Source organism: Aythya fuligula, chromosome 24 (genome assembly GCF_009819795.1).
Source record: "Aythya fuligula isolate bAytFul2 chromosome 24, bAytFul2.pri, whole genome shotgun sequence".
Taxonomy (NCBI): Eukaryota; Metazoa; Chordata; class Aves; order Anseriformes; family Anatidae; genus Aythya; species Aythya fuligula.
This window is the reverse complement of record NC_045582.1, coordinates 31,641-100,509: the sequence shown is the minus strand read 5'-3', so window position 1 is coordinate 100,509 and position 68,869 is coordinate 31,641. Positions and strand designations below refer to the sequence as shown.

Here is a 68,869-nt window from a genome sequence, read left to right as displayed (position 1 = left end):
TCCAAACACTTCTTGAATTCTGTCAGGCTTGGTGCTGTGACAGCTTCCCTGGGGAAAAACTGAGTAATCTTGTTGAGAAATGCTGCTGTGACACACTATCAGGCATAGGTTTGCTTCAACCATCACCTGTCTTCCTACACCAGGAGTGCACAGAGTGCAGAATGAGCATGCATCCAGCTTACTGCAGCCCTCCTTGGCAGAGCAGAACTCTTGCTACTCTGTAGTTACACAGATCCCTGGCACAACCAGCCTCTTGGGCAAAAAGTCTTGTGTCTCTATTACATTAAGATAAAGGATCAGAAGGATGTTTTTAGGGTAGATTGAGATTTCAGTGCTATTAGGGAGTAATTATTATGTTCACAGGAACTACTTAACATTTACTTTAATCCTCTATTAGTACACAAGCATGCCAGTGTGTTCAAAAGCTTTTCATCCATGCAAAAACGTCATGCCTACTGTACTAAATGATGTACTGTAATAGTTACAAGTAATCAATTCACACTCCTATCACAGTTGCTAATCAATAAAGTGGAGTAGTTTAACCTGGCAGCTTTATTATATGTATTCTAGGTACTTCACTCCTAGCCAACTTGGATATCTTGTGTCTCCAAAGTATAACCTATTTGTTTTCCTCTCATTAACTGCCTCTGTACGATGTGAAGTTAATAGAGTGAAATAAATATCCAGCAACATTAAATGTTGACCCACTGTTCGCAGTTATGGTTATTTCAGGGCATCTGCTCATGATCCAGTTTGGACAGCAGCATCGCTCTAAAGTTTCTCACAGTCCTCCAGACAATAAATAAATCAAAACCAACACAATCAAACAAACAAACAAAACAAAACAAAAAAAAACCAGGTACACAGATTCCTATAGACAGCCGGGCACTATCTGCATTTCATTCCATCAGTGTGATATCCACTGATCAATGTGTAAAAGGATGAACCTTTGCCTGCCAGTTCAGCTCTGAAAAGTGCAGGGGCAAGGAGTGAATTGCAGGCATAGAAAAGGGCCACGTGCCCACATTTGCTTTTTTTCCTAACGTAACAGAGGGTCTAATTAAAGATGCAAACCTTGCTCCTCTCTAGCCTTAGCCCATCACAGCTATGATATAATGCTATCCATAGCATTACCTGTGATCTGCTACATTCTCTAATAACAAGTGGTTTCATGAGCTTCAGCTGGATCCTGGCTTGGAACAAAGAGCACTTCAGATTAGGTTTCATCCAGCTGGGGCAGTTGTCTCCCTGCACATTAAGCAAGAGAGATGGTGCTGTCCCATTTCACCATATTCTGCTGCAGAGCACTTAGTGAGTGTGACTTTGTTAGACAGAGTTCTTCTCTTGTCTGTGGCAGACCTGGCTTGGAAAGTTGTTTCAGGAGTTTGGGAGTGTTGGGAAGGTCACATCTGTTCTCCTGAAACACCCCTGCTCTGCTTTGAGACACTGGAACATCTCAAGGGCAACTTTGATTACAAAGTGTTTCAAGTATTAGATGTCCCCATAATCATGGAAAATAGGTCTTGAAGTGACCTTAAGAGGTTATCCATTCACTCCCCTGCTGCCAGATGGGGTCAACTCTGTTTAAGCCATTCTGAATGGGTGAGAGTCTGATCTGTTCCCAAAAGTTTTCAGAAACAGAAATACTGTGAACTTCCCAATAATTTGCTTGCAGAGTTTAGCTGTAAGCTCATATTCAATAGCACAATTTACACCTGTCTTTTCCTAGTGGATATGATGAGTAAGGTTTTCCCTTTCCCTCTGGAGTAGTGCTGTTTAATTGCTGTCTTGTGTGGCACCAGTTAGGGGATCTCTTACGACAGAGAAAGATTTCAGGTGTTGCATGTGACACTTGAAAATAACACTTTCTGCTCCATTTTGTTTGCAAACATTGGGCTAATCTGAGATTCCTGGCTGTATCCAGCTATGATTGATCAGTATTAGCATCTGCCCTACTCCTCAAATCACAGGGACAGAGAGGAAGGGAGGATTTTTAGTTGCTGTTTTCCCTCCACCCTCATCCTCTCACTGAAATCACAGACATTGGAACAGCTTTCAAACTCCGGTCCTCATTCAGGACTGTTTTTGTTCTTAAATTACCTTAGCTGCTGTCAGAGGCACAGAGGCTTGAGGCTTTTTTGGGGGGCTCATTTCTCTCCCTAAGATACCAGCTATGATGTTGTGCAGGGATGTAACTTTTACATGCTTTGGTTTTGCTCATCCTAATCCATCTTGGCAGACCACAAGGTCCTGAATATCAGCTTCTTTGTTCCAAGCCCTTATCCCACAGCACAGATCCATCTTTCCCCTCTCTCCTCCAAGGACTGCTTGGGCTCTCACTGCCTGCTTATAGCCTTGGCCAACATACATGGATCCTTTATATCAGAAGTAGCAAAGACTTCTGCCCGATCCCAGGTGCCAGAATTCTGTCAGGAGACTCATGTTTACCAAAATGCACCACAGAGGCAGCTTCAGCTCTAGCTGAAGGCAGCGAGCATTTGTCTGGTTCCTCATCTCATCTCTGGTGCTTAAAACATCTCATCTCTGGTGCTTAAACCTCTCCAACATCCTCATTTAGCTGCATATGAGACATGAGTAATGTTCTGGTTAGAGTTACAGTGGATCTTTCAAGCAATGAGCATCATTTCATCCTCTCTTCTGGGTTCAAACCTGCCTTCCCTTCCTGGGCTTGCAGGAATAGGTTTTTTTAATTTTTATTCTTTCACAATAGCAAAATACCAGATATATTTTTAAATGCCAGTACTCCCTTTTAACTGAAAAACAAACAAACAAACAAAAAACTAGGGCCTTTTAAAGCTTTTAGTGTTTTCTTTATTAATTCAGCTTACTAGCGTGGCTGTCTCTGATCCTTCATGACTGGTTTTTATTTTTATTTTAATTTTATTTTTATTTTTATTATTATTATTATTTTTTAAACAACAACCCCAAAACAACCAACCAACCAAAACAAACCAAAACAAAAACAAACAAACAAAAACACTCAAAACCGGGAACCACAAAATATAGGAACTATGGACTTCTACATGTCCCCCTCTGCATCTATTTCTCTTTGCTCGAATGCTTACTTTACACACCAGGAACAGGGAGCTACAGCACAGTAACTAGTGTAGCAAAAAGCCCATGTAACATCAGTGCATGACAGATTTATTTGGACCACAAAGCTGTCTCTAGAGAAAAATCCAATGGCTGCACCTTTTACCACTGTGCAGCTGTGCACCGTCATTGTTTCAAATATGTGGAGAGGTGATCTGCACTTGCTATAGCATCAAAACTTGTCCTTTTAGTTCTTTACCTTGTGGCAGCTATTTTAATATTAAACATACTTTGCTCCATCTTTAAGCAAAGGCAGAGCCAGAACTAAGCAACTGGAGAGAGTAGAGCAGTGGAGCTCCAGGAAAGGAGAAGAAATAATCAGTCCTGATAAATCCCAAGTATATACCAGCAGGACGAGAAATTAGACAACACAGTCAATGCCAATGTGCCTGCCCAAGTGGCTGGTTCACTAGCATGAAATTATTTCCACCTTGTGCCTTTGCTAACATCACCTTTCCAGCAGCCCAGCGGTACTGGTGCCCCGGCACAGGTGGTGGTGTATGGCTCAAGGTTTAGATTGTGAAATGACCTATACTTGTGACCCACAACAGAAACTGTTGCTGAAGAGTTACCCACCTCCCAGGATAAACTTGTTTTGGGTCTGAGGTATTACACAAAAATGAAATGGTATTAGTGGCTGAGCCTTTCGTTGCCTTCTGGACTTCAGGGACTTCCAGAAAGTGAAAGTGAAGAGCAGTGAGTGCTGCAGTGCCCTCATTTCTTCAGGGGATTTAAATGGTGACTCGAAATTAAAAGACCCCCAAATTTGTACTCATGTAGCATACATCTGATATAAATGTATTTCTTTCAAACTGGAGGAAATTTGATACACATGCCTACTGTTACAGAGAGGAAAGTGTTTAATCTGTGCTTTAAAAATGCTGTGAATGTTTGGAGGGGGGTTCAAAAGATCAGCTCTTTCTTGAAATAAGGTCAGGAGGAGTTCAGCAACGGCAGGATTCATCCCCCACAATGCTTTCTGAACTACGTGAGTTTTGTTTATCATTATACCAAGACAAAAACTTTCCTCCACCTTTCTAGCCATCAGTAGGAGAAAAGCCTGCTCCAGCTATCTGTCCAACTGCTCACAGTGATTTTGAGGAAGAAAAAAACCAAACAAATTGACATGTTAGAGAGGTCTGCTATAAAGAAGTGGTGGTATATTCAAAAGTAAAATTAAGGAGGGAAATGAAAAATTAAAAGGATTATTTGAACAAAAAAAATCAGGATTCATTCCAATACGTGTTTTATTTTCCTTGCATTTAGAGTTTACCGCTTAGCCAAAAAAAAAGACTGCAAAATCAAAACTGAACCAAATCAGTTCCATTGTGGAGAAAAAATACCTATGCAAAGCAAGTTTGTTTTGTTTAAGTTTGAACAATTATCTGAATGTTTGCAAGACCCAATGGAGAATTTAGGTTGCTGAGAGAGATGAGCACCCTGCCCTGAAGTGAACACAGAAGTAGCTAACAACCAGATGTAGAGAGGAGAAGAAAATAGTTTTTTTTTTTTTTTTTTTTTTTTTTTTTTTTTTTTTTGTGGTTTTCTTTTTTGTTTTAAAGGGACTCCATCTTTTAGTACCAGAACAAAAGGATTTTTCAGAATGTGAATTGATTTTTTGGAGCCTGAGTTTATTGCAGCATTTGCTCTGTTTTTAACTGAAGCACTAAAATGTGTAGGGAATATCCAGATCTTCAAACAAGTTGCAGGCTTAACCTATTGCATCTTCAGAACTGTTTCTTTTGAGCCTCCCATCTGAATAGCTCTTCCAGAGAGGAGAGGGTGTTTCCCATTGCTCAGCACCTTCCTTGGGGTTGAGGACACTCATGCTCCTGAGCTTTTGCAAAACAACATTTGAATGTCAAGATTGTGTTTCAAATGCACAGAGAATCAGGGGATTATTAATAATCTACTTCAAACCCTAATTTTGTTTTAAATCAAACTAATAGTTTCATAGTAAGTTTGATTCTTATCTAATTTGTCCACTCAAGTTTTAATCAACCGGATCAACTAGATTTTCTTAGATATGAGCTGCTTTTTCCAGTGAAGAATGTTTCCACATAACAAAAGCTGAACAGAAGTTGGTTTAAACTGTGATTCCACTTAAGTAAAAGGAAATGTTTCCAACTGCAACCCTCACACTTCTTATTCTGTTGAATTCTCACATACATTTTATGGACAGGTTTGCTCTATATTCAGATTATTTCTGTTAGCTGAGGTTTGTTTGAAACAGATTCTATGAAAATAAAATTATTTTTTTCCCCTCTGTGACCTATGTGTTTTACTAAAAACTTTCATCCCATAAATATTTCGAAGTAACTAATACATACATTTAAACTTTTGAAAATGAAGGTTTTTCAAAGTTTCCAGGGTTTCCAAGTATATCTTTACTGTTGTTCAAATTAAACATTAGTGATATCACCAGAAATTAAAAACAAAACCAAACAAAACCAAACAACAAAATAACAACAACATTATTTAAAACCAAATAACTGGCAGAAAAAATAACAATATATTCTGTTCTATTTTACCACTAATCTGTCATAAAGGTTATTTCTATTTTAAATATTTTATTCCTCAGATCAACAACAATAACTCACCAGACTGCAGTAATTACACCCTTGCATTTGAAACCCACATTTCATTGAAATCCTAGTTGTATTATTTACCATCCAGTTTTAACCTTGTACCTTAAAAAAAATCCTGAAACTGCAAAGTGGCAACAGTGATTATTTGGACTTACAGATAAATTGTAAAAAATGATTAAGAACATTTCTGCATGACTCAAAGATTTAAATCTTAAAGCAAAAAACAAACAAACAAACAAACAAAAACAAAACAAAACAAAAACAAACAAACAAACAAACAAAAAAACCTATACCCCAAATCCAGCAACTTTTGCCCAAATTAGAATTTATGTATAAAATCATAAGCAGCATTATGTTGATACCGAGTGTGGCTATACAAATGTGAAAATGCTTGTAAATTCGCACAAAGGAATCAAGTACTCTGAGTGATTTTTACAACTGCAAGAAAATCCTGGGGAAGGAAAAAAGGCCACACATGCTTTTAGAAGTGACTGTGCCTGGGTGAAAACTTGCTCAGCTCTTCCCTAGCTTCAGATATCCCACTGGATTTTTGTTGCAGATCCTGGTAGCATTTAAATCTGCAAGAGAAGAAAGGTTTCTCTTTTGAGATGATTTTGCAGAGCTTGTTTTGCCCTATCTCAGCTGGGGCAGGGGTGAATGCAGTTTGGGTTGGAGGGCAGCATTCTCCCTCATCTCTTGCCCAGGGATGAATGCAGCTCTATTACCCCCAAGCAGATCAATGATTTAGTCTCTGCTGTTTGCATTCTCTAAATACCTTGCATCTGGAATGCTCTACCAAGGCGAAGGAGTTTGACTGATAGCCTTCTTTTTTCAAATCTAAATTGAAGATTTCCCTCTTTGTTTCGATTTTTTTTTTTTAAAGTTGGTTTCTTTCATTTCATTATTTGAAAGGATTATGTTACATGGGGAAGGTTCTCTGTAAACCAGTAAAAGCAACAACAAAAGTATTCTAGTCAAGATTATAAATAGATCTGAAGCAGATAGTGGATCATTTATTTTAGGTGTATTTGTTTGTGATGTAACTGTGGAAGAAAGTGAATATTCCAGGTTTTCAGTCAGGCATGGCTTGAAGTGCAGTTTCCAAGCTGCATGAAATTTATTTCCAAATTTAATTTCTATATTCTTTTTACCTATGAATTTTGAGCATGGATTATTCATTGGTAGCTTCAGAAGCATGCACATGGACACGGCAGTTCTACAAAAACTCCTCTGGTGAGTTTGGTTTGGTACTTCCAGGAGAGCCAAGTAATGCAGCTGGAAGTATGGGAACCAAATTTCTCCTGGTGAGCAGCACCTACGTGTTTTTAAAGCAAAAATCCCAGCATAGTAGAATGGATCAGATACAGGAGGGAAAGCTAAGGACTCTTTGCTTTAAATTACTATTCCCCAGTTTTGTTATTATTCATTTTACTGAGTTTCCTAACTGGCTGTAGGACAGAGCACAGAAACGTCCTTGGGTATGTGCATCTATTTTTTAAGGTTTACTCAACTTCTGATTCTTGAATAACACCAAATTTATTTACTAACAAATTCTCCACGTGGCTTTTCCCCAGCACTGCCGTGGGTGGCATAAAAATAGTAATAATAAAAAGAAATGGTTAGAAATATAAAACAGCACAGCACATCTGCGTGGTACTGAGAGAACAACCAAAGAACCCGAGCGTGCTGCTAGTGCCGGTCCCCCCCCCCCCGCGGCCTGGCCCCTCCGCGCGGCCACCCCGAAAGGCGGCGGGGGCGGGCGCGGGCGCGGTGCCCGCCGCGTGCCCGCGCAGAAGGCGCGGAGCCGCCCGAGATAAGCGCGCACGGAAAGCCCTGAGCCGAGCGTTTCTATCGATACCCCAAAAACTCGTGCGTTCGGAAATCATTTGTCTGTGTTTGTTGTTTCTTTATCGGGGGGACGGGGAGCGCGGGACCTTCGGCCCGGCGGGCAAGGCAGGCAGGAGCGCGTCCTGCTCGGGAGCGTTGCGTTTAATTGCAGGCGCGGAGGGGCCGGCCCGTGCCTCTACTTGCAGCGCGGCGGGAGGGAGGCGCCCTCCCCGCCCGGCAGCATCCCGGGCAGAGCCCCCGGTGCACCGGGTGTCCCCCGCCCGCCCCGTCGGGGGAGGCAGCGAGGCAGGAAGGCGGCCGGGTGGGTGAATGGGGGAGGGGGGTGTACTGCTATTTTCAACCCATCTCAAACCTAAATATAAAAAGTCTCCAGAAAAAAAAGCAGGCGCGGAGGGAAAGAGGCAGGGTCTCGGGAGGGGGGGTGTGTGCTCCACATAGGTCACTTGGCCGACAGGGCGCGCCCCCCGCCCGGCCCGGCCTCGTCCCCGTCGGGGATCGGACCTTCTCCATCGTGGGGCCCTTTTGTGCCGGGAGGAGCTCCCCTCCCGCCCCCCCCCCCCGAAGGCTTCCGCAGGGCTGCACATGAAGGGCTTAAAACAATACCGGGGACAATAGCCCCCCCGGGGGGCTCCCCTGTTCACCCGGCCGCGCCGGGCTGCCCCCGGGGGGCGGGAGGGCCATTCTTCCACAACCCCACTCCCCTGGCGCCAAGGGACCGCCCGGCCCCTTTGATGCAGAAGTTTTTTACACCCAGAAAAATCCCATTGAGGCACCGGAGAAGGCGTGGGGGAGGGGCGCGGTGGGGGAGGGGCGCGGTGGGGGCGGGGGGCTGTAGCAGATGGTAAAGTGCCTCCGACGGGACGGGCGGAGTTGGGGGGGACAAGGGGTGGATGCGCTCCTCATTCCTCTAAGGGTGTGTGTGCGTGGAGGTAAATAGCGTAGTATTTAAATTAAAATAAATAATTAAGTGGAGGCTGCCCCCTCCCCCCGGCCCCTCCCCCCGGGGGCCGGGCCCTCCCGCATCACCACGTGGCTTCCTCCAGCAAACATTTTCACTCATTTTCCAGGTCGGTTTTATTTAGAGGCGGTGCCCGGCTGCTGAGAGGCGTCCGGTGACACTCTAGTGCCACTCCACCGACTTGGGGGCCCCCAGAGCCGACGCCACCGCCTCCCTGCGCTCCGCCACCGCCCGCCGGAGCCGCCCGCCCCGCCGCCCCCTTCCCTGGGATCCCCTCAACAGTCGCCGCACCCCTCTCCAAAGACAAATCCGTCAAACCAACAAATCAAGCCGAACAAACAAAAACAAACAAACAAAACAAAAAAAGATAGAAAAAAAGGAGGGGGCTTAAAAAAAAAAAAAAAAAAAAAGGACTCACCGAGCCCCCGCCCCTGCTGTGGGGTGGCAGAGCGCGGCCGGAGTCCGACGGTGCGGACGCACGGTGGAGCCCCCCCGGCAGCCGCGCTCCGAGCCCCGGCGCGCCGCCGCCCGCCCGCCGCCCCCAGCCGCCGCCGCCCCGCCGGCAGCCACCATGAACAAGCTGTACATCGGGAACCTAAACGAGAACGTGACTCCGGCCGACTTGGAGAAAGTCTTCAACGACCACAAAATTTCCTTCACGGGGCAGTTCCTGGTCAAGTCCGGCTATGCCTTTGTGGACTGCCCCGATGAGCAGTGGGCCATGAAAGCCATCGAAACTTTTTCGGGTAAGCGGCGTTCTCTGGCCCTCTCTCCCCTCTCCGCTTTCACCTCCCCGGCGAACTGCGGGCACCCGCGGGGCTCAGCCCCCCGCCTGGGCCTCGCTCCCTGCGCAGCGGGGACTTGGGGGGGGGCCTCGAGCCCTCGCGCCCCGTCGGGGCTTGCATCGCGGCGCGGCGGGGGCAGACCCCGCTTTCCCTCCCAGGCGCTAGCGACGAACGGTGTGGGGGTGCGGAGCGGGGACCCCCGCAGACTCCTGCCCCGCGCCGCCCCCCCCGTCTCTGGGGGCGCCCCCCGGGGCAGCCGTGGCGGGGGCAGCGCGGCGCCTGTCCCGGCGGGGCTCGGCCTGGGGGTCCCGTCGCGACACGGGCGGTGGGCTGGGACTTTGGCCATTTTGATTTGAAACTGGGTTTCCTGGGGCATGTGATGCGTGGAATAGCGCGAAGGTCGCCATGCTGCTCGCAGACAGAAAAAAAGCTCCCCGGGAAACAGATAATTTCTAAAATTTTTGAATGTTTCCCCATGCCCGGGGCTCCTCCCGCTAGGCTCTTCCCATCGCTGCTCCCCTCTTCCCCTCCCTACCCAAAAATAAATAAATAAACGAACGGCAAAGAAAACCACCCCATTTTCAAAGAGAAATCCATTTCTGCCGTGGAGTTAACATTTCTAGCCTTTAAATGGGGAGGAAGATTTCTGCCTAGAGGAGTTCTGGAGGGATCAAACATACGGAATTAAATACAGACGAAGATTATTTTCTCAAAATACTATTCTTCATTTTCGTTTGGTCAAAGCAGACCAGTATGAACTAAGGAATTAAATATTCCTAAGGAAGACTGTCCAGACAGCTAACTCACCACTCCCTCCCGCTGCTTCCCATTTGAAGCCAGTCTTGTATTTGATAAAATGCACTTGTGAAGAAATCAGAAAATGTATTTTTGTGTGCTTTGTGGTATTTCAAATTAAATCAAAAGTTTCACGTGATAGAATGTTATCCAAAGCTTTTTGACCCCTTCACCCAGATTATAAAAACCAGACACATTTTGTTTTTAGGGAAAGTGGAGCTTCATGGAAAACAGCTAGAGATTGAACATTCAGTACCTAAAAAGCAAAGGTAATACAGTGTTTTATTTTTTTTTTTTCTGTTGGGGGGGGGGGGGGGGGGGGGGAGGGAATTGTAAGATACAGGAGGCAAAAAAAATATATATTCAAATATGTGCATGTGAAATTAGGTACGGTAGATATTTTACTTTAGGTATGTCCCCAGTGAGATAAGAAGGCAGTTTTGACGATAAGCGTTTGATTTCTTATATTTTTTTAGCATTTGATTTCTTATCTTTTTTTTTTTTTTTTAAATAAAACTTTGTGATTAAGATTTTTTTTGTTTGTTTGTTTTAAAAAATGGTTAAACAATTATCCAGCAACTCACCCAAGGTGATGAGTGGCTGAGATGTTTTGGGTTGGGATTTTCAAACTTGTGGCACTGAAAGAATTTCCCAGCATTGCTCTTATCCTCCTCTGCAAAATGGGTGAAGTTTGTTGTTTTCTAACAGAATTGTAAAGTTTTTGTTTGATTGTTTTTCGTTTTAAAGCAAAATTTGCTGGGATCGATGGTGAAGACTTGAAAAGAAAAAATATGGGGTTTATTGCTCTTTGCCATGCTGGGGAGGGATTTAAACCCTGGCAAGTGCAGGGTGCTGGCCTTAGCTTCTGGCTACTGTCAGCTTTTCTTTTTGGGGCTGAAGCTGCATTTCTTCACATTCTCGGTCTACCTGTGAAATGGCTTCACGGGCCGCTGGTCTTGCCTAGTCTAGCCTCTCCATGTTCTTGGCCCTTTGTTGCGTGCTCGGCTCATGTGCAGGATGCCAAGCCTTAGAGCAGCTCTGAAGAGCTCAGAAACTGAGCTGCTGAGGGTGCTCAGAGTTCACGTTTTTGCAGGGGCCCCTCCATGGAGATGCTGCACCCCTCTCTGCTGGGTGAGTTCGTCCCAAACCCCAGTAGTCCACATTGGACCACGCAGCCTGATTCTCCCACGTGATGAGGCAGCTGCTTCAATGCCTGGGCACAGAAGGAGGTGGAAGAGCAAACTCTTCCTCCTGAAACTTGTGGGGCTCCCTCACCACTGAGAAACCCATCTTGGGACCCTATTTTAGGGCCCTGACCCCCTCAGGGGGCTGTGAAACTCTGCACTGATTCCTTCCTTGGAGGGGCCACTCAGTGGAACCACGAGTCCTGGAGGGCTGATCCCAAAGGCAAAAATCCATTTAACAATTTCCTATCCAAGGTTTTTTTTTTTGCAGCAAGACTCACCTCGTGGAAGGATGATCGATATTGCTCGTTACAGCACTCAGAGACTTGCTGTGGCTTAAATATCATTGAATGCAGGGGTGTTATTGGAAAGCCAATTACCCTATGAAGGGTAACATAATGACACTCAAAAAAAGGGGGAGGGGGCACACAGAGAGGGTCGCCTTCCCACCCTCCCACCCCCCTCTTCGTCTCCTAGTGCTCCCCTAGTGAATAATCAATAGGTTGTGGGGAGTGGAGCAGATTTCAGGGTATTTCCCAGCTCCCTTCTTCCCCCTCTGACTTTTCCTAAGAGCACTCCGGGAGAAATTCAATGGAAATGTAAATATTTCTTTGGTGGCTGTAATTCAAAGAAATACTGGTTGAAACTTTACAATAGGTGGAAGCAAACGGAAGGTTAGTTAGCACGGTTTAATGAGAACCAGGAGAAATGCAATTAATTATATTTTGTTGCTAAATCCTGGGGTGGGGGGGAGTGAGAGGGTGGCTTTTAATTTTATCCCCATAGCCCTTGTCTGTTGCCTTTAAAGATACAGGAGACATTTTTTGCTGTTGACTTTCCTCATGTGCTTTGCTTGAAATAACTTTGTTAGCCGAGATTTGGTTGTTCCTTGCTCAGTGATTGCCTGCTGCAATGGAGCAGTTGCTACAGTTACTTTGTCTTAGTTTTGGGAGGCAAGTTTGTATTTCTGGGTCAGCAAAGGCAACTTTGGCAGCAGCTCCTAGACTTTGCTGGTTGTTTGCCCCCAACTTCGGTGGTGTGTGATGTTATGGTGTATTTTGTTATCCTCCCCCTCTGCTCCTCATTCTGAATGAAGGCTGAAATGATGGGATGGACTGCCTCTGTTTTGAAGTTGGTGGCTTCCGCCCCCCCCTCCCCTTTTTTTTTTTTAAGACTGGATTTTCCAGTTTAAAGGCACATACGATATGGTTAAAGTATGAGCAGTGAGGACAAAATCAGATGTTTTTGGTGTGATCTGAAAAACTGCCCCCCCATCCCCCAACCTGATATTATTTTTTCGAGTGTAAAAATGTGGGAAAACAAGTCATGATCTATGGTATGCTTCCCAGATAATTTATAAAAGAAAAGCTTGTCTTTGTGGTTGTTTCTTTTATTTGAAACTGCAAATACAAATGTTCAGAAAAACTGATCTGGGTACTTTTATAAATAAATGTGTTCAATGAGATTACATATTGTAAGGAAATCATTCTTGCTGGTGTATTTCCTTCATTAAGTTCTCTCCCGTCCTTAACAGTGTTGCAGAAATTAATTTAAAAATAGAGAATTTGTTTATATGGCATTAGAAAGAGTGACTGGTGTGTAACTGCTCCAAAACTTACAGAAGAGTAAACTGATTTATAGCTGTTTAATTACAGTAAATTCTTCAAATAACACTTAGAGCTGGAAATTATCCTAATGATCATAGGAAACCATTTTGAAGAAAAACTTTAAAAGTAGTACTGTAAAGGAGAGCCATTGATGATAAACATAACATTTGATTAAAACCCCTCAGTTTTAAAACTTGTTTAGACTTATTTTAACTATCTTGTTTTGGAGTTATTTTTCTGTAACTTTGCTGATGGAAAAAGTTGGGGAAACCTAAGAATATTTTTTTTAACCTGAAAATTTCTATGTGCTTTATTCCTCAGAAGGTTAAACAATAAGAAGTTTTAAAGTTCAATTTTCCAACTCAAGATTAAAAATCAGTTTGGGGGGCTGGAGCTCCAAAACTGAAAAGACCTCAGTAGATAGCATTAGAAGGAATGAATGAAGGAAGGAAGGAGGAGGGGCAAGGGGGAAAAAAAGTGAATCCATCAAGCAGACATTCCAAATATGAGGAATGTGGAAGTGAGTCGACCAGAGAGAATGAAACCAAGTAATTGGGGGAAAGAGGGAGTTTGGTTGATAACAGGCAGTAGACTTAAAACTAGAAGTTTTTGTGCAAGGTATTTTTATGTAGAGGTCATTCATAAACAACTCTTATTTAGAAGGGTCAGTGAGTTCCTGAGTAGAGGTGGGAATTATTAAATGTTGTTAATGACATGAAGATACAGTGTAGCACATGGCATCAGATAGGGAAATTCTGAAATTGCTGATTTTTAAGTATTTGTTTAAAATTAATGTTTTTGCACTGGAGAAATACTTTGTGTGTGCATAATCATACAATAAATATTTTGTAATGAAATATTTTAATACTTGATAACAGCTACTATGTTTTCTTTGTTTATATTAATCAGAAAATGTGCCTTTTTCCCTCAGATCATTTGGATTCTGTGGACAAAATGAACTGAAAAAAAGTTTGGTAGTTTTTTCATGTAAAATAAAGACTGAATACTGAGACAAAAAAAATCCCCTTAGTCCATTTCTAAGGGCATTCTCTTCCTGTTACAACAGGTGTGCTTTACAAGTTATAGTATCATTACAAAATTAGCAATACCCTTGTACACAGCAGTGTTTGAAAATTGAAACACAGGATGAATGCTTTTTTCTGAGGATGTTTAATGTGATTTGATTTGTTACTACTTTTCTTGATTACCAAAAAGGGTAATAATATTGAGTTTCTCTATTTATTTTGAGTACCCATCTTTGAGTTGAACTCTGCAATACTGAATTTACACTGCTCAGAACTGTGATCATTTTGAAATTAATACATTTTAATATTTTCCAGCTGTAAAAAATAAATAATTTGTCATTCAGTGATATATTAATAATTTGTAAGCAAATTTCATCAATTCAGTTTAAAACTGGGATAATTTGACTAATTTTAACAACTTGGGAGAATGATTGTATTTGACAATTTGCAGTTTGAAGTTAAAGAAATGCCTTTACATGCACTTCCCATTTTCCAAGTTGGACCAGTAACTGGGAAATAAGTACAAGAAACTGCAATATAACAATAAATTTTGTAGCCTCAAGTTTTGAACCAATGGAAGATGGATTTTGTTCTGTTCAGACGCCTGCTTCAGGTGTCTGATTTTAAATTCAGAAGAAAATAATTAATTTGGTGGCAAAAATAAACTGACTGCTTTGGTGACAATTGCTAGATCTCAATCTGCTTCTCCAGTTTAATCTGCTTCTGTCTTTGTCTTTTAGGTTAAAAAACAAGCAAACAAACCACAGAGATATGGATAAGAGAAGTGGGGTTAAAGTACTCACTTTGAAAATTGAGACCTTTCATAATTAAAAATCTAGAAGGTCTCTTCCCTCTCCCCCAACCCAAGCCCCTAGAAATGTTAATGTTTTCCAAAGTTACCAGTTGGGAGAGTTCAGGAGGCTCAAGAGGCTGCTCAGGATGGCACAAGATTAGCCCAGAAGTATGAAACTCCAGTCTGGGGCAGGAGGAAATGTCTTCAGCGCCTTTTCCTTCTGGAGATGGCATTATTGACTTGAGCACATGCCTTTCCTCTTGTTTGCAAATTTGGTATTTCTGCCTACTTCAATGCAGCCAGAAATGATTTTTCTTGCTTCTCTTAATGATGCTACTGGTTTACAGCTTTCATGGCAGCTATAATACTCTAGAAATGGGGCCATACCTGTATGGCACAGGGAGAAGTGGGAGCTTAAAGCAATTGCACAGAGAAGCACCTGGGGGATGCCAGTGTCTACCCCTTCCCCAAAAGTGAGGAGGACAGCAGATGAGCAGGAGGAAACCCAAATAATTCAGGGGACCTAGAAATGGAGGTTGCAGGTTTCTTTTGAGGAAAAGGCATTTTGTAGAAGTTGCAGAGACATTTCTGGGGTTTTGATTCACCAGAGAGAGCACTTTCAGAAGTTTTAGGTGAAAACTCCCATTTTCAGCATACCTGAAGGCATTTAGTAGGAGCTCAACCTTCACTTCAGCTAAATCACCGAATCCTGAGCAGTGTTAATGCATGCACCCAGCTGCATCTTTCAGTTTGTGTGTGAGGGGTTTCCCAGACACCAAACTGAGCTAAAATAAGGGATGGGGGGTTGGGGGACGGGGAGGAACAGCAGAATTATGAGTGCAAGATCCATCCATCCTCCTCACTGCAAGCTGATGGTGCTGCGCCTTTGTGCACCTTTAAATTCTTATTGTGGCCAGTGTGAAGTATTCAAATGTTGTGGAAGAATCCTTCAGTGAATACCTGCAGATATTTAAAAAATGCACTTGCTCAGGAAGGAAAACAACTAGCATGGGAGAAAAATGCCTCAGAGATAGGGGGGGAAATGTCCTGCAGCATTCTGCCTCTGCCTGGGATTGCTTTCACCTGCTCCAAGAAGTGTTGCAGAGGCAGTTGTGGGATAGTCCGCTCAGTGGGAAAGTTCTTCACTTTTTTTTTTTTTTTTAAAAAAAAGAAGTTAGAAGCACAGACCTGGGCCAGCAGTATGTTTCTCTCCTCTCCAGTAATCTGTATTTTGTTTTATCCTGACTGCATTCCCAGGTCAACTGGTCATTACCAGCACGTGGGAATTTAGTTCAGAAATCTTTGCTGGACTTTACCTGACAATTGCCAGCTTATCCTAGATGTTGTGGGGTTGGGGGAAATTACAGAGGCCTCCTCTTTTCCTTGTTTCTGTAAGTGGTGCTGCGGGTGTGCATATGCTTCTCTTCTCTGTTGTGTGTTTTTTGTGATGTGCAAGCCATTCTACCTGAGCAGCTTCGAAACCTTTTTATCTGCAGATGGGATGGCTGGGAGAAACACTGAGGTTGGCCTGGGATACCTCCTGGGTTCCTTCCCACTCGAGTCATGCTGTGAACCTAGTGAAGATGTCTCAGACCAAAGCGGGCTGGAGGTTTTATACTGCTTGTGTATTGGTAACGCTCCTGGGAAACTGAAGTGCTTCTCTGGTGGAAAGTTAGTGTCAGGTGCTGTTTTAAGCTGTATTTCTTAAAACCAGAGTATGTATTCTTCTCACTGAATAGCTTACTGAACAGGAGTGGAAACCAATCTGCCATCTTTTTTATGTCCAGTGTCCATAGCACACTCTTGAAGATGCTGGAGAGGTCTTCATGATCCTAAGCATAAGGATTGAAAAGAAAAAATATGCTTTAATTGAAACCTGCTCAGTTTTCTCTTCTGGATGGAGGCAGCAATGAATGGGGCTTTCTGCAAAGGGTCTTGAAAGGGTTGCAGCCCTCTTCTGGCTTGATGCCACCATGCTGGCTCCTGCTGGCTCTTCCTGTAGGGGACAGTGCACAATCTTTCCATGTTTCCTGGGGTTTGGCTTAATTTTGAATATTGTGTGTGACACTGGCATGGCCTTGGCTTGTGGATAGGAGGTTTTGCAGGGTGTGTATGGTCTCTGTGGGTGGGTGCTGGCTCTCAGGAGCTGCAGGTTCTGTGCAGCAGCATTTTCTGGAGCAGGATTCTACCAGACTGCATTTCTGTAGTACTGTGGCTTCAAGGTGCCTGGGGTTATTCCAGTGGTCTGTGTGTGCTGTGGAGGGCTTCTGTGCTACTTGTGGTGCCTTTGGGAAACCATCGGCTACCACTCACCCTTCCCTGAGCTATTGCCTCTGGTCAAACCTTCTACAGCCCCTGCACTGGAGCTGCTCCTCAACATGGCTAATAAACCTGAAGAGCAGAGGACATTTCATTGATTCTTGCTCAAAGTGGGCCAGGACCTGGCAAAGCCTTGGCAGAGGGAGGCATTACTGAGGACAGTGCAAGAACAGTCAGGAGGGCACTATCAGGGCAGTAGCACAAGCACAAATGCACCCCCTAGCCTGCTCTGACCTCCTGATGCCAAAGAGCAGGGGAGTGCAACCTTCCCAGCAGAAAAAGAAATAATAAACAAACATAAAAATCTGTCCATCTGTTCCTCTCAGAGGAGCCCTTGTGATCTGTCAGGAAATGGGTCATTTGTTTTATTGTAACTGACACTTGGGAGCTCTGACATGGTCAGACCTGAAACTTCACACTTTTCTGCCTACCTTAATTGTCCGGTCCTTATGCAAGAAAACAGTTTAAAGACATAAAATGTAATCCACCTGCATCTGCAGCAGAACTGGGTCCGCACTTTTTCAAGAGTAATACACCACATTGAGTTTACCATGCTATGAGCACAGTATGACTAATAAAAGTAGCAGCAACCTCATGCACCAGGAACCACTCCAAGCTGACAAGGCTCCATGCGGAGCACAGCAAGATGCAAATCCTGCACCATCCAGGGGTAACTGTGAAGTGTAAACAGCACTTGAGGTTACAGTGAAACTGATGTGCACAAAAAGGAGAAAGTTTGATTCTGATGCATGTCCTGTAGCAGGTTCCTTTCATAATGTAGAAAGTGTAGCTCTTAAGGGAACAAACTCTCATAGTGGAGTATAAAATGGGGGAATGAGGATCTTGAACCAAATAAAAGGAGATGGGGAAAAATGTACTCAGAGCCAGATTTTTCAAGTTGTACTTAATCATCTAAATAAAAGCAATGTTTTCAGATGTGATTAGCACCTGATATGCTGAGTACTCTTGAAAAATCTGACTGGTGTGGTTTCTTCTTCTTTTATTATTGAGATTTTGATCCCCTAGCTCTGCCAGATGATGCCTGGGAGGTTTAAGCAGTGACTGTCCCACCAGGTCCTGTGTCTTCAGCCCCTGATGCTGCCCCAAAGCATCTGAGGTGGGGGATGAATGCCATCCATGCAGGCTATCAAATCCGGAAGTTACTTGTCCCCATGCTTTTGTGCTTCTAGCGTTGTTGAGAACAATTACATATAGTGCTTGTGCTGAAAAGCTTTCTAACTGGGAATTTCAGTAGCATGGTTTCTTCTGGTGAATGTGCATTGAAAAGAAATCTGGATTTGTGGATTAAATGCAAAATAAGGGACACTAAGTTGTTGCACAGGGAGGTGGGGATGATTGTCCCTTCTAGCTCTCAATTTTCTCTGACATGTCACCTGCAAAGCGTTGTCTTTCCTTAAACTCTTTCATGAATCAAGGCTGTGGGATCAAACATCCTGAATAGGTTGCATACAGAGAACTACCTGCAGATAAATGATACCTATATTGTAATATCACAAACAATAAGCAGCTTTTACCTGAGATGTTGGGAAACACTGTATCCTCAAGATGAAATGACCTCTTGAGTGACCTCTGCTGTTCTGCCTTATATCCAGGACTGTCAATCTTATCCAAATTATTCCTTGTTTAATATTGGTCATGTCCAAGCAGGCTTGATCACTGGAGTGGGTAGTAGTCATGTGTACAAGCGTTTATATAAATATATGTGAGAATGTATGTTTTCTTTGCTATGAAGATGCTAGCTTGTGTTTTGTGATCTCCTGTCCTTCAAGCCTCTGGCATAAAAGTGTATACAAATTGGTCAAATGAGCAAAGAATAAAAGAAATTTGTTATCTCCACTATACGGAAGAAGATGTGGCTTCTATACTCTTTTTATGGAGTTGTTTGTTAGGGTGTAATTTCATGGAAAGCCATGAACCTCACATAAATTTTATGCTTTTAGGCTCTTATTCACAAGTCTCCTAAGGACATGCTTTTTAAAAGGGAAGTCATCCTTTTGAAGTTAATGGGGCTGCCTCAATGTTAAAATGAGGCACATGCTGAATTTGAGCCTAAGTATACAACTTTATATAGTCATTGTTTAGCATTCAGTTACAGCTGAACTAATAACAAATTTCTCTGACATCTGTAGCCTATTCTTGATTATGGCAAAGATGCAAAGTAGCTGTGACTTTTGTATTTGATACTTGTTGTGGAGAGTGAATTTCTGCAATTTCTTTAAAACTATGGCTTAAATGAAGACTTTGCATCAATGAGTTTTTATCTGTCCTGTGATATTGTTTCTGTGCCTTACTGGTTGCACATGCCTGCATGCCTGGCATGAATATTTGCACAGTGCAAATATTTAGTTTATTTGGGGAAACTTTAGTTTCCCCAAAGTTGTTCATACAACTTCAAAAGCTACTCTCTGCTGCTGTTTGTACCAGTAAAACCTGGCTTGTGAATGTTTATGGAAGGCAGACAGTAGAGAGGGCATGAACATGTAGGGATTTCACTTAGGAAAAAATCCAGATCAGATATTCAGACAGCTTTGTGCTGGATTCCCCTAACTGTGCAATGAATTTATTTGGTGTATGTGTCAGTTTGGCTTTTAATGGTGTCTATGCCAAAGTAGTACTGGTGGGCTTTAAATGGCTTTGCTTAGGCACCCCTGTAATAAGATGAATAGCAATCAAGTAGAATAGCTTTATTTTTGCTGTTTTCAGCTCTTGCTCTGTCCTACCCAAGCTTCAGATTTTTCCTTTTCTCCTCTTAATCCTGACACTCTTGCTGTAAAAACAAAAACAAAAAACAAAAACAAACAAAACAACATCAACAACAAAAACAAACAAACAAACAAAAAAACAGGACTAACAAATATAAGATGTAAACTTTCCAGATAGGGAAAGCCATTTCTTCTGCTGAAGAAGTTCTTCTTCCAGCTTTGGGAGAAGTAAGAAGCCAGAGTGGTTTAACCATCCTGTTGTGTAACCTTCTCCCAAACCATTTAGATACCTAAGGAGTAGCCACAGCAAAAAACTAGAACGTGGCCACATCCATGTAGACTCTGTGGGTGACTCTGGCTTCTCTGTGAGTTTATTGGCATCTTTTCTCCTGCTCCCAAAGGGTGATTTTTGTGGGCTCTGCATGGGAAATCCTGTTTTTTAGTGAGAACCCTAGATCATGTTTTCTTGGAAAAGTTTTGCTTTGCTCTCACCTTCTTTCTGAAGAGGAAATACAAGAGAAAGGGAGTCTGGCTTCAACTAGATTTGGTGAAGAATTCTCCTGTTTAAAATTTATGTTGGAAATGCAGGAAAAGAAGTCCCACTTTTACTTTTTCATGTCAGTTTGTTTCTTCTCTTTACCTTCCCTTAGAAAGAACAGAAGCATTTTGCTTTCACTTGTCAGTGGAAAAAAGTCACGCTTTTAACCCAGCTCATGATCAACCATAGTCTCAACCTGCTCTCACATTTCTGTCTTCCTTGCTTGTCTGATCCCTGTACACAGACCCGTGAAAGCTCGAAGGGGCTTCGGGAACTTCTCACCAGTCTGTGTCAAACTTCATGTCTGATGTGATGGGGGATGCCATGAGGGATGCTCACAGCTGTTTTGCCCTCTACAGGCTGTTGGAGGTCTGAAAAAAAACACACCACCTCATCAGCCAAACTGGGAGGACTGGCAGGCCTGAGTATGGCATCGCAGGTTTTAACTTGAGTTTTGGTAAAAGATTCTCCACCCTTGAGTTAAGTTCATAAGATAGTATAATCTGTGTTGTAACTTCTGGATTCTCACTAGACTCCCTTGACAAGTTCACTTTGATCTTTGAGAGCTTGTCTGCGTGCAGTCATTACACTAGTTTAACCTGATTTAGCTTGAAAACAGATTCAGTGCCATTGGCACAGAGCCATGCATGGAGACTCTTATTGATTTTTGTTGCAGCTTTCTCTGACAAATCTGTACCTGCCAGCATGAGGGATACAGAGCTGTGCCCCCCTCAGGGAGTATGGCGAAGTGAAACATCAACTCCTGCTGTACTGCCACAACCCTCAAACCTGCACACCCCTGTGCTGCCTTTTCTGCCTTCCTCATCTTCCTTGTGGCACAGACCTACGTCAGAAATACCTCCAAGTTCTCATGTAATTTTGCTTCCTCTTCCTTTCTTGCATGGTACTGGTGTGTGCTTAAGCATCTGAAGTTATGAGGAGCCTGAATCTTTGCAGCTCCCCCTAGTTGCAAAAAAAATAGCTCAAAGTACTCTGAGCCTGCAGTGTTTGTAAGATCTCTCCAGTAACAGACCAATACCCACTGTCCTTGGTGGACTGGAAGCAAAGGGAAAAAAAAAAAGTTGGCCATGGCCACTTTCTCTGAGCAAAACTACATGAAACAGGAGTGACAACTGTCAATCACCTGGTAAAGATGCTTAAATATAAAGAAATTAAAATGGTCTGAGACCCACCATAGAGCATGTATTGATGGGGTTTGGTGTTTCCACTGATGTCGGCTGCATGGGGGCTGCGCTTGGCTGCATTGCAATGTTTGTACTCAAAGTGAAGCAGCCTCAAGTCCACAGCACCATTAGAGCCACTGGAAAACAGTTAGGCAGCATGTCCTGTTCAGTTTTGGAGCTGGGTTGCCAGTTGTGGGCGCTTACCAAATTTAGCTGGGCTTGGCTTTGGGTCATGTTCATAGCATCAGAAATAGCTTTTCAAAAAATGGCAACTTGCCAGCAAATTAGAATTGGAAGATAATGGATGCATTGTATAAAACTCATCCATCTTTTCTCTCTATTACTTACTGTTAAACTTGTCCTGTCTGCAGATACTTGATGTATTGATTTGGCAAGGACTAACCCCAGAAGTCTCGGGGACGATTAGAATCTTCTTCTGGGTGCGTAGAATATAAAGGTTTTTGAGATTTCTTGCATCTTTTGAAGCGTGAGGTGTTGACTCCTCTCAAAGATTGACACTTAGTTGGGTGGACATGGCATGTGCTTCATGCCAACACCATCTACCTGGGATCAGTGGGGAAAATGGAAAGGTAGCACAGCAACTTTGTAGAGGAGGGAATTTTAGTGTGTGTGTTGTTGTTGTTCTTGTTGTTTTTTGTTTGTTTGTTTGTTTTCAGCACTGGTCATCAACCAGTTCTTCCCCTGCCTGAGATTCAGCAGTTCTTTAAAAAAAAACAGGAATGAGTTCTTTTGGTCTTTCAGAAGCATGTTTGTGGACAACTTCTCATTCTTAGCAGCTCTCTGAAAAATCATGTCAATTATTAGGTATGATTCTCTGTGTATAAAGCAGTTCCAAAAAAGAGCTAATGGGGAGAAACCAATTAAACAGATTTATTAGTCCAGGATCAAATTCTGTTTGCCAAGATGATTGATGGAAAGGTTTATCATGTTCTGCTTGCTTGTCAGAGATAACTACCAGCCAGGGCAAGTTGGTCTGTATGATATTTGTGCATGGAGGATGCATATGCATTTCTCCAAAATCCCATGGCAGGTTCACTTCTGTGTTTCTACAAGAAGCTGATTGCCTTTGACTTCCCAAAAGCACGATCTCAGAGAGGCGTTTTGGATCATTTCTGTTGGCCTCATTAGTAAATCTTTAAGGGATGAACCAGGCTTTTTCTCTGCCTTTTATTATTTTTTTGTTACTGCTGTTTAATGCTGTCATATGTATTTGCATATTTCTTTCTCGACCTCCTCTTCCTCTTATTCCATCCCCAAATCTCTCTCTCTAGTTAGCCACCCTGCAGCTCTGGCTTTGCTCTTGCACACACAGCTGGAACTCTCATCTCTTGCCTTAGCTGGGATCCCCAGCTAACAGCAATCACTGGCCTCAGAGTTTTTGCCACCATGTGGTTTATGGATACATTATTGCTTTGTGAGGTTTTAGGATATGAGGACAAGCAAGTCACTGGAGTTGGAAAGAAGCAAGATAGTGGCTCAAAATAACACAAGATGGTTTTAGAAAAAAGGGTGTGATAAGAGAGGTGTGTATTGTGATGAGGGATGTTGCAGTAATTTTGCTTCAATGATTACATTAAATTAAGGTCTGGGAGAAGGTGTTGCACGCATGGAGACGGTTCTCCTTTTGCTCTGTGGGTGTGTGTATGACTGTGCCTCACCTGTCCCACTTCACAGTCCAGGTCATGGTCCAAGTCCACCTCAATTAGCAACTCCAGCAGTGAAGCCAGGCTTTGAAGCAAGGGACACAAATGTGCATACGGGAACCCTAGTGATGCTGCTACTGGGAGATCCGTGGTGGAGAGCAGCACAGCCAGGACAGGGCAGTGATGACCTTAACTCTGGCAGAAAAATTCAATATTGTGGAAAAAATGCCCTTAATTTGGGAGTCTCCCAACACTCCCACCCCCCACCTCCCCACCCCCCGCTCCAAACCAGATCTGCATTTTCTTTTTAGCTCGTGCTTCAGTTTAATACACTTAATGTTTCATCTTGATGTTAATGCACAAAGCAAATACAGTACCTATTAATCTCAGAGCTCTGAATTTAGGCTTTTCGCAAGCTCAAGGGAGGACTTTCCTCTGGTTCCTTCCCATGCCCACATTCCTACCAAATCACAGAGGCTATGAAAATTAAACCTGGACCTCCTGCACCTCTGAGAGGTTTAGATTCAGGGAAAAAAAAAAAAAAAATCAAATATCAGCCTCTGGGTAAGTATATCTCAAACTTTAGTGATTCTGCTTCCAAGTAAGGAATGTGGATCTCTAGGCTTGCTTCAGCACCATCTAGTGAGTTTGTTTTTCTCTTTCCTTGCTGATGTGTGCCTCGTCTCTCTGGGAAGTCCATGTGTCAGTGGGTTCACTAGTACAAGAACTGACTGGCATGTGGGGAAGCTGAGAGCCATGTTCGATTGCAGGGTGAAGCAGAAGGTAATAGGCAAATTGGCTGAAGCCTGGAGGCTGATTCCACCTGAGTGGGTGGACAGCTCCTGTGGTGCCATGTTGTGCTCAAAGGCATGATAGAGACCTGCTGTGGTCTTTGAGCAGGTACCTCCTTTTCTGTGCTTTTGTTTCCTTGTCAGTGAAGTGAGTATAGGGATAATATTCGTGTCTCACAACTACAACTTTTCTTTGAGTCCCTTGGCAACATTTGTGTCTTAGCAACCACATTTTCCTATTTAAAAATGTTTAAAATGTTAAAAAAACAACAACACATTAAGCACAGGATTAAGTGTTTTCCTGAATCAAAACTTAACTAGATAAATGAAATGCTGTTAATTGAATCAGGGATGCACTGTGTTTTCAACCCCCAAATTTGCATAACATTTCCATTTGATTGAAAAGCCCTCATTAATGCTGTTCAGTTCTAGTAGGTTCTCCCGGTGTCTCTGTCTTTGGCCATTCTCTTGCCTTTAGGAGTTCCAGAAATGGTTTCAGTGGGAGATGGTCACACTTGGTTGGTGTTCAAGGCTGTGAAGAGCCTAGAGCCTGGCTATACTTTGCTTGAGTTGCTTGGTCCCTCAGTGCTATCGTGCCCTTAGTCACCTTTGCTTTGAGAAATATGTGGTAAGGTATAGAGAAGATCCATGAGACATCGGATGTAAGGGAGATGCTGTAGCCAGTATCACACAGAAGCCATGTCTGTTGCATGTGCAGCTCTGGTGTGTCTGCGTAGCTCAACCCACCGTTACTGGCACTGTGATACAGACAGAGGGAGGAGAGAGCATCAGGTACTGTGGCAGGGGGGTGAGAACTAGATGATCTTTACAGTCCCTTCCAACCTAAACCGTTCTATGGAAAGCAGCTTTCCTGGATGTTCACTGCCACACTGGTCAGGTGCCACCTCCGAGTGCTTGTCCCAAGACAGCCCTGTGCTTCAGTGTGACCTGCCACAGACCCTGCACTGGCACCCGCCTCGTCGGTGCATGGCATCAGCATGATAGGACTCCTCCATACACTCCCCACACCAAACCCTCCAGTTGCCTCCTGCAATGCTCAGGGCTAAATCACATTGGAAAACAACCCAAATCCCTCGGTAGTGTCCCTGTCTGCATCACGAAGGTCCATGTGCTGTGAGGGGGGAAAGAGGTGTGTCTGCAGGTTCAGGTGGGGAGATGAAGGTTTTATTCTAACTCCTGCTGCTGACCTGCTGTGTGAGTGCAATGATGCTCCTCTCCAAACATCCATCTCTTCCCCTTTTGAGGGAGAGACTGTCTGCCTCATCTTGGTTGGAGCATGTGGTCAAAAGTTTATTGGGAGGAGGCGGAAGCAAGTGTCACTGCATCTCCTTGCTGAAAATACATGCACCTGTGCTGGCAATGTAGCAAGGAGCAGCTCTGTCCCTGAAAGCATCCTCATGAAAATACCACACGAAGCTCATGCAAAAGTGAAGGGAAACTTTGAGCAAGAAAAGGTTGTACCAATTCTGCTTTGCCATCGTTTGCAGCAGCCAGCCTCATCCTCCTGCTGGCGCCCAGCCAGGCTGCCTGCTTGTAACTAGCTAGTGCCCTTTTCTTGGGTCACTGCCACTACTGCTGTGCCAGTCCACTCCAGGGGAATTGCAAGCAAATTTTTAATTAAGTGGGAGGCTCTGGCCACCCTCTTGAATGCCAAGGGAGATCCCGACAGCTGAATCTGCACTGGGATATTTCCCAGTGAAATTTAAAAACAAACAAACCCATCTAATTTTGGATTGTTAACAATGATTCTGCCTGTGGTGTGATCAGGGTTTTCTGTGAAGGATGCAGTGGATACCAGCACTATGTGCTGAGTGGGATGTGCTGCCTGTAGTAGAGATGCTGTGCAACTCAAGAGTGCAGCTGCTGCTGTGGCACTGACAGCCAGCAACAGTGTGAGTAGGAGGGCTTTGGGTGTGTTAAAAACAGAGCATGGTTTCCACCTGGTTTCAGGGCTGTCAGAGAACAGCAGTGGGTATTTTCTGAATGAACAGAGCTCTTGTTTTGCTGCCACTTCTTCAAAAAAAATATCTGCATTATTTTGTCCATTCTGGAAAAGAGGTTGCTGCTAATCCACTTGTTCTTGAACCATGCAGTCTGTCCAGGTGCTGTATTGATAGGCACATTATGAGAGGGCAAAAAATCTCTGTGGTACTGGATATTTTAGAATAGTCCATACCTTTTCTGGACAATGCAGGTTGCTTCATGGCACTTTGCTCCATCTCTTCACTTTTGTGCCCCTGTGAAGTTTAATCTGGTAGTGTGTTCCGCTCTTTAAAGAGAGACAGTTGAAGGAAAAACCCAGGGAAGACTTTGACAGAGTACATCATGATGTTCAGGAGTCACAAATACTAACCCAACTCCATAATATGGAACCATCTTAGCCTCCTGTTACAGCCTGGTTGTATCAGGATGGGTTTTTATTTTTCTAGTGAGCCCTGTCCACAGCTCATGAGGATTTGTGGAAAGCATCAAGCTTTTCTGTTTGTGATTTCAAAGGTCTTGGTCTGCCTCCTGATTCCTCAAGAGAGCCAGGACATCTGTCCTAGGCTGCCAGGCAGCTTTGCAGGTTTTTGAGGGCTGAAGAACTGACATAGTTGAATGCTAAAATCCCATTATCACAAATAGCAATATAGGCATGAAGCAGGAGGACGGTGACACTGGGATCCCTTCCTGGGACTCACATTTCCTCTCCCCTTAGAGCCCTACAACTCTTCACCCTCATCTTTCCTTCCCCCATTTTTTCCCTTTTCCTTTTTTATTTAATTATTATTTTTGTTATTTAAAAAGCTACCAGTGCATGGACAGGAACTGGCCAGACTTGCAAATAGACATTTTTACCAGGTGGTTTGCTCTGCATCAGATCACCCCAAGGATTTGGGATGTTCCTGCTTTTGGCATAAGGCAAGCAGCACAGTTGGAGGCCGTGGGGACCTCCTGCTGTCTCATGCCAGGTTTATCGGGTGATTCCTGCCTGAGGGATGCAAGCACAGGTGGTGCTACATCTTTGTGTTGTACAGAGCCCCTGAGCTAGTCCCAGCTTGCAGCTGAAGTCATGTATACTGAGTTAGATAGCTGTGCAGAGGGAGGAGCTCCCTGGGTTTGGCACATTATGAATAAAAAGCTGGGAATCACCGACAAGCAGAGTTATTTATTTGGAGTAAAGCTTAGCGCAGGGCAGAGGCTGTAGGGAGCAGAACCAGGTGTCGTATTCAATGATCTGAAGAGTGACATTCGCAACAAGGTTCAACATACAGTGAGACCTGCTTATAGTAAAGCAAATAAGATGGATTTATTTATTCATGACTTCCTCTGTAATTCTAACCACAGATACTGCTGAGGGCTTGGAAGGAGCCAAATCCGAGCAGGGGTAGCTCTTCAGATGGGGTGATTTCCATGTGCTGCAGGGAGAGTCCATATCGAGCCAGAACCTCAGATCTTAGTGAGAGGCAGATGGCTGCAGTCCCATTTCCACCTGCCTCAGCACAGAATGGGCACTGCAGCACTGATGCCACAAATATTCAGGGTGCTGGCTCCCTGGATGGACTTCTCTGCAGTTTTCAGTGCAGGAGGGCATTTGGGCTCACAGGAACCTGTTTTGTGTTTTGCAGCTCTGCCAGTTGGGCTGATAAAACTCATCTCTCTAGCCAAGCATGGCCTTGCTGGAATTTAATATTTGTATATTATTATATTTATTTGTATTATATTTATATATATATATATATATATATATATATATAATAGCAGTATATAATATATACAATTGTATGTTATATAATAGTATAATGTGTGTATAATATTTAATAATTGATAAATAAATATTTTCTCTCCATGGTGCATTTGGTTCTGGTCACAAATGTGAAGAATGCATGCTCTGCCTGTGCAAATGCTTGTAGGTAGCTAGGTGGAGATGTTTCTGTGGCAGGGGTGGATGGTTGGAAATCTAGTTTCTCTGTCAGTTCAAATCCTTTTGTCCCTCACTGGACTGTGACATTCTTTGCTTTCTGAATTTCTTAATCTCTCTCCTATTCATTTTGGGATGTAGATAAGCATGTAAACAAAAGATCTGGTTTCTTAGTGTCTCTACTCTCCTCTTTCTTCCTGCACCCCTCTGCTATACCTTGAATTTTAAGGGTTTGGGTTATCTGTCTGTGCTCCCCCTCCCGCAAGTTTGCATCCATAGTAGCAACAAAATTTGGTGTTTCAGAGCCTTGCTGATGTTTGAGCTGATGAGAGTGCTGACTATTTACATATTTATTTCTGTGCTTCTTTAGGGCTTTCAGATGGCAGGGCAATCCCACATCTTTCTGGATATTCCATCCCTCCAGTATGAATCTAAATGACTTTGGGAAACATCCAAAGTTGATTTGTTTGAAACCAACCAAACCAGCCCTTTCAGGCATTTTTATATATGTGAATTTGAATCTGCAGTGTAGATCAGAGGATGAGCTCAAGACAGATGCTTTTAACTGACAGGATAAAGGTGCTTATGAGGAGTCTTTACCTGTGTGTCTAAATAATACTGATTGCTTTTGACCTTTTCATGCTGAGACCAATTTCTTCTTCTCATTGACAAATGAGCTGGGCCACCTTCTGAAGTTGTGTAATTAGAACAACAACAACAACACTAGAATCGAATTTTCTCTCCTTTTTTGGACTACTTAACATATTCACAAATAATTTGGGTTTGAAGTTCGGGTCCGTGATGAGCTTGTCCAAGTGTATTTACCCCAAAACAGTGCTGCCAGTGCTGAGATGCCTGTGGTGGTCGTGCCATTTCATCTCCCTTTTCTTTAGGGATCTTAAAGTTCCATGTTCTGCTGAGCAGCTTGACTGGGTATAGGGGTAGAGACTGTCTCCCACTGCACTTAGGCACTCATTTCAGATTGGGCCTTAAAATTAGATGCTGAACTTTTAGAGGGCTAAAAAGTCAATCCCACGGGGTGTTTTGCAGAAGACATTTGCACCCTTAACTCAACTCTTCTTGGACCAAAGCTAGCCGCATTTGTGCATTTGCCCTCACAAGGCTTCATCCTCCAAGGGTGTAAGCAGCACTGGGAACCTAAGGGTGTTACTGCTGTGAGATGAATGTCTCACTGGGTGTTGTGAATTAGGAAATTGAGGAGGCTCATCTGAGTGATCTCCACTTCCCTTTGCTTGTGCACAATGTATTTTCTTCTCCTGTGGGCTAGCAACACTGCAGAAGGTGGCAAAACCATATGGTGGAAATATCACAATGGTGAGGGGGAAAAAAACAAAAACAAAACAAAACAAAAACAAAAAAAAAAAAAAGAAAAAAAAAAGAAAAAAAACATTTCCTGGCATTTACTGTTGGCAAGGGCTCTTGGGGTACCAGCAGCAGCAGTTTGTGTGCTGGGGCTGGAGTGTCCAGAAGGGGTCACAGCTGCCCACAGCTGTCTGTGGCAGCTGCTGGGCAAGGAGTGGCTGGCAGGCAGCAGCACCTCCAGGGTAAATTTGACATCAGAATTAAAAAACAAACAAGCAAACAAAGTTTCTGCTTTGGAAAAAGTTAGGTTGGGAAGAGCCAAAAATTTGAGTGGAAGTGGCCTGAGACTAACTCAGATGCTGGAGCTGAGTTTCCAGATGTCATGGCCATACCCTGTAAGCTCCCTGCCAGCATTTTTGACATCCCCAGACTCTCCCCTTCATGGCCCAGGTTTGTCTCCAGTGTGGGGGGCAGGTTAAATGAATGCTGCTTCCCCTTTTGCTTTCTAATCATTGTAATGAATCTGTCAAAACTCTGCATTTTTAGCTATGCCCTTGCTACAGCTATAGTCAGTTCAGAAGGGTTGGGTGGATTTTGGCATCTTGTTCTCAGTGAAGCTCACAGCATATATCTAGCACCTACCAGGCAGTAAAGCAAGGTGTAATTAACCAAACGCCATCAGAAACCCTGGAAGCATGTGGGAATGCAAAGCTTGATTAGATACATCAATGAGGAACAGTTCAAGGTGAGATGAATGAATTTCTGACACCAAATCTGGTTTTAATTGCTTTTCATTTATTTCAGGAGCCGGAAAATTCAAATCAGAAACATCCCACCCCAGTTGCGATGGGAGGTAAGAGGGGCAAGCAGGGAGAACAGCACAAGGACTTGCCATGAAGAATTTTAGAGCAAATTTAAGGCGTAATTCCCCCGCAGGTTTCTGTACTTGGGATTAAAGCTGATTCATCCTTTTCTTTGTTTTTATGTGGGTCTAATTATACTGGACCCTTGTGTCCACATCACTTGTTCCTCTTCTGCTACAAGAGTAAATTCAACTGGTATAAGCAATGTAAGCTACATCAACAAAATCCCCATTTATAATAGTGTTATTTGATTTATCTATTGTAGGAAAAATGGACCCTTTCTTCCAGCCAGCTGCTGGGACTTTTCCCTGGCTCTTTTCTACCTCTCTGCTCCCCACAGCTGGCTCTGAGGCTCGTTCACCCGTTATCCTGGGGCAGACAGGACCTTTGTTTCTCAGATTGCTTATACTATCTTAATGTCTAGAACTGTATTGATTGACTGTGTTTCCTGGGTCTGTCCTGACTGTCCCCACGTAATGTGATTTTTTTTCTCTGTTTTCCAGGTCCTAGATGGTTTGCTAGCTCAGTATGGCACTGTAGAAAACTGTGAGCAAGGTAATGCTGAAAAAAGAAGCCAACTTGCTGTTACTTAGATATATTCTGCCCTGCCTGTTTGGGGTGGGAGAATGGAGAGGACAGACACATGTTTTTTGTTTGTCAGCTGTGTCCCTGGCTAAAGGTATCAGGAGGTCTCAGCCTGGTCACTGGGTCCTTTTGTTGTTATCACTCTCAACCACTAAAAGGCAAGTCCAGCAGAGGCTGTGGGTAGTGCACATGGGTCTCCCTCACAGGTTACTGGCCAGCATCATTCTGCACCCTTGGGTCCCCCTTCAGTGAGCCGTAAAGGCCACACAAATGTGGCTCACCAACAGCTCCTCCAGGGAAGGTTCAGGATCCTCTGGAGGCTGGTGAGGGATTACTGTCTCTGCTTAGCAGATCTTATCTCACTCTCTAGTGGCATTCAGTTGAGACAGGAGCTTAAATATTGCCCCAGGGATGCCCAATGTGTGTAGAGTTACCATAACTGTCCTCAATGTAGAAAGGAGGGCTGGGGGGTGCAGCTTAGACCATCCCTGGGCTCCAGCAAGGAGTGGCAGGAGAATGGATGGAGCTGGCTTTGGCATCTTTGCTTCTTTAGTGCAGAGAGCAAGGGCGGCCTGAAAAAGAGGAGGCTGCTGAGGGGAGGCCTGATCACAGTCTGCAGCTTCCTCACGAGGGGGAGTGGAGGGGCAGGTGCCGATCTGTTCTCTTTAGTCACCAGTGATAGGACCTATGGGAATGGTGCCAAGCTGCAACAGGGGAGGTTCAGGCTGGATATCAGGAAGAGGTTCTTCATCAAGAGGGTGGTCGTGCACTGGAACAAGATCCCCAAGGATGCGGTCATAGCACCAAGCCTGTCGGGAGTTTAAGAAACATTTGGACTGTGCTCTTAGTCATATGGTCTGAATTTCTGGGTAGACCTGTGTGGAGCCAGGAGTTGGACTTGATGATCCTTGTGGGTCCCTTCCAACTTGGGATATTCTACAATTATATGACATAGTGGTATCCTTTTAATAGAGCAGGAGGGGCTGTGCTGTCTGGGAAAGTGTCCGTGGGCATTGTCAGTAGTACCAGTATGGTGCAAACCCTTGGACGATCTTCTCCTTTGTAGGAGAAAAATTTGTACACATCCTTCACTGGGATGGGACAGGACAGACCCTGGCCATCCTGAACATGGACTCTGCTTTACAGGTGTGCTTGGCCTGAGATGCTCGCATTGGCTCTAATTTCTGCCTTTTTTACTTGCAGTAAACACAGACAGCGAAACCGCCGTTGTTAACGTCACTTATGCAAACCGGGAGCAGACCAGGCAGTAAGTGCCCTGTAGCCCACCCAAGCAGCACAAGGCTGCCCTTACGTGGCATGCTGCAGTGGCTTTGTACCCCTTACTAAGTGCAGAAAATAGGATTTTCAGTGCTGGAAGTCACATTAACCCAGAATTCATAAATTTGGGGTAAAAATATGGCAAATCTTTGAGAAACACCCTGTTCCCTGTTCTGATTTCTTTTTATTTGCCTTCAGATTAAAGCCCCTTAGAAGACATCCAAGTTGTTAGGCTTTTTTTTTTTTTTTTTTTTTTTTTTTTTTTTCTTTCTGCAGTTCAAAGAGTAAAAACAAACAACTTTTTTTCAAGAAAAACACCGATTTTCTTGTATTCAAATGATCTAAGGAATTGTGGCTCCAGAAAATAGTAATACTGAGGCCAAATATCATAGAAACTGGTAGGTTCTTGGGTGTGAGGCAACACACGTCCTCTCTGGCTAATGGTTGTGTCACTGGGAGACTTACAACTCCAATCCTTATCCTGCCTGGGGAAGATCAGGCTTTACACTAAATGCAAATGGAAAATTAGTTGGGTTTTCACCACTGTGTTTATTTCACTTTCCTCTTGCTCTGATGAAGGGCTCTGGAAAGCTGTAAAAGTGATGGAATCAGCACTTTCCTTGGAGGACAGCCAGGAGGAGCTAATTGATAGATTTTTATCCAGGAAGGTTTACGTCAGTGAGTTGGGCATGTCTCAATTGTGGCCACTGTGGCCATGCCACAGTCCCCAGGGACGTTGTGTGTGGTCACCCCATGAAAACATCTTCCAAATCACTGCCTGGTCTATAATGTTTCAACTGTCAAAGCTGTAGCCACCATGAACTTGCTGTGGTTGTATGTGTGGCCGCACCAAAGCTTCACTGGAGAATCACCCTTCAGTTGTACTTTCTGTAATAGCATGGGACAGAGTCCAGCACCACAGCGTGCATGGAGCACAGCAAAGGGATTGCTCCCATGCATAACCAGTTTGTCCTGTCCAGTGTCAATCTGCACTGGCCCTGTGCTTTGCTCTTGGAAATGTTTTGGGTTTCCTTCGTTAGGAAGCCTGTAGCAAAAAAGCTCTTTGTGAGTAGCTTTGCTCTCAGGTCTGCAGCCTTTGTCCCCTGCTTTTTTTTTTTTTTTTTTTTTTTTTGTGGGTGCATACACTTTATCAAGTGTTTTCCTCTTGAGGCCCCCCCCCCCCCCCCATGCTGCAGGGATGAGGCTACTAGTCTCTGTTCAGACAGTTGCAGGGCTTTGCTTAGCACTACCACCACAAGTTGAGTCACCGAGCGGTTTCTGGAAACTTGCAGTTTGGTTTGTTTCTGTAGAAACCTTGGGAGGTTAGAAGGAGAGCTGTGCATAACTGTGACAAGAGCAGTCACTTTGCTCTTGCTACCAGCCCCATCTATCGACAGTTTATAGTTCTTGCAGCCAGTACTCAAAATCCCCACTAGGAGATGGGTTTGAAATGTTGACCAAAAAAAAAAAATAAAAAATTGTAAGGCAGAGGAGACCTGGAAATCACTCCCTGCACATTTCTGTCCTGTACCCATTACTATAGTCCCCTGACCCAGGGTTGGGTGCTCAGAGAGAGCCACCTTAAAACATTTTTCCCTATCCCGGCTGGGTGGAAAGTCCTTCCAGGTCTTTGTGGCATTGATGGCTTTTCCATGCACCATTCTTAATGCTTCCTCAACGGACATTTGGTGCCAGGGAGGGCTTGACCTGTTTTGGGTGGTGCTTATACACTGCTGCTTGGGGAGGGACATCCACCACCCCAACCCCTTCTCTCCTTGCTTGTCTTCCAGAGCCATCATGAAGCTGAATGGGCACCAGTTGGAGAACCATGCTCTGAAGGTCTCCTACATCCCTGATGAGCAGTCCATGCAAGGACCAGAGAATGGGCGACGGGGTGGGTTTGGGGCACGTGGTGCCCCCAGGCAGGGTTCCCCTGTCACTGCAGGGGCACCAGTCAAACAGCAGCCAGTTGACATTCCCCTCCGTCTCCTGGTGCCCACACAGTATGTGGGTGCTATCATCGGCAAGGAAGGGGCCACCATCAGGAACATCACCAAGCAGACGCAGTCCAAGTGAGTATGTACTCCTCCCCTTCCCCCGTGAGCTGGTTTGCACCTTAATTAGTGGACTGATCTGTAGTGATTTTTGAGGCTGGATTTCTTTGTGGAGCATGGGCTGTGGGAGGATGCTCTGGCACTCCTGCTGTACAAGGTGGTATGTCCAAGAGCCACATTCCCCTGCTGTTCCTCAGCTCTGCCTTCTGGTTTCCCACGTGTCTCCCTTTGCCAGGACAGCCCTGTCTGGATCAGGGCCCACAGGCTCCTCAGTGCTGGGCAGTAGAGCAATTTCAGGGAGTGCGTGGGGAAGTCACTAGTTCAGCTGGTCTCGTTTAGCACAAGCCTGCTGAGCTTCACCCGCCCGCATTTGGCCTACAGTCTTATGTTGATTATTGCTCTTCTCCAAGGAAGGCTTTTTCTAAGACATGAAGTGATGGACAATGTGTCCCATCTCCCAGGAACATGCTTGTTCTGCCACTTAATCACTCCTGTCATGTAATATAAATAGATATTGCCGCTTTATTTGGATTTCTATGTTTTGAACTTATAGCTATGGTGTCCATGTCAAGTACTGAGCCCAGAATTAACTCCCCTTGCTTCTCCTGTGTGCATATAACACAATGCTTGATCTTAGGGCAGTCTGCAGCGATGCTGGGGGAGTAGAGCAGCCAGCACTAACACAGCTGGAAATCCACAGAGCCTCTCCCCTGTGCCCCACCCCAGCATTTATCCTGTGCTTGCAGGATTGATGTGCACCGAAAAGAGAATGCAGGAGCTGCAGAAAAAGCTATCAGCATCCACTCCACCCCTGAGGGCTGCTCTGCTGCCTGCAAAATGATTTTGGAGATCATGCAGAAGGAGGCAAAGGACACCAAGACGTAAGGTTTCCCCCTTCCCTTCTGTGCATGCATATCCTATCCACAGCTCTTTGCTGGGCTGTATTACTGTCTTAACACCTGGACCTGTGTGGCACTCCAATCTGCATGGGGGAGCCATGCCTTGGGAGAGCTGGAGTACTTTGAGCAAGGAAACATGAATTTACCCTGTCACTCTGTAGTCAATCTCTCTTCTTCTGGCAGTAGTGCAGTAGTAATCTTTTCTTTTTTTTTTTTTTTTTTTTTTTTTTTTTTCTTTTTCATTCCTCTCTCAAGAGCTGATGAAGTGCCTCTGAAAATCTTGGCCCATAACAACTTTGTGGGGCGCCTGATTGGCAAAGAAGGGCGAAACTTGAAGAAAGTGGAGCAGGACACAGAGACAAAAATCACCATCTCATCGTAAGGCTCCTTGCTGTCTTTGGGAAAACCAGGGCAGACCTTTTCCAGCATGGGGTGGATGGGAAGGATGAGGAAGAGATGGATGAAAGTGGGCGAAGATGCCTGTCCATCACATGGGAAACCAACCTATGGCATGGGTACTTTGGTTCCCAAAGCTGTCTTGAAAAATCCTGGTATTATGTTTTCTTTAATCACTTCCTCTTCCTCTCTGTGCTGCAGTGGCCCACAGGGCTGGCTGGGTTTTATAGCCACTGAGAATTGTTTTTTTTCCTCTTAAATTGTGTTTTTGGGGAAGGCTGGATGGATTTCCCAATGCAAACCATTATTTTGATCCCTGCTCTGACTGGCAGCAGGGCAGGTGCTGCCTGTGCAGTGCCTACTGTGATGATAGCAGCTAATCTTTCATGAGAAGGAAGGGAGGATACACACACTACTGGGAAGGCATGGCAGGGAGATGGTGCTGCTGCTTCACCAGGGTAACGCTAACCCGCCCCCCCATTGTCAGATTGCAGGACCTGACTCTGTACAACCCTGAAAGGACGATCACGGTGAAAGGCTCCATTGAGAACTGCTGCAAAGCAGAGCAGGAGATCATGAAGAAAGTGAGGGAAGCCTATGAGAACGATGTAGCAGCCATGAGCGTGAGTGCAGCTTGGCTCAGGGACGGCAGCTCTGCCGGGCACGGTTCCTGCCCTACCTCTCATCTGATGTGTGCTCTCTAAGAGGATTCGTTGGTAAAAGCAATGAATATTTATCTCCTCTCACCCTCAGCTGCAATCTCACCTCATCCCTGGCCTTAACCTGGCTGCTGTTGGCCTCTTCCCTGCCTCCTCCAATGCAGTACCTCCTCCTCCTAGCAGTGTCTCTGGAGCCGCGCCGTACAGCTCCTTCATGGTAGGTGAACACCTGGCAGCTAAAATCACTCCTGTTTCCATCTCAGAGATCTCCTCTGCATTAGGAAGATCCTTGCAATGAATGGGGCTGTGACTTTAACATCTTTTGCTGTCACCTGGTGGGTCAGGTCCAGCGTGGGTGCAGAATCTGGACCTTTAACTTATTGCAAATACAGCAGATAAAGTACTCACCCAGCACCATCAGGAGAGGCATAGCTGTCACTTGGGCTAGCAGAGTGTGGGGGGGCCTCTACTGCCCAGATCCTCGTGATGGCATCTGAGCCTGAGCAGTAACACTGTACCTGCAGCCTCCGGAGCAAGAGACGGTGCATGTCTTCATCCCTGCGCAGGCGGTTGGTGCGATCATTGGCAAGAAGGGCCAGCACATCAAGCAGCTCTCCCGGTTTGCAAGTGCCTCTATTAAGGTAGTGTCTCCCTGTCAAGGAGCTCTGTCCTGCCAGCACCTCTCACCAAGTGGGTGCCTTTCTGGTGGTGAAAAACACCTTAAAATCCCAGGTGATGTGTCTGGGTGCCCAATCCTGCACTGCAGGGGAGGAGGGCATGGCCATAATCCTACCTGTGCAACTCCCTGCTGCGGTGACCGTCTCTCTCCTCCCCTCCAGATTGCACCCCCGGAGACGCCGGACTCCAAAGTGCGCATGGTCATCATCACGGGCCCTCCAGAAGCTCAGTTCAAGGTCCCTCCCTTTGCTGCCGTCGCTGGGAGGGGGGGTGGGGGAAGGGGTCTCCCAGTGCCCTCCTCCACTATCCCCTTCCCTGCAAAGCTGGATGGGGAGTAACAAAACGGCCACCTCTTCTTAGTGTGCACTTTTGAGGCTCCCCTGGACTGTGGCTTTTTTTAACACAGCACCAGCCCTCCTGGGGGCTGAGCTGATTTAAAACCCTGAGTAACTGGGATTTGATTGCGATCTGGCATATGTCCCTGGTCCGCAGGATGGATACCTGCCAAGCTGGGTGAACTGAGGGGGCATGCGGGGATAGGACATCTTAAGCTGCACCTGATGCCGCATTCCTTCCCCTCTACAGGCACAAGGCAGGATTTATGGGAAGCTGAAGGAGGAAAACTTTTTTGGACCGAAGGAAGAAGTTAAGTTGGAGACACACATCCGGGTCCCTGCCTCATCTGCAGGGAGGGTCATTGGCAAAGGAGGCAAAACTGTAAGCAAAAGTGACATTTGGAAGGGGATGAGAGCATCGTGGGGTTGCGATGTCTCTGAGAGCGCACCCACTTTGTGCTGGCACCCAGGGGAATCCCAGTGACAGATTTCTCAGTGGGATGGCTTGGGGGACATGAATGTTCTTCCCACACCATGCAACAGTTGGTCTCTACCCTTCCGTGCAGGTCAATGAGCTGCAGAACCTGACAGCAGCAGAGGTGGTGGTACCACGGGATCAGACCCCTGATGAGAACGAGCAAGTCATTGTGAAGATCATTGGGCACTTCTATGCCAGCCAGGTATGGTCCTGGCAGCTCGGTGCTGGTAGATCCCCTAATGGCTCATAAGGGGTAGTGTTCACCTGTATGTCCTCCTATAGAAGTTTTTTCTGCACTTAGTTGTGGGCTTATGTGTCCATGCATTCAGAGTGTGATGTCCCAAAATCAACTTTTTGAGAAAACCATAGTAAAATAGGAGAGGAAGAGACCTCCAGGAGTTACCTAGCCCATCTGTGCCACCACGAACAATTCCTGCCAGTATTTGATCTCACATGGCCTTGAAACTAACCAGTGACAGAGATTCCTCTTTCCCATCCCACTTTGCAGTCATTGTTGGATGAAAAAATGTCCTGAACTTTTCCTGTGACAGACTTACCTGTGCTGCCTACATCAACATCTGTCGTGACATGCAGTGCCATTTCCCTGCAGTTTAACAGGACCTGCTGGGCAGGGGGAGAGCTAGGGAGCGGTGCTCTGACACCACCAGCACAGGGGCCCCAGTTCTCCTCTTTGCTCTTCTTGTCCACAGATGGCACAGCGCAAGATCAGAGACATTCTGGCCCAGGTGAAACAGCAACATCAGAAGGGACAGAGCGGCCAGCTGCAAGCAAGGAGGAAATAAGAGCAGCAATGACACCAATGTGAAAAGTGGAACAAGCCAATGCTGGGCTTAAGAGTGGCTGGGAATCAGTTACCATAGGCAGATGCAATTTTTTCAATGACTGGTTGACATTAAAAGGCAGTTTGGTTTCCAAGTTAGAGGGCTAGGTTAAGAATCAGACCACGTAATTTGATCCATTTTTAGGTCCCCATGCCAGAACAGCTACTTAAATGAACTGAGAGGTGCTGCGGTGCACTGGGAGAACCAGCTGTGCTGCTGAGGCTGGAGCACTGCAGGGTGCCAGGGATGGGCAGTGCAGCAAAACTGCCACAGCACTCAGCCCCTCTTCTGGGTGCAATATTTGCCTTCTCATTTAAGTAGCTTTTGGAAGTACCACCCCATCCATCTCTGGCTCCCACCAGGGCTTCACTGAAGTTGAATCTCCCTGTACCTCCCTCCCTCTCCTGCCTTGGCAGCATAGCTGATCGATATTTCCAGAGAGCTATTAAACCTTTTGGAGCATTTGATTTTTATTTTTTTATTTTTTATTTTTTTATTTTTTATTTTTTTTTAAGAAACCATAGCAAACTCACCAACTCCCGTTGGTAACAAGTTCCATTGCGAGGGGGGATATTTAAAAAAAAAAAAAAAAAGGCTGAGTGCCAAATGGATTTGGATCCCTTGGGAGCTCTGAACCTATTGAATCTTAGGAACACCCAAGGGCAAGCTGGAGAAGTTCCCTCTCACCTGTGCTGTGTGCAGTGCCTTAGAAGCCAGGACAGCACCTCTATTTTCCAGGATAATTTTTTTGTTTCATTTGTTTTAATGTTTGTTTTCATTTTAGGTTAGTTTACTTTAAAGAAGTTTCTTTTGAAGCCTTTGAAATAATAGCAGAAGTGGCATGTACAGCTATAGCAGTGACCATTTTCTCAGTGATCTTAGCTGTGTAGGTGCCAACCTGTTCCAGAGATGACGCAAACTGCATGGGGAAGGGAAGGGGTGAGGGAAGTGCTTTGGTTTTCCCTCCTTCCTTCAAGCAAAAGCAATAAAACAACAATAACAAAAGAAAAAAAAACAAAACCCTGCTTGGTAGGAAGTATGAATTAATCTGCATCTCTTTAGTAATCAGATTATGTGAACTAAATGCATGCAGAGCAGTTCTGGAGTTCAGGAGAAAGCCAAAGGGATTTGGGGGTGTAAAGGAGGACAGATATTTAGGGCTCTGGATATATCAGGCATTGAAAAAGAGCCTTGGCAGACTTGGCTCTTCAGTCCAGTTTTGCTGCTGAACCAGGGCATGCTTTTGCCCCAACATCTCTTGCATTTGGTGCAAGGAGGGGCAGCAGCTCCTTTGCAAAGTCCTCTGCAGGTGGCTGGGGATGTGAACTCAGCCTCAGTTTCCCTACCTGGAGCAAGAGACTTGTGCCCTGAAATCCTGCTGGTGTCTCCAGGGCTCAGCCACAGGTGGGTGTGTGGCAACACAACTTTTTTGGTTTTGCTTTTTTTTTTTTTTTTTTTTAAATAATATCCAGGGGAATATTGTTAACAAACTTGGGATAGGCCAGTTTGTTTTAACTCTCCTGGGGTTATTTATGTTCCCCTCCACCCAAATCTCTCTAGGTGGAGAAAAATATTCTTGAAATGTGGCACATTAAAAGATTTTTTTTTCCTTATTTCAAAAACAACGCAACCACCACCACCCTTCTTTCTGTGGTAAGAATAACTGTTCTCATGAGACAGTACCAAATATGTACGTCAAACACATGTAAGATGGTTACTGATTCCCGTCACTCTTATGAGGATTTTATATTTTAGATATATTTTAATGGTTTGTTTTTAATTCTGAGTATTTGGAAGGGACAGTAACTGCTGTGATTGCCTCTTCCATGCGGGGTAAGGTCTTGTCTCTACACAGGGGCTGGGGCAGGGCTTGGTGTGCATTCCTTGCTGTGGCAGAGGGGCCCTGGTCCTGTGCAGTCCCTGGCCACGGCTCTGACTGGAGCAGGGGGAGCTGCATGCCAGTTAAAGCCCCTGTGCCGTGTTTCTCTATAATCCAGCCCAAATGTTGGTTGATGCTAGTTTTCCTTCAAATTGGGGTGGGGGTTAGAAAAGCAAAATTATTTCTGGCTCTGGGGGAAGGTGGCGCAGCCTGGAGCCTGCAGTGTGCTGTGGGGAGAGGGGCAAAGCAGGCGCCCCAGGAGGCAGGAGGAGACCTGGGAGTGGCCTTGGGTGAGCTGATTCAAGGCTTAAAAAGAGGGAATTGGAAATAAACCTTGCACTGATGCTTTTACCATTTCTTTCTGAAATGGAGACCAGACCTCCCATCTGAGCAGACGTTTTCCTGGGTGCATCCTCCAAAGTGAGAACTGGCTTTGAATTTGGATCATGCAGCATCAGGAAGGCGGGTGGTTTATTGATAAGGGAACACAGCAGCAGTTACTGTCCTTTTAGACATTGCAACAACAACAAGGTGTAGAGGAAGGCCAGATATTGCTGTGTGTTTGAGCAACAAGAAAAAAAAAAAAGAGGGGAAAAAAAAAAGCTACCTCAAGGTATGAAGTTACCTCAGCAATTTTTTTTTGGGGGGTGGGCTTGCTGATATTTTATATAAAAGCTGATAGTCTTGAATATTTTATTTTTTTAATGAAAAGAGAAGTTAAGTTTCATAATTTCTTATGAGCCAGGAGTTATGTGCAGGTAACCAAGTGTTATGAGCTCTCTATGGAGAACGACAGAAACTTCAGACATAGTGGAAAAGATGGCAGCAGCATATTATTTTGGCCTTTTAAAGCCAGAAATGAATTTTAGCATGACACAAGAGCTGTCAGATGTCGCGACTCTTTGAGAACTTGGACAAATTGGAGCCCACCAACTTTTTCAGTCGGAAAGACTTTTTTTTTTTTTTTTTTTTTTCTCAATATAGAAACAAATAAAAAAGCCACTGGATGAAAGGCCTTTGTCCATCCAACTCCATCAGGAAACCAAATTGTTGAAGTGCTTGGAATCAGAAATCTTTTACTAAAGGCAATATGAGGATAGACTTACCATCAAGCACCATTCCTAGGCATCAAGCTGGCTATGCTAAGTGGGGTACATGGGGTTTGCTGATATTTAAACTATGCCAGCTTGGGCAATTTTACAAACAGTTGTAAGCCATATCTTTCAAAATGCGAACAAATTGGCCTCCTGTGTTGACGCAGAGGAAGTCTCAAACCATCTTCTCCACTATGATGCTGTTAAATATTTTACAGAGATTTACCTCAGTTTTACTGAGGACAATCAATCAAAAAAAAAAAAAAAAGAACAACAGAAATAAATGGGAGCCACCTTTTTTATACAAACACACACTAAGGAGAGAGAAAAAGTGAACAACCCTAATGAATGACAGGTGTGAACCTCTCCCTGTCTGCTTGAGGAGGTTCATATGCTTTTTTTTTTTTTTTTTTTTTTTTAAAAAAAAAAAAAAAAAGAAAGAAAAAAGTCCTATCTTGTTATTTTTTCATTATACCTGCAGGAAAACAACCCTTCCTTGAGTATTAATTGGAAATATATCGGTGGTGGTAAAGTCAATTTGTAAATGGCCAGCTGGCTCCCCAGCCTCACTCCTCTCTTCCGCTCCTAAACCCCACAGAAATTTTGGGTGCATGAGGAACACAGGATCAGGCTCACCTGTAGTGATGGAGAAGTGCTGGCCCTTTTCCAGAGAGATGGGAACAAAGGAGCAAAGCTGGGCAGTGGCAGCAGAAGGAAACCCCTGCCCACCTGTGCAGCACCTTCACTGGTGCCCCTCCACAAGAAGGTGCTTCTGCCTGTTTTTCCTTCTCTTCCAGAGACTGGCATTTGTCCTAGGAAAAACGGTTTCTTATTTAAATCTCTGGCTCTCTACTTCTTACAGCCTTACGTAAATCAGTGTATTCAGACATCGGTGATTATATTTGTATTTTTCAACAGCAAGTGTTTTTGATAACTGGTGCAAACTATCATTGAGGGGAAAAAAAAAAAACAAAACACCCACAATACTGATAATCAGATTGTTGCAGTGAGAAGATCTTGACACATACCTGAAGTCTGATGATTCAGGGACACCTTTGATGCTTTTCACCAGCAAAGGGCTGCAGGCATAAAGACACCTCAAGGCTGATCCCTTTGCCACCATTGCCTGAGGCTGTCTTTGTGGCAACTGAGACATCACTGGTGCTGTCACATAAGAGTGAGCAGTTCTTTTGGGAACATCATTGTTTCCCTGAGGGAAGGCAGCATCAGCTGTGGTTTCATAAGGCAGACCTAGTTGCCTGGAAAAGGCAAGTCTGCTGCTGGCCGTTTCTCTTCTCCCCAGGTTGGGGAAGCACTTAAATACCTGCTTAAATTCCTACTGACATCCCATTGAGTTCAACAGGACTTCTGGAAAGCAACTTTGCTTTATAAAATTATTCGCAGTAAGGAAGATACCTCTAAGCACCTCTGTATTTCTCCAGAGCCAATCTGAGCTGGGAACAGCTAAACCAGCATAAACCAGGATCCCCGTCCAGACTAGTCATGAGGGCCAGGGGAAGGAGATGCAAGCAAGCTTTGAATTAGGCTTGGAGTGAAGAAGCAGGAAACAAATCCCTAGTAAAACCTGAAAGCAAGCAGAAAGGAGGATAACTGCTCTTCAGTACCTCCTTCCTGACAGCTACTCTCTTTGCACTGGAAAAATAGGCAATCTGGGGGGAACCTCCCATAGGAGCCCTTTAATAGCAAGAAAATCAACCCACATCCACTGTTTGCTACATCTGATGAAGCCAGACTGGGACACAGCAGGGACCTAGGGCAGATGCTTGCTTGTGGCTTCATCTTCACTGAGGACCAGGGTGGTGAGCAGCACCAATTGCTCCTCTCCTGAGCTGCTGCCTCACTTTTGTACTAGAAGATTTTTTTCTGCCTCATTTTATCCTCTTCCCCGCTCCCCTCCCTCCCCCCACCAGGAGGTAGCAAACCCAGCCCTGCTCATCCTAGGTGCTGGAAGGGGTGGGTGCATGGCAGGTCAGTTTGTTTCTTGAAATTGTCCTTTCCTGTCAGATTAGAAAGTTTTTAATTTGAGGCAGGGGCAGGCACGTATGGAGCCTCTGGGATAGGAGAGGGGGAGTTTCTGGTTGCTGTCCTGGGGCTCATCAGATTGTACCAGGGTGGGAGCTTCAGGCAGGAAGCAGTGCATGGGTAGAGCAGGGAGTTTGTTTCCCAGCTGTGCCACTGGCTGGCTCTGAGGTCGTAGGGCAAAACAGAAAGAAAGAAAATAAATAAATATCTGTGCATCAGTTTCTCCCCAGTGGGAGTAATACTTCTTACCTACCTCGCAGGCCCGTTGTGAGGATTAACAAATTAATGTCTCTGAAGCACTTTGTGATCCTCACTTCCATATACTAGGCAAAATATTGTTGCCAGGACTATCAACCATGGTGCTATGTGGATTTTTTGGGGTTCATCTCATTTTAATGCTATCAGAATCTTGTTTTGTCATTCAGCTAGGGAAAAAGAGAAAACAAACAAACAAAATAAAGCCAAGCAAACAAACAACAAAACCCAACACTTAATGTTTTTTTCTTCCAAGTTCTGACCACTTTCTCATCCCCTAAGTGCAACTGAGGTAGGGAAGCGAATTGGGGTTCAGCAGCAACAACTGCGCCATGCTCCCTCCTGGCAGTCATGATTGCAGTCTGACTGCACTGACAGGCTTGAAAGAGTTTTACAGAGTCAAAAAAGATGAAAATCCATTGTAAATACTGAAAAGAAACTGCCTCCAACATACACTTCATGTTTCCTGGGCATTACATTTTGGTTGTGTTTTAAGTTTTGAGTGGGGGAAAAAAAATCAGTATAAGTTAGTCAAATAGTTCATCAGTGCCAGAAAAAAATTCTCTTTTAATTTCTAGCTCCAAATATTGTGTTTTCTAGCTTCTGAAAAAAAAAAAAAAAAACAGTTCAGAAATGCAGGCTTGTTGTAAAACAGTTGAAGTCGTAAATTTAATTTCTTTGTTTTTAATGTAGTTCTTCCCTATCTGTCCCCTGGTGGTTCACAGAAAAGGCTTTTAATATTTTTGGAACTTTTTTTTTCCAAAAAAAAAAAAAAGTAACAGATTTTGGGATGTGTGGGATTTTTTTTTCTTTCTTTCCCCTATTGTGGCTTTTGTTTTGTTTGGATGAAATCAGTGTGAGCTTGTGAAAAGTGCAGGTCCCTGAGAGGGCATAAGAATATTTAAACATCTTAATTATGTGCTTGGTTCTGAAGGCAGCTCGGGCAGAGCAAATGGCTGGGATGTGCTGTGCCCAGCCTGGCCCTGGGCTTTGCTGGAGGTGAAGAACACAGATTTGCTATGAGAGAAGGGCATGGTGACTGGCAGCGTGAATTAGTGCATGGAAGTTTCAATTCCATTTTAATTAAGCCTGACTGTCGAAAGTGGGTGGAAAAGTGCCCAATGCTTAGGAAACTGCCTCCAAGCAGGTGCTTGCAAATAAACATGTTCAAGGCTCAAATGAATTCGGGATGTCAGATGGGCAGACCTGTGCAGCAGCTCACTGGGAGCAGAGCGCCACAACAGGATAATTATTGTTAGGCAAAATGAGGATCTAAAGTTGCAAAACTCTCTTGAAGGAGTTAGCTGCTGTGGTACACTGTGTAGGAGATGCACCTAGGAGATGCACATCAATGATGTGTAGGGAGGGAAAAATGAATCCCAATTCAGCCTTGAATAAGCCTTTCTTACTAGTTTTGGTGTTTATTTTTTGCTTGTTTTTAATAATTTGTGATTATGGGTAAGATCTGGAGCAGAGCAAAACCACCCAGAGGCTCTTAAATTGCGATTTTCAGAGAACATGCAGATGATGCAAGCTGGAAATGTACACCTGCGAACTACCTCAAGGCTGACCCAATTGACACACAGGGAGGGTCTGGCACCACTGCCACATGGGAACTGCCTTGGGACAGTCTTCAAACACATCAGAAGACACATCCTCCCAGGTAGTGGAGAGGCAGGTTTGGTACCCTGTCCTTCCACCCCACAGTTAGGGAGCGTTGCAGTATAAAGAGGAAAGAGATCTGATGAGGAAGGCTCCTGGGACCATTGGTGTGGGAGACTTGCTGGTCAGGATGGGTGGTAAATTGGACTCCTTGAAAGTCAGCCCATTGCTGAATTTAGTGTGCGTTTGAACCCTGCTGCTTTACTGTACCTTAATGATTTTCTTTTTAGTTTTTCTTGAAGACAAATACCTCTCCGAGTTGTGGTAGGGCATGCCAGGATGCTTTGCCTGGTCTGCAGTGGCAGCCTGTCCCTGCTATTGTGGCAGAGCAGTGGATTATGAACTGTAGAAAGTATTTGTGAGCTGCATTAGCAAAGTATCAACATGACCTAAAGATGAAAGGAATTTTTTTGCTAAAACAAAGCAAACAAACAAACAAACAAAAAACAACAAATTAAGACCCCAGAGTCAGCTTTATGACAGAATTGAAGCCATTTTTTGACCGGTTTGGGTAAATGATTTTGAAAAGCAACACTAAGTCCAGCAGGACATAGTTGGTAAATGTTTTCCATAGGGATGCAGCAGCATGGAGTGGGGAATGGCTCACTGAGAGCTGCTGTGCTCCTGTGCAGGCAGCACAGGAGCACAGCAGGTGCTGTATCCTGGAGGAGGTGGAGAGCAGCACTGGGTGCATCCAGCTCCTGTTGCTGTTCGTGGATTGTCCCAGAAAATTGGTGGGATTGGCTGGAATCAGTGCAGAAGCTAATTGTCAAAATCACCGTAATGTGTTTAAGTGTTCATTACCAAGCAATTAAGCATATTGTTTCATTTGAAATGTATCTGGATTCATCATGAGATCAGATTTGTTGACTTCAGGAGGAAATCTGGCCCTAAAACATGACACGTACTGCCCCCCCCCCCCAACATTGCTTCTTTAACCAGCTCTGTTAGGCTGAATTGAAAACTGACAAATTTTAGGGTCACTCCAGGTGAGGCAAAACCCCAGATGAAACCCTAGAGTTTCTTGAAAGCCCCAAATGGCTGGTGCCTGTGGAGTTTGCCAGCTTCACTGCATGTCAAACACAGGGGCATGACCTTATATATAACCAAGTCATTTTTGTTTATCTACCTCTTAGCAACAATAGATTAAAACTAGATAGTGGCAACTCCACATGCTGTAGTGTAGGGGAAAAAACAAACAAAAAAAACCACACACATAAAAAAACACAAAACACAAAACAAAACAAAAAAACTCTCTTTTTTCCAAAGAAAAATGTTCTTTAAAAATAGAATTTATGGGCTTTCGTTTCACTTTAAAGTGGTCGTTAGTTGAAAAAGCTCCAGACCTCAGCAGTCCAAACTGTTTAGTTGTGACTGATTTTTTTTTTAAATGCTCAATCTTCCATTACTTTTTCCTTTTGAACTTTGATATTTACTTCTGTCAGCAGTAGAACTTCCATCCTCCTCAGTTCCCCAGTGTAGTGGGGCTGAACCCCATCTTGCATGGGTAGGAGATGCTAGAGAAATCGTGGGCAGTGTTTTTTTCCCAGTGGCCATGTGTTTCTGCATCTCTTTTGGTGGAGGTTGATGGCAGTGCGAGGGGTGTCCTGAGCAGCACATCAGCCATGCAAAGCAATCCAATGAATTGCAATGGAGCCAAATATGAGGTCCTGTTTTACTCCACGTCCTGACACCACGAGCACCCAGCAGCGCCTTGTCCATGGGACAGGTGACCCAAAAGTGCTCATCAACCCACTGAGCAAAGCCACGTCTCTTTCCAGCGGCTGCTCCAATGCAATTTCAAACTATTCCTCAAAAAAAATTGTACTTCATTGTAATGATACTGGTTTTCCTCCCTTCAGCTGAACGTTTCTTTCCACCTTCCCCCTTTCTCTCCTACTTGCCTCATCTAATTCGTGTTCTTCCCTTGTACTCTGGTGTGAGGCGTTTTGTTGGTTTGGATGTGGAGTTGGAATTATGGGCTCCATTTCTCTTCCAGCGAGGTTTTGCCACAAACCGCTTTACTCCACTGTTTTTTTGGTTGTTTTTATTTTTTTTTAATAAAGAAGAAAAACAAACAAACAAACAAACCTAACACTGTTCCTGTGTGTTTTTCATCGAGTCGTGGGGAAGGAAGAAATCAAGGTGCTGGTGGGGAAACGGGTGGCCGAGGACGCGCGTGTGGGCGGCAGCAGCAGCGCCCAGGGAAACCTCGGAGGTTGCCGCCTGTTCTTCACGGGCGGCGGGGCGCAGCCCCGGTCTGTTGCACGACCGGGGTCTGTCGGAGCGTGCGGGATCCTCTCCTGGAACCTCTGCGGGGCGCTGGGCACGGGGCTCAGGCCCTTCGCAAAGCCCAACGCCCCCCTCCCCTTCATTTCGGGCCACGGCGGCTGCCGCGGGCACCGGCGCCACCAGCCCGCAGGTTTCGTCGGGTTTGGCGGCGCTGCGGAATCCCGGCCCCCTCCCGGGGCAGCGGAGCGGCGCCGGGCGCTGCCTGCGGCGGCTGCCCCCGCAGGAGGCCCCGGGCAGGCCGCGGAGGCAAGGCCCGAGCGAGCGCCCAGAGCGGCGGGGACGAGACTCAAGACGCAGCGGCCCAGGGCCTCCGTAACGGTCCCATGGTGTAATGGTTAGCACTCTGGACTTTGAATCCAGCGATCCGAGTTCAAATCTCGGTGGGACCTCGCGCCATTTTTGTCTCCGCCGTCCCCATAATTCAGCGGGAGGCGGTCGCGAAGCGGGGCGGGAGCGCCGGCACCGGGCCTGCCCCGAAAGCCCTCCCGTCCTCCCTGGTGCCGGGCACCCGCAGGCCTCCATTTCGTGCGGGGGCGCCGGCGCTCAGGAGCGCATGCGCGCGAGCACCGACAGGGCGGGGCTGAGGAGGGCGCAGCTCGGATGCTGGCGCAGGTCGCGCGCGTGGCGTGACGCAGCCGCCTCCCCGCGTTGCTATTGGCTGGCGGCGCCCCCGCCTCGGGGCGTTCCCTAAGGCGGGCTGCGGAGCGCTTCCCCGGGCGGCACCATAAATCCTGGCGGCGGGGGGGGAGGGAGTCCAGCTGCGGCCCCTGCGTGGGGTCGACAGTAGAGACGCTCCTTCCCCCCCCCCCCCGGGAGGCAGCGCGTGGATCAGCCCGCCGCGGAGGGCGGGCCGGGGCGAGCTGGCGCTGCTACAGGGCCCGGAGGGCTCAGCCGGGATTAACCCGGCCAGGGCCCGCCTGAGGCCTCCGCCGGGATTAGCGGCAGGGACGGGCAGCAAATCTCTGTTCTGGCACAGGAGCTGCCTTTATTTATTTAGTTAGTTAGTTAGTTAGTTTTTTTTTTTTTTTCGTCTGGTCTTCATAAAGCAGGGGGATGCCTGAGGGTGCTCGTCGCTAGGTTTGAGCCGTTCCGAGCTCGTCCTGTCCAGACAGAAGAGACAGAGGCTGCGCTTCGAATGCACAGGGGGTGGGTTTATTTAGTGTAGGCAAGAGAAAGAACAAAACCTTTATTGATTCAGGTACTCGTGGCTAGGCAGGTACACGACACCAGACGCGGAGGATCGGTGTGGGTTCCCTCTGCGCTGTGCTCAGGTGGGGGCAGGCTCTGGGTGGCTGAGGCCCTCCAGTCCCACGGCCTCCTGCAGGGAAGCGCCGAGCATGGCCAGCAGTGGCACAGCGGCCAGGAAAGCACCGCAGCTCCGGATGGGTTCAGGAGCGATTTCCCTGTGCGTGCAGCATTTAAAGTCGTCCCAAGCCCACCTCCATGCTCTTCTGGAGCCCTATCCGTGGCTGCTTTCTCCACCAGCATCATGAGAGACAAAGGCTATGCCCAATACAATTCTGCACTATCAACTCTTCCCAAACAGCCACATCCCACGTGGTGGGAGAGGTTTGTTCCTGCCTTCAATTTGTAGCAATTATCATTGCTGTGTTTAAGTCTGACCTGGTGCATGCACCATCTCTGAGCAGAGGCTGTCTGGGCTGCCAGCTCCAAGTCATCCCTGTCACCGAGACATTGGGGGACAAGACCTTGCAGCACCACTACCTGTATGGAATTGGTCCATCCTCCCCACAGCACAGCGTCAGCAGCAGAGGAGAGCAGATCGTAAAGCCAAGGCAGTGTATGGAGCCGCCATAGCTGCAGGAAGGCCCTGACAGCTTACTCTCCCGTGGCTGCAAGACTAAGAGGCAGGGTTAAGCTTTTGAACAAGCTGCCTGGAGCCTTGCGCCTTCCTGTGTCTCACAATATGTTGGTTGAAGTCCCCAGACATACTCTGACCATCCCATGGCTCTAGATGCATTGTAGGTATGAGCTGTGGTCTGTAGGGGCGATAGCATTAATGGGCTGGGGGTATACATCGTAATAAAGAGAATAAAGCTTCAGACCTCTGGAAGCCTCAAACTAGCAACAGTATGTTGTCTGCCTGTGCCAGATGGGGGAACACGGTAATAACTCAAGTGAGATCCCACTGGGAGCATTCTTCTGCATTGAGTGGGAAGAGGGGGGCTCAGCTCGGGGCTTTGGAGCCTATACTGGTGTTGGTCTGCTTGGAGAAGTCTGAGACAAGGAACAGCCCTACGGTTTCATTAAAGCCCAGTTTGCTGCTGCCTGCTAAAAATACAGAAGTTTTGCTTGGCGGAAACCAAATGTAAATCAGTTACATGAGCACAAAAACACACTCTGCTCTGACTGCTGAACCTCATCTCCGGTGTTGGGGGGGGCGGAGAGGATAGCTTTTTTTTTTTTTTCCTCTTTCTCTCTCTCTTTTTTTTTTTTTTTTTTTTTTTGCTACTTTAGATGCAACTACATACTGGTTCAGGACTCCCCAGTGCCAAGGTCAGACTACAGGAAAAGCAGGTTTCTTACAGTCTTGCCTCCTGCATGAAACAGCCCAGTTCCTGGCCAGGGCAGGGAGGGAGGAGAAAGGGTGTCAGCTTATTGTACAGCCACCCTTTTCCTTAAATGGGTTCTTGTCCTCAGGGACACCTTTCAACAGTGGGTCCTCTCCTGCCATGGATTCGACGTACTCCTTGATCTCTTTGCCGGTCTTGGAGACCTGCAAGGAAGGAAGGAGATGCCCCGCATGGGTTACAAGAACAAGCCATCACTGCAGACCTGTACTCTTGCTCGTCATCTGCCTACAAACCAGTTGCTCCTTTGGGAGAGGAGAACTGTAGAGCTACCCATGGCTGTGGTATCCCCAAGAACATCTCCATGGGGCTGCAGCTACAGGACTGTGAGACACGAGGCTAAACCCCAAGAGGAAGCTTGTCTTGAGGCAATAGGTTTGAACTCACATGCTTGTGCCTGTATATGAGGTTTAATTTTAGGGGGTTGTGGTTTGTTTTCCCTTCATAGCACAATCAGGTCAGAACATTACCCCAGGAAAAGCCATTTCCATTTTGGATGAAATACTCACCATTTGCCTATCATTCTTCACCTCCTTTTCAGCTGATCCAGTTCCATCTTCAAACAGTTCCTTCTCTGTCATATCCTGAGCCATTTTGCCCTGTAACCACACATAAATGGCATTTGCTTAAACTATAGATGGGCTTCGCCTAGGGCACATTAGGACTATTAGTTTGGCCGTAACACTACTGCAAATGCTGGTAACATCTCAATTACTCTCATGTTGAGAGAGGGGCTGAAGCTTTAGAAGCACAACAAAACAAAACAGAAAACACAACACACATTTCAAAACACTTTGTATTAACATCTGCAGTAGGCAGATTTTTGTTTGCTTGTTCTCACTAGACAAATCAAGCAAAAGGTGCAGTGTGAGGGCAGCTGAGGAGGATCTAGCCTAGTTCTTAAAGAGGTTTTTGCCTACCACAGAGGCTGTTTCCCAACAGCATGAGGAGACCAGTTCAGTGGGGCCAGCTGAGCCCAGAGAAAAACTAGGGCTATTGGATTAGCAGCCCTCTTAGGAGGACAAGATGGGAATGCATCAATTTCTCAGTGTCTCCTGAACAAGCAGAGCAGCATAAATGCAAACTAGATTTATCTAGTGTGTCTGCTTGGGCAGGAGCAGCTTTGCAGGTTTTCCGAGGAACTACCAACTCATGAAGATAGAGGCACCTACAATAGTGTTTGTGCCTGGAGGAAGCAAAGCCACTTACCTACAGGGACAAGGAGCTGCCCCCTCTCAGTGGTGGAGCTGTTCAGAAACCCATATGTGCTGACAAGATGCTGTCCTTTGCACCCTCACTGTCCTGCTGTGGGCTTGAAGACTCCTTTGTATCTCCCAGCCAGTAGCAGGGAGCAGATGTCTTTGGTCCTTAAGCTGATAATAGACTCAGGCAAATAAGCTGGTCAGGTGTTGAGTATTAGCCTCAAAGCCCAGGGTAATCAGTGGTAGGGCTGCAGGGAAGGGAAGGGAAGGGAAGGGAAGGGAAGGGAAGGGAAGGGAAGGATGGAGAAGTGCTTTGTGAAGCTGATGGCTAAGGCACTTGTAAAGCCCCTGATTCCAACTGTGGATGTCTGAGTCTGTGTGCAGTTAGATCCTGACCTGCCTGGCAGACATGGAGTAATGGGAACATCCCTGTGCATGTTGGAGCAGGCGTCACCTGTTTCAGAAGGGATGAAGAGGAGGGGAGCTGGGGCAAGAAAACCATGAGGAGTAGAGAGAAGCTTGGGTAGCTCTTGGCCCTTGCGGGTGTGAGAAGGCAGAGCCAGTGCTGGAGGAAATTCATTATTTCCCTCATCCTTGTACTCATGTGAGGAGGGAGGCAAGCACTCATGGGTCTGTGGGCTCAGTATGGGTGTTTGCTGCCATCTGTCCCATGCAAAATTGCTGAGGCTGTGGACAGAGCTCAGGAGGGCCCTGAGGAAGTGCCTGCCAGGCCACTCTTGTCCACTGCTCCAGTGGGATGTCTGTCAACTGTGGACACGGGGCTCCCCTTCTAGCCCACCTCCCCACAGGCGAGCAGAGCTGGGGAAACACTCGCTTCCTCTCCTGGTGTTCCCCTGCCTCTCCCTGGCTCTCCCAGCGCCAATGCCTGAAGGTGGCTGGAGAGGTCATATGCTTGTGGGGCATCCCTGTGGGGGCTGGGACATTGAGGGACCCGCAGGCCCTGCGTCAGCAGTGCTGCGAGCTTCAAAACCCGGCGCCGAGGAGGCTGGGGAGGAAGTGGGCGCTCAAGCTCAGCACCATGTCGGAGCTGCAGCAGCTGCAGCAGTGTGACATCCCCGCAGCCAGGCAGGTCCTGCGCGACAACCACTGCAATCTCCACCGGGTCGCTGACTACTGCGAGAGCAACTATGTGCAGGTGAGGGCGTTGAGGGACAACATGGGGTGAACTGTGATGTCGGAGTCAGCTAGGAGCCTTATCAAGCTTCTTATTGAGATGGTGGTACTTGTGGATGAGGGTGGGGGGTGGGGAGGGTGGTGTGATGGTGAAGACTCTTGGTGATGGCAGCTCAAGCCTCCCCACTCACTTCCTACCCAGCGGTGAAAGCTCTCAGGGTTTATCGCGTGCTTTGGTTTCTCGTAATGCTCCACAAATGCTTCTCTGCTCAGCTCTCAGAATTAGGACTGGGACAAAGGGAAAGTCATCCAAGGGTTTTTGCCATCAGAGATAACCAGGGAGGGGACCATGAACACCAGCTCAAACTGTCCCTGGGGTTGTGGAGGTGTCTCCTCACAGGACAGGGGCAAGCTGGGTATCTGCACAGGGCTCGCCCCCACCACATGTCCTGATGTAGAGTGGGCACAAAGCTCTGCTGCCATCAGCTTCCCTCCTCCTCCTCCCTGCCTTGATCCCCTTGTGACCAGCTGAAGGAAAGGTGGGGCAGGGGCTTTTGGGATACAGTAGAAGGGAAAAGGGTTGCTTTGGCCCTGTATGCTGAGGAGAGTGTCTTGACAACGGGGTCCCCTTGTGCTTTAAAGGATCCTCTCTTGGTGGCATCACTCATGCATGGCAGAACCCTGCATTGTGCCACTGCACCAGGACGGTGCTGTCCCTGTCCAGGGAGGAGTCACCATCATCTCAGTGCCAGAAAAGCTGAGCACTGCTGACTGTCTGGTGTTTGAGTCCTGCTGGCTGAGCTGGAGGAACTGTGATGCATTTGGAAAGAAGAAGCATCTTCACTTCCATATGACCCCAGCGTGCAGATGGTGGCAGGAGGGTGAACGTGACGTGGTGTGGTATCAGCTGTCTCAGCTTGGCTCACCAGGTGTGTTTTGCCCTCCAGGCGAGTGATAAGCAGAAGGCGCTGGAGGAGACAATGGCATTTAGCACCCAGTCCCTGGCCAGTGTAGCGTACCAGGTCAGCAGCCTGGCCACCACTTTGCTCCAGCTGCTAGACCTGCAGGTGGCCGAGCTGCGGAAGGTGGAGGCCAACATCAGCTGCGTGGCTCAGGTGTGTCTGTTCTCCAACCACTGACATTTCATGTTGGGTGCATGTTGCTGTGAGATTTGGGCCCTGAAAAGGGTGGGGTGGTCTCCAGAAAAAGGGACTGTTATTGAGAATATTTGGACAGCTTAAAAGGACTGGAGACCATCCTTCAACATGGTTTCAAGAGCCCATCAGAGCATCTTGCAGTGCTTGATCTCTCACCCCAGGGTGATGGTGGTCACCCAACAGGTTGTTGAAGGACAAGTCCACCTGGGGCTCAGAAACCGTTGTCTTCTGGGGGGTGGGAGGGAGCAGGCACTGTCTCAGTGTGGGTGTTTGCAAGTAATGGTGAAGGGGACCATGGGAGCCACCTGTGAAGCCACCTGCAGCGTGGAGCAGTCGTGTTGCTTTACCTGCTTTCTCCCCTCAATGGAAACTGGTGTTATCCTCTTGGAGCCTGAGGACACTGGTGCAGAGCTCTGCAACCACCCACCTTCTTCCTGACACTTGAAAGTTGCCTGGAGCTTTACTGCCATGGAAGGGACCTGCAGTCACTCTGGAAGCAGCAGGAAAGTGGCTGAGACTTGCAAATTCCTCACCATTGTCTTATGCCTTTGCTCTTCCGTTTTAGGAAAGGCCAAATCCACTGCAGGTGGATATGGTGGCATCAATGGCATTGCTTGCCTTGATGAGATGTAGAAGAGCTGGTTCTGACCCCATGACTTCTATGGGGGCTCCACACAGGCCAGCGGGATCAGGCTGAAGCTTGAATTAGGCCTGATCTCTGGCTTATTTTATAGGCAGGGAGAGGGAGATGTGGGGAGGTCTGTGAAGGGCTGGTGGGACTTGGAGGTGGCAGCAGAGGCGGGGAGAACCCAGGAGGGGATGGTGGTGATAATGCCATCTCCACAGAGGATTGACATGCACAAGGAGAAAGTTTCTCGACGGGAGATTGGCTCATTGACCATCAGCAAGAGGTTTCCAGCCCACCAGAAGATCATGTCACCTCCCAGCCCACCCTGCCTGGAGCCCTACTACAGGAAACCCCTCAACTTTAGCATCCTGGATGACATTGGTCATGGCATAAAGGTCAGCCTGGTGATGGGGTCAGCATGAGGAGGATGTCCCATGGAAAGGTGGAGGCTCAGATGGGCTTTCTCAGTCTCCAGTGACCTGGGGTTATGCTGGTGGGTGCACAGATGGGCTCAAACCCCTCCTGGATGGAGAAGTGTGTGTGTGGGGGGGTCTGTCTGTACTCTCCCCCAGCCCATCCCAGAACTCATCCCACTGGGGCTCAGTGGTCCTATCTTGGGGCAGGAGGAGAATAGGGCATGGTCAAATGCAGCCAGAAAGACACACAATGCTTGAGTTGCTTGGCCAAGGCTGGCAGCAATGCTGGGGCCAGGGCTGAGCCGCTGTGCTCTCACTCCCACAGTGCTTTTTCAGCACCGAAACTGCTCTCATCAGCTGCCCTTGCCAGAAGGTGCTGGGGGGGAAGGGTGGTGGTGGTGTTCAGCAGAATCACGAGTACATGAACAGTGTGAAACCACCACGGGGCTGGAGGGGAAGTGGTGGTGCTGGAGCTGCTGTTCCCACGGTGGCAATACAGCACTGCAGCACCAGCACTTTCTGCTGCTTGTCTGTTTCCGTCAGCTGGGGCAGCTCCCAGCTCCCTGGACCACCTGGCAGCATCCCTTGGGGAAGGGTGGAGCAAAGAGCACAGGTATGCTGCTGCCCACAGGGACATCGGGGTGCAGTGTGCTTGTCATGTGTCCGTGTTTCCTTCTGCCTGCAGGACCACAGCACCCAGCTCTCCCGCACAGGCACCCTGTCTCGGAAAGGGATTAAGTCAACCACACAGTCTGCAGGCACCCTGGGGTGAGGCTTCCAGGGGCAGGGGGAAGGGGGTGCAGCAGTGGGGACTTTATCTTTCTGGACCAGCTGTGACCATCAGGGCCAACACAATGCTGGTGTCACTGAGCAGGTGGCAATGGTGGTTACACAGCCACAAAGTGCACTACAGGTTCATGTGATGCTGCTGTCATTGGTGTCCTGTCCCTAACCCCATGCCAAGGCACTTTCTGTAAAGGAGGTGCAGTGGGAGGAGGAAGGGGGCTCAGTGGCTACTCTGCTTTCAGGAGGAGCACCCGTGTCCCTGAGCCCATACAACCACCTGTGGTTCCTCTGGGAAAGCTCTCCACAGCCTCGTCCACCTCCTCTCTGACATCAGTCAGGTACAGGCACGGTTCTGAAAGGCCCAGGGGTCAGTGGGCCTGGGGCAGCCATGGTCACCCTGCTGCTCTGGGGAGCTTCCACTTGCAGAGAGGTTTTGGTTTTATATACATATATGTGTGTGTGTGTGTATATATATATATGTATATATATGTATATATATAAATACATATATATATGGTTTTGGGGAGTTTGAGATTCACTGCTCTAGTCAGTGCTCATCTCTAGAACAAAAATACCTTTAAAGAGAGGGTACATAATGGGGAAACTGACGCATGGAGTGAGGAAATGGTTTGCACAGGGTTAGCACACAGATGCTGAGGTCCCTGACCATGGTGACCACAGTGGGTGTCACCCTGTGCTGGCATGGGGCAGGTGTCTGTGTTCAAAGACAAGGGGCTGAGCCGCAGATCTGGCCTGGCTCCTCTGACCTGGCATTGCCTCTGAACCCCCAGCTCAACTGGAGCCCTGGGAGACACTGGTGAAGGCATCCCTGCAGCACCAGCACTCCTGTCCCTCCCAGGGCCACCTCCCCTGGCTGCAGCCACTGTCCTGCCACCTTCACCTCTCCCCACAGACCTACCCCCCCCACCGCTGGGGGACCTGGCCTTACCTCCACTGGACATCATCCCCCCAGGTGAGTGCTGAGGTGGTTCAGAGGTGCTCATCATGGGGGAAACAGGGACACAACTGTTGCATGCGGCCCCTGTTCCATGTGGAGCCCTTTTTCCCCCATTGCTTTTTTTGGGGGGAATTTGCAGTTTCTGATGACCTCGAGCCACTGCTGCTGCCACCACCAGCTTTGCCTGACCTTGAAGATTTCACCCCACCACTGCCACCAGATGTGGAGGAGCCCCCCTGGGTCCCAGCAAGCTACCTGGAGAAAGGTACAGCAGCTCTAGGTTCAGGTCCACCAGGATCCACCAGATTTCTTTGCCCCGTTGAGCCTCTGACCTCATCCACAGCACCAAGGGAGCAACTGTGCTCCCCCTAGAGGACAGCATGGAGGGGCTCACACCTTCTCTCCTGCCCTCCCTGGTGGTGAGTTGTCCTGGAGCTGGCCTTGTCCTGCTCCATGGCATTTCTCTCCCTCTTCTCACAGTGGTGACCCTCTATCCCTATGCACAGCAGAAGGACAACGAGCTCTCCTTCCAGCCCGGGGCCCTCATCTACGTCACACGGAGGTACTCGGATGGATGGTGTGAGGGTGTCATGGGCGAGGAAGTAGGTTTCTTCCCTGGCAATTATGTGGAGCCCTTCTGAGTGCCAGGGGTAGGCACCCTCTGCACCCGCAACCCCTGATCACCCACCTGGCTCAGCTGCATCCACTCATGCTGAGGCTGCAGGAGGTGTGGAGGGCTCTGCTATGCATTGAATTTTGGCTTTGCACAGATGGTGTTCTGCACAGCTCAAAGCTTTTGCTGCAGCATGGCGAGGGCAGCCATGCTGGGGCTCCATCTCAGATGCTGTGACCCTCACTGCTGCACCCTGGCAGCCTCCAGCACCAAGTGCATCCCCACTGCCTGCTCCCTGCACCTCTCTCACCCATGTTTTATTTTTTAATTACACCAGAAATCACTGCTGATAATGTGGTAAAGGTTCAGCACTAGGGCAACTCATGCTGCCTGAAACGTGGAGGGCAGCAAGCCTGAAATCCCTTGGACTAGCCCTGGTGATGCTCTCTGGGAGGCCCCAGGGTATAGCAGAACCAAAGCTCAGAAATCATGAATGATCATGGGTGCAAGGAGGACAGAAGCACTCTAGCAGTAACCCCAAAGAAAATGCTTGTTGTGCCCAGCTGCTTGAGTAATGGGGAGAGGGCGGGGGGGGGGGGGGGGGGGGGGGGGGTGAGAAGCTGAGCCAAAAGATGCTGCAGAACACTATTTGTATAATTGTAACCCAGCCCCATTCCCTGTGCCCTCCCACCCCCACCCTGTCTGCCTCCTTCAGCAGTCCAAGGAAGAGAAATGCCATGTACATGCACCTCACAGCCATTTCAGCCATTTCACACCCAGGTTTATGTTCTGGATAAAAATAAACTGTGTATCTGTAATATATAGATATATATCTATATACATATATATGTATTTTTTTAATTCCATGGCTTTGAGTTCCACACAGTTGAACAGGGTCCAGAAGAGGAAGAACAAAGAGAGAGAAAAATTAAATAAATGAGGAACAACTCAGGGCTGCTTTGGTTATTTCCTTACCGCTCAGATTTGTTGCCAGGATTTCTATGCTTTGAAGTAGTTACAAATCACCCTCTGGGGCCGTTAAGGCTGTGGATAAATCCAGGAAAAGCCAACACCAGAGAGCAACAAATGCTGCAGGTCCCCCCTGCAGAGTGCAATTAGAAGGGGCAATTAATACTGCAGTGGGGCAGGAGGGCACAGAAGGTTTAGCCTCCAGGGATCCAGTACCAGGAGAAATGCCAAAGCACCACACCTCCCTCTCCAGCTGGTGGGTAGTTTCAGCACTTCTTGACCAGGTCACACCTGAAGTCACAGGGGAGTCAATCAATTCAGCAACACAAGTAGACAGCTGGTAAGACTGTCTCAATGTGGAGGAACCTGTCTGCATCAAGAATGCAGGGGACCTTCTGCCCTGGAAGTCAAAGCAGCGGGTGGAAGAAGAAAGTGAAGTCAGGTCCTCTTCCCTGTAGTGGGACATGGCCTTTGTGCCCATACCCTGGGAAAGTGGGGTGGGGGCAATTCGAGCTAAACAATCATAGAATGGCTTGGGTTGGAAGGGACTTTAAAGATTATCCAGTTCCAACCTCCCTGCCATGGGCAGGGATGCCACCCACCAGATCAGGTTGCTCAGGGCCTCATCCAATCTGGTCTTGAACACCTCCAGGGATGGGGCATCCACAACCTCTCTGGGCAACCTGTGCCAGTGCCTCACCAGCCTTTGAATGAAGAATTTCCTCCTAACAGTGAATCTAAATCTCCCTCTCTTTTATTTTTTTTTTTAGTTTAAAACCATTCTCCCTTGTCCTGTCATTATCTGACTCAGCAAAAAGTTGCTCTCTGTCTTCTTTATAAGTCCCCTTTAAGTACTGAAAAGTTGCAGTAAGGCCACCCTGGAGCCTTCTCTTTAGGCTGAAGAGCCCCAGCTCTCTCAGCCTTTCTTCATAGGAGATATATATATATATATACTTTTTTTTTTTTTTGCAAGGTACCACCTTCCAAAAGGCTTTCTGCTACTCTTCTTCCCCACACCCACCCCACCCCAGAAAATAAAGTCTTAAGCAACAATTATCTCCAGCAAAAGGCTCACCAGCTGAGCAAGGAGGTGTGAAGTGTATGGCAAGCTGTGGAGCCTGGGCAGCACAAATTTCATGGATTAAATTTCTAATAGCTTCCTGAAGAGGCAAGGAGCCCTCATAGCATCAGGTTGAAGGTGACAGCACGCAGTTTCTGCGTGGCAAGCAAAGATGAGCAGGAGGAGAGCAGGGTAAAGTCGAGAGGAAGCATGTGCAGGGCTCAGCCTTCAGGAAAGCTGGCTTCTGGATTTTAAAGAATTGCTCTTGTGAAGTTAAAAGGGAAAAACAAAAAACAAAAACCACGCTGTTAGTGTTGTCAAGCACCGACACTGGAGTTGATGTCCAAGCTGCATAGAGAAGACGTCATCTCAACATGGCAATGGAAAAGGGAAAGGCTGGGGTGAGGGGTGGGTAGAGAAAGTGATTTTACCACTGGGGAGAAAGGAGCGTGGAGAGGAAGGCAGGAAAGCAGCCCAGGAATCAGAGTCCCAGTGAGTAGTGCCAGATGATCATGGAGTACAGGACCTGACCCCTCCAGGACTCTCCTTTCCCAGATGCTTATGGTAAACAAGCCTCTTTTGAGCTATCTTCAACACTTCTTGAGGACATCCTGGAGATAGCGGGTGACCTCTGTAGCTGACTCCCAGGGAACAACAGTGGCCTGGAAAGCTCCAGGTTGCTTATTCTCCATCTCTTGCGTCATCCGGTGCATGGGGTAACCCTTCCGTGGGAAAGCAATATCAGCTGAAGTCAAAGTCACAGAAGGGCAGAAGTCATTGGCACCGTCTCCCACATAAAAGACCCTCTCAAACTCCACCTCTTCCTGGGCTCTCTCTGCCAGATACTCTGTTAGGATTTTGCGTTTGCACATGTTGGCTGGGCAGTCAAGGCACTTGTGGCTGTGGTAGGGCCCCAAGGTGAAGTACCCCCTTTTGTCAAAGCTGGATGGGTTGCTGAAGATTTTGCGGAAGAGAGAGTAGAAACCAGCTGCCCTCAGATTGCATTCAATGCCAAACATGTTGGCATCGGAGATGAGGATGATCTCAAAGACTTCATGGTTCTTGGAGAGGAACTGCAAGAGGTCAGGCATGCCAGGGGACAGGGGAATGTTCTCATATACAGTCTTGAAGTCCCCCATCTTGACACCTTGGTCTCCCATGTACGTCAGGACACGCTGCATGTACTCGTTGTAGAAGCCCTCACAGAAGGTCTGCCGGATGTGCTCTGGAAGTGCCTGCCCTGGTGCTGCCCTGATGATGGAGTCATCACTGTTCTCATTGATGATGGTCTCATCAAAGTCGAAGATGAGGAGGTACTTTGGAGGCTGGGAGCTGGCCATACCAACACCCTGTGAGGTGGAAGAGTAAAGCCCAACAGTTAGTCCAAGGCGCTTTGCTTTGGACCCAGCACAGTGAGGGCAATAAACACAATAGCAAGAGGCTGCCAACTCCACAGAGCAATGTTTCTTAGCTAAGTTATCATTGCCTGTCTTTTGCCATGTCGCTTGTTAACCCCGCTGAGGGTTGGGTGGGGGGGTAGTCCACTGCTGACATACCTTAGCCCTAACTCTAAGGTGTTTATTCTTCCTACAGAGAGATCATTTTGCTACTGCCAATTCCTTTACTGCAGTCAAGGTGGTTGGTGTGCTAAGCTACCGCCATACATGTCCTTCCAAAGGACATGGACAGCATTAGCCTTGGGGAGTTTATGTGCAGCAAGGGTCCTGTGGAGGGGACGGAGCAGTTTGCTCCCCACCCCACTCCTGTCACAGCTGAAAAACGGGATTTGTGTCCCTGTAAACCCCTCTTGCTGCTCCTTCTTGTAGGCTCACCTGTTCAAGGACAAGTCTGGCTCTTCCTAAGAGGAAAAGACTTTGCAGGTTAATTTTTGCTCTGTCACCTGGACGTGGTTTGCCTCTGGGTTGGGCTCTGCAGGCACCATGGGCTCCCAAGAGGCCCAGGGTAACTCAGAGCTGGGGCCTGCCTGTCTCTAAAAACAAAGTAAAACCATGTTGCTGACAATGTGTGAAGCCAGAGAGCCCCAGCCTCTCAGTGTTGAACCCAGCAGCATCTGCTGACTGCCCCCAGCTGGTCTCTGTGCACATCTCATGTGTGTCAAGAGATGTGCAGGACAGATACTTTACTTCTGCTCCCTGACCCTGAGAAGAGACAGAGAGGTCAAAACAGATGAGAATCACACTGACCTTAAACAGGCATGGCAGCCCAACACCCTCACAGCACCTTTTCATTTTAAGACCATCACTCTCCAAGCACCGCTTTGATGAAGGTCCTGTTTAGGGCTCTCTGTGCTGGTCTCCTCACTGCAAACCACAAGGGTGATGTTGGTTAATCACTTTGTTTTCCCTGTCTGTCACCTTCGGATACTGTATCAGAAGTCACAGTGCACTCAGAAACATGTGGCTCCAGCTTGCCAACGTGGAGTGGTGCGCTGAGTTGTCTATGTCCTGCAGTGAGCTTCCAAGCTCGCAACCTTTTATACCAGGAAATAAACAATTAAATGACTCTGTAGAGAGCAGGGTGAGTGGCCATGCACCTGAGCCCCCTTAATACTCCCAAGTGCTCAGGCTTTGTCACATATTAAAGGATCCAGCTCAGCAATATACCCTGCCAACATGTCCTGTTCCGTGATTGTCCTGATTTTCTTCCAGTATAGTTTGGGTCGTTTTTAATTAAAAAAAAATATATATATATATATATAAAATATTTTTTTTTTAAAGGGAGTCATTATCTTGGAATGAAAAAAGGGCTCAGGCAGCTCCAGTAAAGACATGCCAGTCTGCCACCCCAGAGCAAAGTCAGGCCCCAGACTACTTCCCCTGAATTGTGCCGACCTCTTGTGGTCCATAGTGATAAAAACAGAGTGACAGAAAAGCTCAGAATGCTAAACCTCACAGATCAACCTCTTTGGGAACTTTGGCAGACAGTCAGAATAAGGAAAAACATACTGGGAAGTGGGAAATTTCAATTGTTTGCTAGTACCGCATCTTAGCTGAAGCTAGGAGGATTTCAATGTTCTTTTTTTTTTTTGACATTAGCATCACAATAGGAAGTTTGTTATCTGAAGGTGATTTATTCGGGATGTGTCTAGTTTTAATTCTAGCATCAGGCTATTTTGGCCACAGTTGCTGAATCCACCAAAACAAAACATAACTGCAAAGCAAATATAGCATACTGCAAAAGAAAGTGGTCACTCAAAATTAAACCCCAGTTTAAAATTTTGTAAAAGCAACTTTTTATGAAACCTTCAAACCAAAATCTAGTTACTCAGATTCATAGAATGGTTTGGGTTGGAAGGAACCTTAAAAATCATCCAGTTCCAGCCCACCCACAATGGGCATGGATGCCTTCCACTAGGTCAGGTTGCCCAAACTAACTTCTATGTTAAAATTTTCCATCAAAAGATGATGCTTATTAACAGACACGACTTGAAACAAAATGAAGTTACAGACAGCCTGGAGGTAAAATTAGTCATTGTGATTTTCAAGTCCTAATCAAAAGAAACAAGAAAAAAAGTATTAAATGTGTGTGGAAGAGTAATTGCATTTTTTTCCTTTTAATTCTAAAGTGGCGTCAACAGTGAAAAAATAATTTTGGTTCAAACCATAAGGATGCATTATGGTAGCAAGTCACAGGCACATGGAAAGAGCCCTGGAACAGCTGGTTAGAGCCCCCATGGATGACAGCAGTTACAGGCAGCTATAAGAGATGATGTGGCTATAACAAGCTTATCTGACTCCTGAAAGAGCTTTCTTGGGTCTAAGATTTTTGTATTTTGCAAACAGAAAACAGAACAGATTTCAACAGATTCCACACATGGGCAGATGAGGTTGAACATAGATATTAACAGAAATCTTATAGTAGTTTATAGTCCCTTTAGCGTTTGTCATCTGAGGTTCCCCAATCCCCTTATATGTAGTCATCTCTCCCAAATTAAAGTTTTGTTATAAATATTTGAAAACAAAACAAAAACAAACAAACAAACACAAATCTATGAGCTGGAGAAAAGCCAGGTTGGTTCATTTTAGCTTGTCATCCTTTTAGAGCTGACCAGCATGAGGTCTGAAGGACCATTAGCCACCCAGGTCTCATGTGAATTTGCCCCATTGCAAGCTCCTCCCTTCAGTGACATCACTTTACTCTCACTGAAGTGCCATGGACATCAATAGCCCCATTGGGGATAAATCTAGCTGTGCCCATCAGCTGGAAAACAAAATCAGTTGTTCCACCAGGCTCATTGCTCCCAGTGTTGCCAGCACTGACACTGCAGTGACGTCCCTGTTACCCTGAAGAGCCTCAGACCAGCCCCAGGGGTTTGAGGTGAGTGCTCAGGCAGCAGCATCCCCCATCCAGGTCCCTCCAACCCACTCGAGCACCCGCAGACATGTTCAGAGATGAAATCTGGCAGACAGGAAAATGAAGCATCTGGGGACAATGAAATATCCCACCCCTTGCTCTGAGCAGATACTCTCCTTTCCTGGACTGTCCAAGGTTGTGGCAGAAGCATGAGACCACTGGACCATTTTCAGTGTCAACTTGGATTCTTGCTGCCCCATCCAGTGGCAGGAGATATGATTGTCCCTGCCATGCTTCAGCAAGAGGCCTCTTCCAATCTCAGCCCTCCTTGACACCACTATTAATTGCATCAATATGTACATTACTTGTATGAGAGGAGGAAATAAAATCTAAGACAGTGTTATTTTGTGAATAAAGATCCAGGATGGGACTTTTCACTGCTGGCCTTCAGGGTAAGGCTGGACAAATCATGTTTTTCCCGTGTGCTGTTTTCTCCTTACGATTTGGAAATATGAGGTATCAGAATTAAATCTTCTTAAGAGATTGATGCTTTTTCTCTCCATCTAAAGATAACCAGGCTGAACTGTAGCTACATTCCAAGATTTGGCAACAGCCACATTAAACCCAGACTCTGCCACAAGGTGGAAGGCAGTAGAGACAAGACAAAATACTCAACAAACGTCCCAGCTCTGAAGTACTCTGACAAATACAGCCAGGAGCATGGGGAGGCTGTGGTGCTAGCAGGCAGGGTGGGCACAGCTGACTCTGTATGGGCTGGGGGGCAGCCCAGGCTTCCCTTGTGGTGGTGCGGATGACCAAATCCCTCCACAACTTTGCACCTCACGGCTCCATGAAGCAGCAAGCCATGGTACCGCTCCCACCAGAGCTATTTATACACGGAGATGACTCACCGAGCAACTGCTTCCTGGAAGAGTGTCCTTCCACCTTCTGTAAAAAAGAAGTCCTTCCAAAATAAAATAAAAGTGGCCGTGCTTCCTAACATTATTCAAAGCCTGAATGTTGAAACAGAAAATGAAACACAAAGGGTTAAACAAGCAATTCAGGATGAGGGTCAAAATACGCCTGATAAAAGCAGTGAGCTGTTGGTGTCACTGACAGAAGAATTTCCCAGGGTAGTTTATCCCTAAAATCTTGATGTTTTCTGTCCCTCCAGTCATCCTCAGGCATCTTTCTGCCTCACAGAGGCCCAGAGTGGAAAGGCTGGAAACCAGGAGTATTTGCCTCCCTTGTTATCTCCACAGTTACTGCTGTGCATCCCAGGGGAACTCCACCCTGCCATGGGATTTAGGGCTTAATCCCATAACGGGTTCAATGCAGGACAAGTTGCAGGGAGAAGAGCAGCACTGTGCTGCACGCTCACCCTCTGCTGCAGGATCAGGCCCTGTGCAAACGCAGACAGGGATCAGCACCTGGTTTCAGAGCTGGCTACTTCTGAGCTTTGAAAGCAAATGGGACACTGGGGCATTTCCCAGTTGTAAGAACAGTCCCTCAAGCAGATTTTAATCACCCTGCTTACTCTACTCATCTGCTCGTATGTTTTTGACGTTTTTAAGCTTATCAAACCATTTGATGTTTCTGGAGCGTACAACCTTTTTTTTAAAATTCAAAATCCAGCCATTAACCTTTGGAAGACTTGTTTGACCACCCACTAGAACGGTATGAAAGTAAAAACAAGAGTCCTGTTGCCCCAAAAGCAAAGGAGAGGAAAATATTCCTCTCTAGCACAGACACCAGCACCACTGGACAGTTTTGCTGCTCCTGGAATTAAACCAGACCTGCTTGTGTCCCTGGCTCGGTCCATTTTTCAAACAGCTCCTGAACCAGAAGCTAATGAGCAAACCAGTAACAAATAACCAAACACTGGAGCTCAGAGCAGCACATCTCAGCCAGCCCTCACCCCATCTGCACGGTGTGGTGCCTAATTCCTGTCCTCCCCTCCACAGCATCCTGTACCCGATAGCTCTCACTGCTCCCCGAATTCCTTTTGCAAGAGCAAATTAAAACACCTTCCCCGCAGCCACTAAGGCCAGGACTTGTCCTCCTAGCTCCCTTCCCATGCGTTCAGATGGGGTATTGCAGACACTCCAGTCACTCTGGGTGATGGGATGTTCCTTTCTTCCCCTGCTCTGTCTAGCAGAAAGCAAAACACAGCGTGCTCCCAGCCAAAGGCTCCCGAAACAAGCGTCAGGGCCAAAGCACCGCTCTCTGCCACCTCGACTCTGAAAAAAAAAAAAAAAAAAAGCCGAAGCAGGTTGTTTTGGCCCTGAAACGCTGCACTTGGGAGGTGACGAATGCCGGATCCAGACAGATGGTGGCTGCTTTGCAGAGTTCAAAATCAGATCCCAGAGCCCGGCCCGGCGCCGCCGCTGCCGCCGGGCACACGCGTCCCCGGGGGCCGGCGGGCACCGACAGCGGCCGCTGCGCCGAGTCCGAGACCGACGCGTCCCGAACCGCTGCCCGCCGCCAAGGAGAAGGGCAGGTGCCGGTGCCGGTGCCAGCTCCCTTGTGGCCGCTCCTCGGGACCCGCCGGTACCGGCGACAGCCGCGGCAGGGCTGCCTCACGCGTGATCGGTGCCTGGAGGCTCCTGCCGGGTACCGGCACCTCCCGGGAGCGGCACCAGCCTCAGCGCTCCTCGGGTAGCCCCGCCGGATCGGTGCCTTCCAGGACCGGCACCAGCCGCCGGAGACTCCTCCCGAGCGGGCACCTCTCGGCACCGGCACCGGTCCCGGCAGATCGGCGCCCCCCGAAGCAGGCACCCGGCTCCCCCGCGCACCGCTCGGAGTCTTCGACCGGGGTTGCTACCTCCCGGTCCCGGCGCCAGCCGTTCCGGTGCCGACTCACGCCCGCTCAGCCCCCAGACCTTCCTTACCGGCTCGGAACCTCCCGGGCGCGCCCGGATCCCGCCGGTGCCCGTAGGCGCGCTCCCAGACCCGCGCACCCGCCGCGATCGGAGCCGGGCACCGGCGGCTCGGGAGCGCCTCGGGGCCAGCGCCGACGCCGGGGCTGCCGCGAGCGCGGCCCCTTTAAAGCGACGCAGCGAAGGCCCCGCGCCGCTCCACGGGACAACCGCAGTCCTGCAACGTCACCGCCCGCATAGCCAATCGCGGCCACGCCGGCGCACACCGAAGGAGGTGGTGCCCGCCGCAGCCCCGCCCCTACCGGCGCCCTCCCGCAGACGGGGGCGCAGGCAGCCCCCCCCCCCCCGCAGGCCGGGCTTCGGCCCACCCCGCGCTCCCCAGGCCGCCCCGGCACAGCGCCGCCTGGCCCGGGGCGCGGCCGGCCGCAGGACCGCAGGGAGCACGGCGGCCACGTCCTCGCCCCGAGCCGCCCCCTGCTCCCGGGCGGCGCGGTCCCTGGGGGTTCGCAGCCCGCGCCATGTGTACGGGAGGCACCGGCGATGCCAGGGGGCCCGGAGCCGAGCTCGGCCACAGGCTGCAAGCGGAGGGCGTGGGCAGGGAGGGACCGTCACAGCACGGCCTTCGCAAACGTGTACTTAGCGGGCTGCCTAAGGTGGGGTTTGTGCCTCGCTTTTTAATTAACGACGTCTAAAAAAAGGACGCAAACCTCAAGAGAGCTGCAAACAGCGCGGCCTTCTGTACACGGGCTGGGTGAGGACCGCTGAGCCTCCCCACCCCGCTGCCAGCTGCTCTGGGGAGAGCCACGTTGCCTAAGTGCTCAAGCTGTCCTTAGACCTTTAACATTTCCCCCTCTCTCCAAAATTCGGTTCTGGCTCCAACCGACCAGAACACTAGAGCAGCCCAACTAGACCTCTCCTCATGGACTTCGCTCCCAGTTGTTAAAGGTTAGCGTCCTGTAAGCAGCAATAACTGCCAGCAGTCGCTATCCTTACAAAAGAACTCTACTGATCAAGGAAATATTTTATCATCTATTCAGTTAAAGACATTTTGCCTTTTTGATGTAGAGCACACACTGTTTCTTCTGTACAGCGTAGGTTTTGATGCTTTTCTTTTTGCATTAGCTCCCCCTTGGAGTTAAACCAGCTTCTATGAACACATAAGTCTGTACTCAAAGTGATTTGTCAGTGGGTCTAAGGCAAGTGGGAAACTCAACAAGGGCAAATTCTCCCTGCCTTCTGTTGCTTTCCTACTGAAAGGCACCAGGGCAAAGATCATTCCAGAAACATCACAGGCAGAGGAGTTTGGCAAGGGTGATCCCGTCTCCCAGTGATTTTCCACTGCTAAGAACTCTGGAGAGCAAGTGAGGACAGCATTCCCTGCATTGGGCTGACTTGGCTCCTGGCAACCCCTGAACAGACAGGCAACCCTCTCATGAGCACACAATTTCCCTGCAGTGGGTGTAACATCCCCATGCTGCAGGAAATTCACTGATGTACACTTCTCTCCATGTTTGTCCTCCTGTTTTCTAACCCACAAGTAGATTGCATCAGCCCTTAAGTAACTGTAGGCTTACAAAATCCACGTAGTTGTTGTGTCTGCCCCCCCAACTTCCCTCCTGTGACACAATAATGTTAGGTTAGTCTTAGTCCAATAGATGCCATTAAATCCATCCAGCCACCTGCTTCACATAGGGTCCAACCCTTATTGCACTACATATTTCAGGGAACCTCAGAGTAAATTTGGGGAACCTCAGAGTAAAACTAAAGCTTTCCTTTGTTCACAGAGGGGAGACTACCTCTACAGCTGTCTTTATGGCACATGGACAAGGAACCTTCAATTGCAGCTAGTCACCTCGTGCCATCTTCTCAACACAGTATTATCTTACACATTATTTCTAACAACATATTTTTGGTGGCCAAATAATATATGTATTTTTTTCTGATACTGAGCATACAATAACAAAATCCCTACCCTCAGAAAACAAACAAAACCCAACAAACTGTACACTCCTTTTGTTTCATTTCACTACTTGGGGTGACCTTCCCATGCATCTATTTCTGCAGTCTCTCACAGTGCAGCAGTTGGAACACTGGACACAAAGTGGCCAGCTTCACTCAGTTCAAGGCTAATTCAGTCAAAACTCAGCTCTCCCGAGGTTTCTCCAACTTGGGCTTCAGTTTTGTGCTTTGTAATGATAAGAATCAAGACAGACAGACTCCCCAGAGTGGCCAGGTTCACCCAGCAGTAGACGGGAACCCCAGATTTTCTGTTTTGTAAATGTTTTTAGGAAAATGAATTATTAAATGAGGTTAAGACAGTCATGCTCTGTAGCACTCCAGTCACCTTACTTGTACTCATGTGGTCAGGGGAAAGGGTATGACTCCAATTTCTTCTTAAACAAAATTTTTATCAAATATGTAACTTAAATCCTGGGCAAGTTCTTTATCCTCTGGCTTACAGACACCCTGGGAAATATGGATTCCACCACCCCAACAGCACTGCCATCTAGTTCTGACGAACTGAAAGACTCCCCCCTGTGATAACTTTTTCACCAAAAGCTCCTGTCTCTCTACTTAAGCATCTTGAGGGAGAAGCCTTATATTTAAAATTATAGTTAAGAAAACATTTACAAGACTAATTACCACTAAGGATTCATATAACAAACAGCTATGATATAAAATCACTACAAGGGATTACAAGAAGCCAAA

At 47.0% G+C, this 68,869-nt stretch overlaps 4 protein-coding genes and 1 non-coding gene across 11 annotated transcripts; 3 read left to right on the top strand and 2 right to left on the bottom strand.

Moving 5' to 3' along the window:
• The first annotated feature begins 9,079 nt into the window (after positions 1-9,079).
• On the top strand, positions 9,080-38,189 carry IGF2BP1 (insulin like growth factor 2 mRNA binding protein 1). Of its 3 annotated transcripts, none has more exons than XM_032202806.1 (15): positions 9,080-9,254; positions 10,297-10,357; positions 29,966-30,014; positions 30,528-30,579; positions 31,813-31,876; positions 33,678-33,959; positions 34,688-34,822; positions 35,096-35,218; positions 35,724-35,859; positions 35,990-36,109; positions 36,414-36,536; positions 36,735-36,809; positions 37,159-37,290; positions 37,475-37,588; positions 38,097-38,189. In XM_032202806.1, the coding sequence occupies exons 1-15, from the start codon at positions 9,080-9,082 to the stop codon at positions 38,187-38,189; spliced, it is 1,734 nt and encodes a 577-aa protein (XP_032058697.1). The 3 variants fall into 3 exon arrangements, with proteins under 3 accessions (XP_032058697.1, XP_032058699.1, XP_032058700.1); XM_032202808.1 differs by having other exon boundaries at positions 35,990-36,112; positions 36,420-36,536; XM_032202809.1 differs by lacking the exons at positions 33,678-33,959; positions 34,688-34,822.
• Positions 38,190-47,770: 9,581 nt separating this feature from the next.
• On the top strand, positions 47,771-47,842 carry TRNAQ-UUG. Its single transcript has one exon. It is a non-coding gene; the product is annotated as a tRNA-Gln (tRNA).
• Positions 47,843-50,031: 2,189 nt separating this feature from the next.
• On the bottom strand, positions 50,032-51,308 carry GNGT2 (G protein subunit gamma transducin 2). Its single transcript, XM_032202880.1, has 3 exons — positions 51,254-51,308; positions 50,554-50,643; positions 50,032-50,190 (listed from the first exon to the last, which is right to left on the bottom strand). Exons 2-3 carry the CDS (start codon positions 50,635-50,637, stop codon positions 50,065-50,067), a joined length of 210 nt encoding a protein of 69 aa, XP_032058771.1. The 5' UTR covers positions 50,638-50,643; positions 51,254-51,308; the 3' UTR covers positions 50,032-50,064.
• A 977-nt stretch (positions 51,309-52,285) lies between these two features.
• On the top strand, positions 52,286-56,966 carry ABI3 (ABI family member 3). Its single transcript, XM_032202716.1, has 8 exons — positions 52,286-52,402; positions 53,328-53,486; positions 54,384-54,560; positions 55,267-55,349; positions 55,610-55,734; positions 56,281-56,340; positions 56,465-56,590; positions 56,806-56,966. The coding sequence occupies exons 1-8, from the start codon at positions 52,286-52,288 to the stop codon at positions 56,964-56,966; spliced, it is 1,008 nt and encodes a 335-aa protein (XP_032058607.1).
• A 1,871-nt stretch (positions 56,967-58,837) lies between these two features.
• On the bottom strand, positions 58,838-66,378 carry PHOSPHO1 (phosphoethanolamine/phosphocholine phosphatase 1). 5 transcript variants are annotated; one of them, XM_032202814.1, is made up of 4 exons: positions 66,173-66,378; positions 64,193-64,294; positions 61,172-61,458; positions 58,838-60,316 (listed from the first exon to the last, which is right to left on the bottom strand). In XM_032202814.1, the coding sequence occupies exons 3-4, from the start codon at positions 61,214-61,216 to the stop codon at positions 59,558-59,560; spliced, it is 804 nt and encodes a 267-aa protein (XP_032058705.1). In that variant the 5' UTR covers positions 61,217-61,458; positions 64,193-64,294; positions 66,173-66,378; the 3' UTR covers positions 58,838-59,557. The 5 variants fall into 5 exon arrangements, with proteins under 5 accessions (XP_032058705.1, XP_032058706.1, XP_032058702.1 ...); XM_032202815.1 differs by lacking the exon at positions 64,193-64,294 and having other exon boundaries at positions 61,172-61,288; XM_032202811.1 differs by lacking the exon at positions 66,173-66,378 and having other exon boundaries at positions 64,193-65,504.
• Positions 66,379-68,869: the final 2,491 nt, after the last annotated feature.

Bases quoted from the DNA above. Each gene is read 5' to 3' on its own strand.
- IGF2BP1 (XM_032202806.1), top strand. From the start codon at position 9,080: ATGAACAAGCTGTACATCGGGAACCTAAACGAGAACGTGACTCCGGCC. The intron at 33,960-34,687 runs GTGAGTATGTAC...CTGTGCTTGCAG, and splicing joins ACCAAGCAGACGCAGTCCAA to GATTGATGTGCACCGAAAAG. The intron at 35,860-35,989 runs GTGAGTGCAGCT...TCTCACCCTCAG, and splicing joins ACGATGTAGCAGCCATGAGC to CTGCAATCTCACCTCATCCC.
- PHOSPHO1 (XM_032202814.1), bottom strand. From the start codon at position 61,216: ATGAAAAGGTGCTGTGAGGGTGTTGGGCTGCCATGCCTGTTTAAG. The intron at 60,317-61,171 runs GTCAGTGTGATT...TCCACCTCACAG, and splicing joins GGCTGCCATGCCTGTTTAAG to GGTGTTGGTATGGCCAGCTC.
- ABI3 (XM_032202716.1), top strand. From the start codon at position 52,286: ATGTCGGAGCTGCAGCAGCTGCAGCAGTGTGACATCCCCGCAGCCAGG. The intron at 54,561-55,266 runs GTCAGCCTGGTG...TTCTGCCTGCAG, and splicing joins ACATTGGTCATGGCATAAAG to GACCACAGCACCCAGCTCTC. The intron at 55,735-56,280 runs GTCAGTGGGCCT...CTCTCCCCACAG, and splicing joins CGGTTCTGAAAGGCCCAGGG to ACCTACCCCCCCCACCGCTG.
- GNGT2 (XM_032202880.1), bottom strand. From the start codon at position 50,637: ATGGCTCAGGATATGACAGAGAAGGAACTGTTTGAAGATGGAACTGGA. The intron at 50,191-50,553 runs GTGAGTATTTCA...CCTTCCTTGCAG, and splicing joins TGAAGAATGATAGGCAAATG to GTCTCCAAGACCGGCAAAGA.